Source organism: Carassius gibelio, chromosome B8, assembly GCF_023724105.1.
Source record: "Carassius gibelio isolate Cgi1373 ecotype wild population from Czech Republic chromosome B8, carGib1.2-hapl.c, whole genome shotgun sequence".
NCBI classification, from domain to species: Eukaryota; Metazoa; Chordata; class Actinopteri; order Cypriniformes; family Cyprinidae; genus Carassius; species Carassius gibelio.
The window spans coordinates 1,644,361-1,716,449 of NC_068403.1; the positions used below are offsets into that span (position 1 = coordinate 1,644,361).

The 72,089-nt window shown below is 35.9% G+C and overlaps 2 long non-coding RNA genes across 2 annotated transcripts in view; one reads left to right on the plus strand and one right to left on the minus strand.

Moving 5' to 3' along the window:
• Positions 1-34, plus strand: part of LOC127963798 (uncharacterized) — an 8,223-nt gene extending 8,189 nt beyond the window's left edge. The window contains exon 9 of the long non-coding RNA XR_008154909.1: positions 1-34. This exon is cut by the window's left edge and continues 903 nt beyond it. This is a non-coding gene — a long non-coding RNA (uncharacterized LOC127963798).
• A 6,390-nt stretch (positions 35-6,424) lies between these two features.
• LOC127963804 (uncharacterized) lies at positions 6,425-20,616 on the minus strand. Its single transcript, XR_008154914.1, has 3 exons — positions 20,434-20,616; positions 20,173-20,227; positions 6,425-7,193 (listed from the first exon to the last, which is right to left on the minus strand). It is a non-coding gene; the product is annotated as an uncharacterized LOC127963804 (long non-coding RNA).
• Positions 20,617-72,089: the final 51,473 nt, after the last annotated feature.

Below are 72,089 nucleotides of genomic sequence, written 5' to 3' on the forward strand. Positions count from 1 at the left end.
ATGAAAATATTAATAAAGTTGCGTCTGTTCTTGAGAGTGGTGTGTATTGTTTTATTATAAACCAGCGGCGGTAGCCGCGGGTGGTCCGTAACGAAGGGCAAAACGCCGGTGAACCGCGTCCACGCAGAGCGGCCGGGATGTATCGTCTCAGCATCGGCCGGAGAGCATTTCCGATCAGAGGCCGACGTCGCCGAGACATCTTGCCTATTAGCAAACGCTCCCTGAGCGATATCGTCCCGATGGAATTTTGTAGGTCGGCTCGACATCGGCACAACGTATGTGTGCTGTCTGGGTATTTACCACGACCGGTGAAACATTCAAATGTCTATTCAAAAACATAAGTCGGTCTACGCGCTCAGGTGAGAGCCGAGTGCGCAGCCTGTTCACATTTAGTGGAATTAATTCGCTCCGCAGGAACAGATGTTGCAGGTACAGACAGGTACCACTGGACAAGTAAACCTTCTCTGTCCCCGAAACTAATGGGCAGCAAATCTTTCACCACCATTTCAGCGAACAGCTTTGTCGTCTTCTCGGTTAATGCGTTGCATTTAGGTCTTACGGCAAGTGATTCAGTGCTCGTCTGAGTTGCCGCTCTGTTATCGCCAGATATTTTATGTAGGTACGCATTTTAGATGATAGCGCATTGTATTTGTTGTAGATTTGTGTGACAGCTTGGCGCTACACAGCTTACCCTGAACTGAACTGAAGCCAGCCATTACTACTTGACTTTGAGGCCATGCTTATCTGTCTTCTTACGTCTTTTGAGGAATCAAGTGGGAAGCTAACCAATCAGAGATCAGGGCGCCGCCCAAAGTGCTGCCATAATCAATCAGAAATAATAATAATAATAATAATAATAATTTCGATAATCGTTTACTTGATCGATCATCGCTGTCGCGGTCGAGTACTCGATCACTGTTGCACATCCCTACTGCTCAACTGTGATTGCTGCTGTTGAACATTGAGCTATGCTACAAACTTTTTTCAGTTTTATTTTTATGCTTTAACTACTTAATAAACGGGTTGCAAACCTGTCTACATAGGATCACCTTGGTCAAGACAATAAACTATATAAAATCGCACCTTTGTAACATATCAGTCAGCATTTGAACTGCTATGTGTGTGTGTGTGTGCGAGTTTGTTTATTTAGTAGTTTTTCATATGTATCATTACATTATTCAAGTAAGCTCCAAACCAGTACCTGCATTTAAAGTTGTAATCCGACAAAGGATGCAGCAAACCAGTTCCATCACCGTCTCCTCCATTATGACGTAAAACATAACAGCAAAAACAATTAGTTCTGTCTCCACCTCTCCTGACAGGATTGTACTTGCGTCAGTGCTCCTCTTGCACTGTTGCTATGTGACACAGCGGTAATCGGAAACACCTGGTGGCGGAATTAGGAAATCCTGCAAATGCGGAGCATCTCAAGCACTTCGGAGCGGATTTGCAAAACATTTTATTCAGATCGGGAGTTTTGCGAATCATTTGAGACGGGAGGTCGGAGTTCGCAAAACATTTGATTCAGATCGGGACTCCGAATCGCGTTTTGCGAATCATTTGGCTTCGACCGAGTTCGACAAACATTTGATTCAGATCGGGACTCCGAATCGCGTTTTGCGAATCATTTGGCTTCGACCGAGTTCGACAAACATTTGATTCAGATCGGGACTCAGAATCGCGTTTTGCGAATCATTTGGCTTCGACCAAGTTCGACAAACATTTGATTCAGATCGGGACTCCGAATCGCGTTTTGCGAATCATTTGGCTTCAACCGAGTTCACAAAACATTTGATTCAGATCAGGAGTCTGGCCTATTATTAGCCCATTAATAATTGCTCTCAAAATAGGACAACTGACAAAAAAGTAACAACAAAACACATTTAATAATATGTCAGATATAGGCCATAACAACGAAAAATAAATAAATAATAATATATATTATGCTGCCCCACTTTTTGACTGCATCTGTAATTACAAACAAAAACACCTATCTTTTCAGATATTTTGTTACAAAAAATGTTCTAAAAATAGGTATGGTTTGTTAGAGTTTAATTAATTTGGATCTGATCTAATTTCAACCTCTTATTTGAATATTTTGGTTTGCCATGGGGTGTGCAGACACAAACTAATGCGGGATTAGATGTAACAATGTTTTTTTGTGCCAAAATTCAAATATATTTTAAAGATATTGCTGAACATTTATTTTACCATTTAGCAAAATTATTATAAGTAACCTAGAGCATTGTACTTCTGCTGTTAGAAGGAAAAAAATTCAAGTGATTGCTCTGGCGCTGCATGTGCGTGTAGTTAAGCTTTGTCTGTTCATTATCATAATAAAAAAAACGGTAACTTTAAACACAAACACACACTGCTCAGTTTTTATGTAGTAAAATCTGTACCGTTAAGCGTTATCACCTTACTGTCCTGATGTAAAACATTTTGTTTTACGTGGATATTGGAAGCGAGTGAAGTACGTAAATAATATTTACAGAAAAATGTGATTTTGTGTCGAATGAGAGACCCAACTTTAGTTTGAGTTTCATTCTAGCCTAAAATGATCGTTCGTTTTGGCTTGTGAATTTATGTAGCTTCTTATATCTTTTAATTATATTCTATAAATCCGTGGTCTCAAACTCAATTCCTGGAGGGCCACAGCTCTGCAGAGTTTAGCTCCAACCAGCTCCAAATCACACCTGCTTGGAAGTTTCTAGTAATCCTGAAGACCTTGATTAGCTGGATCAGGTGTGTTTGATTATGGTTGGAGCAAAACTGTGCAGAGCTGTGGCCCTCCAGGAATTGAGTTTGAGATCAATGCTCTAAATACTGTTAAATTTAAAGGATTTGTTGTGGAGCAAGGATAACTTAAATAGCCTATGTTTTCATTGTTTATTATTATTATTTATCATATATTTATTTGACCCTCTAACTTTAGCACTCACTATTCTAGTTCTACTCTTTAAAAAAAAAAAAAAAAATAGATCGGGACTCTGACGCGCGTTTCGCAAATTATTTGAGATCAGGACTTTGGAGTGAGTTCGCAAAACATTTGATTCGGATCGGGACTCCGAAGCACGTTTCGCGAATCATTTGAAATCAGTCCCAGCGGATTTTTAAAACATTGATTCAGATCGGGACTCCCCCACACAGCAAAAAGTACTGCGCGGCCGTGTTGCGGCTTCCGGAACGGAACTGTACCGGCGTCAACTTGCGGGCAATGACGGATCCGATACGAATTCGGATCCCGGACCCGCCGTTGCACCGCGCTCCACGATTAAAACCTTACCTCCACGGTGGGTCCGTTTGGGTCCTGCAAATTGAAACATATCCGCCACCATACTGTCTCATCTGGCCCTGGTCCGTTTTGGACCCGTTTATCTCATTTTCAAAATCCCTTCTGTTCTTGCTGTAGGATAAAAGAAATTGTAAGATAAACTAATAAATATTTCTAACCTAGGCTACTACAGAAATATAAACATAAGCTTAAATCTGAATTGCTTTGTAATTTTAAACGAACAATATTGTAAATAAGCCTAAAAAAACTTTTGAAGATTTACTGCATGTCAAAAGGGTAGGCTTTTTATTATTATGATTAGCTTGATAGTTAACAGGAATATTTTTAGTAGCCTACTTTCCTTACTAAATAAGTGAGCGTGTCCGTCCGTTTTTACTGACGCACTAACTATTGCATTGTGTTAAAAATAACATCAGGTATAGGTCTACCTGATTGAACAATCTGCGTGTGTAAAGTAGCCATCAGCTGCTCAGGGAGTTATGGTCAGACTAGGTTTGATTTTGAGTTGCCAAAGAGGGTAACACTTTATAATAACGTTCAGTTGTACGTATTTTATAAGTCAGTGGTTAAATAATGATGAACTAATCATTTACAAAACATTCATAAATTATTAGCAAGTGATGTACTATCATTTTAAGTATGTTTTGTAAATTCTGTTACAAGTCATTTGCAAATGTCTTGTACATGATTAACTATCAGGGTTGGTACAGATTCTGTTAAATGAAATTCCAGGACTTTCAAGCACTACTTTTTTGGATTTCGATCAGCACTTATCAAACTTCTAACAAATATCTTCATTTTTTTAACTAAAGTTACATATCCAGTATATCATGGTGTCTGATGTTTCACTGTCATGCTTGGGGAATCCTCTTAACCATTGAGAAGATATTGAAACAGATTTATAGACGATCGACCTGAAGAATGAAAGTTGTATTATATACTTAATATCATGCCCATAGCAATGTAAAAAAAATAAAAAAACTTTATCTCAGAAGGAAGGTCTTAATTGTGTAAAACTATTTTGATATTGAAATCATACATATTTTTTAAATATTTTTAATTAGGGATGCACCGATACCACATTTTGTAAATGTTTAAAAGAGTAATTTTTTTGTAAATTATAAAGAGTGTTTTTAGAGTTTTCAGGTAGATCTAACAGGTAGGCTACGGAAAAACCGATTTGAACAAGGCTACGTTCACTTGAGATATAGGGCTAACTGACTGAGGATACTCACCAAGACCAGCGTTTTAAATTATGTAGACCCTCTAACCCTAACACATTTACAAGTGATGTATAGTTTACACTGTAGTTTAGGGGATGCAGAAAGTGTTGTAAATATTTTTTTCATTTACACATCATCTATGAAGTACAAAAAAAAGAACATTTATGAAACGCAAAGTCACGTTTAGTAAAAGATTAAAATAAAAGGCTACACGGTCATATTGGTAAGATGGTTGCAGCAATTTTTAAGGCTGCCCAAACATTTACAAACGATTGACTTTGAAATCTGACTATCACAAGCTAACATGTCATCAAACTATTCAGGCTGTCTGTAAAAGGACCACAACACAACCTTTTCACATGCCCTTCTTTTGGGCTGGAGGGTGTTACTAACCTTGACCAGTCGCTCTGCTCGTAAGGATCGAGTCCTTTGATTCTCTTTATTTTCTCGTCATATCTCATCTTTGCTTTAGGATTTAGTTTTAGGCAGTATGGTCCGACAATGTTTTCTTTAGCCCGCTGCATTTTGTAGGATTATATTTCGTTTTTCACGCTAATTTTTCATTATTTTCATGGCAGAACACTAGCCTGCTATGCCAGACCATGCTAACTGGCCAAACATACCCATAATTCTTTGCGTTCTGATGACGTTGCCGCCCAGTTGGTCACATGTGTTAGCGATCTCTATTCCTCCAGACACGCTGTATAAACGATACTATTAAGACCGTTTTCCAGGTTAGATGGGCTGCATAGCGCTCAAAACCAACATGAAAAGGGTAGCTAGTAATGTTCACTTAGCGTTTTGTTTTGTTGTTAAACTGTGTAAAATGAGCGGTGACGCTGGATGGTATCAAGCTAATAGACGGTAGCTAACATTAGAAGTTAAGCCTGCACTTTTTGACATTCAAACAGGAGGCATATTGTCTGAACCAACTCAAACAGTGATTAAAATGCAGAAGCTTAATTTTAACAGGATCCGCTGTTTGACGGCGCCAGCCGGAGGCGGAGCTGATCCTCTGGGCAGCACCAAAACGAATTTGAATTTGAACTTGAAGGCGGATCCGCCTAGGAGTCTCCTGCTGATGCACATTTCATGAATCATTTGAGATCAGGGCTTTGGAGCAGATTTGCAAAACATTGATTCAGATCGGGAATCCGAAGCGCGTTTCGCGAATCATTTCAGGGCTTGAAAAAAAATTCACAAAACATTTGATTCAGATCGGGACTCCGAAGCCCGTTTCGCGAATCATTTGAGATCGGGACTTCGGAGTGAGTTCTCAAAACATTGATTCAGATCGGGAGTCAGAGTCGCGTTTCGCGAATCATATGATCGGGACTTCAGAGCGAGTTCACAAAACATTGATTCAGGTCGGAGTCGCGTTTCGCGAATCATTTGAGATCGGGGCTTCAGAGCGGTTTTGCAAAACATTTGATTCAGATCGGGACTCCGAAGCGCATTTCGCGAATCATTTGAGATCGGGACTTCGGAGTGAGTTCTCAAAACATTGATTCAGATCGGGAGTCGGAGTCGCGTTTCGCGAATCATATGATCGGGACTTCAGAGCGAGTTCACAAAACATTGATTCAGATCGGGAGTCGGAGTCGCGTTTCGCGAATCATTTGAGATCGCTTCGGAGCGGATTTTCAAAACATTTGATTCTATCATGTAGGCTACTTGTCTAGTCTAGACCAACTTTTAATAAAGAGCAAAGAGGTTTAGAGACAGATTTTTGTTAATAGCCCGTTACTAATACCACAGTCCATAGCATCAGTAACTGTATAATTTAGTAAGAGAAAATCAAAACAAAATAGGATGAGTTTCCATTTTTATTTTATTTATGGAGCAATGGTAATCCTGACCTCTGTGCAGTGTTTAGGGTATTTCATGACCCCAAATAAAATTCTAATTCATCTAAATGACATGACACTTAATGACTTTACCAAAACAGAAATTGGGATGTCTGATTGTATATTAGTGTAATAAAATCACTCAGAATGTTCATATAGTGCTTTTGTTTAAAATTGTAATTTTAAATGTTTTCCAGTAAATGGCAGAAATCTACCTTAAGTACGGCAAATTTTTCATATGACCATGTATGAAAGCAAGAAATGTAGATATACTTTAAATTAACTACATATTTATTTTGTATAAGCATTTCATATAAACATTTTTTTCAAAAAATTAACATTTAAACAAATTCCATATCAACTGTATAGTAAAAACATTAAAGGAAGTGATGTTACAATTCATGATTGTCTAGATATTGGTGTTTTTAATTTCACCTCTTAAAGCACTTTCTTTTATCATTGCAAATATCAGTATTCAACAATTTGGGATTAAAACATCAAAATATTATGCATTTGTAATTGCAGGTTAAATGCATTTATATCTTGCATTAAACAGTGTGTGTAAACATCTGTCGGGGTCTCTAGAGAGCGATGTGTAGAGGATTGAAACTTGAGCCAGAGGTTCTTCACAGCTACCAGGAGACCTTTGACGTTAACGTTATTCCATCTAGTCTCATCATCCACCCTGAAGCGCCACACCTTGGTGCAGATGGCAAAGTAGTGGACCCAAATGAAGAACCTGCCTGTGGCCTGGTATAGGTTAATCGCCCTGATGTGAAAGAAATGGGAGAGGCATCCCACGTTGAGTTTATTGGGGACCATGCAAAACTGAGAAAGAATCACACAATTGGCATTCCACGGTCAGCTGATGGTTACTGGACTAGTTAACTTGGTGTGATCTTGTAACAAGTACAAGAGGTGACTTCCATGTGGAGAGGGTATGGAGAGATGATGAGCTGATCACAGAGATCACGGCTAAAGTTGTTGAATTCTACTTTGGCACATACATTCATTTTTTGCTAGGAAGAAAATAGGCATGAAAAATTTACCAACAAATGATGTTCCTGTTCTATAGTGAATGTAGTTCTATAGTGATCTATTACAAGAAGAAAACAGTTACCCCAATAAGTCATGCTTCAATTAATTACATTTTATTGTTATTTATGTTATATTGTTGCAACATACCTACCCCAAACTGGAAAGATTTGTCAGGAGGGGTTGGTGATTTCTGATGTGTTCAGAATCTGAAACGATATTGCAGATCATAAGTAAAAGTAAAGAGTTATATTTTTATTAACATTTTCTAACTTAAATCTAAGACTAAAATCTAAGCATTAAATTCAGCAAAAAAAAAAAAAAAAAGCACACTGAGAAGTATGTGAAAGATTATATGTATAATGTTGGTTAAAACCCTGGCTGAGAAGGTAACAAAAGCTTAAACTTACTAGAAGATAGCAAAATTGGCTTATCACAAAGCAGGCAAGTTACTAGCAGGAGAAGAGGAGCATGATGTCACTAGCAGGTGTGTAGATGATGCTGATGTCACTAGCATGTGTTTTTTTCCAGCTCCTTTATTTTTCCCATGACTCAGCAAGAGCACTTAATTAACAAAAAGCAAACATGTATTATTTTGTGTTAAACATAATGGGGGGGTCATGGGCATAATGTATTTAATGAAAAAAATATCTGAAGATTGTTATGAAAATGAAAAAAAAATCTGACATGATAATCTGTCTATGAAAACATGAACAAATGATTAGGACAGGTTAGATGATTAAGATGAAGCAATGTTATTAATAAAAGAGCAAGAAATATCTGTCTGAGGTGAAAGTATACCAATAAACGGAAGCTAATTCTATGACGCATCCTATGATAAATCAGATAACTGATCAGACGTAACATACAACTTGTATCAGCACAATAGGATGATATGTTATGCGTTAGAGAGAGAGAGAGAGAGAGAGAGAGAGAGAGAGAGAGAGAGAGAGCTCCCTCTGATGCGTATTCATGACAGCGCGCTGAAAGATGGGCAAGGATAGATTTTACTATATATTCCTATAAAGTTCTCATTATAAATGTAAGGCAGATTTGTGCTATATTTTCATCTACGTTATTAAGTGTAATAGTTGTAATTAAGTTTTATTTTTAAGTTAAGTTTTATTTTCCATAAACCACCTGCGCGTTTTCGAAGCCTAGGAATTGAATTATGCCCACAAATATGACGGGAAAAAAGCTTGGCTGCATTATTATAACATCATTAATAAAATAATATCAATAATAATAGAAAAATAAAACATTTAAGAGCAATATCATTATCGGGCATTGCCTATGAGCATGAAACGAATCGCTGATGTGCAGCGATTTCAGCCTAATTGTTCATGTTAATTAATCAGACGTAGAGTAGCTCTTGCAATTTTTATCTGAAAAAAATTCGCAGATGCAGATATGAACTTGACCGAAAGTGTAACTCGGATTGCGCTTTACAAACACGAAAGTACAATAAATTTACATAGTGTCACACTGTCACTATCATTATTTTTTTATGTATTGTAATATTTAATTTATATTTTGTATTCAATTTGCACTTTCTGATCAACCAAAATATTATTTAACAGCATGGAAATCACTGATTATTGCCAAATAATCGAATAAGATTTAAAATATATTTAAGATAAAAACTATGACAAACAAATAATTTTGATTTTCGTCATCTCGAATATGTTTAATGTAATTAGGCTATAAATATATCCAGTCCATTTTTATTTTATAAAGACCATTTCATTATTTGTCTGTGATTTAAAAATGAACACACAAAGATTCTTTTTTTTTTTGCTACTTTATTCAAGTGCATTTTTTTAAACAAATCATTGTCTTCAAGTATAACTTTAGCATCATTTTTTAATCCAGCGGTGAAACATAGTATTTTAAAATATAAAGAAAAAAAAGTTCACCAAGTTTAACCAAACAACTATTATAAGGTATAAAACAGAGACCAAATAGCCTAGATATTTTAACTATGGTTAAAACTCAAAACTAAAATAATAATTATAAAAAAAATGGATATTATATTTACCACGACCGGTGAAACATTCAAATGTCTATTCAAAAAGATAAATCGGTCTACTTGCTCAGGTGAGAGCCGAGCGCGCAGCCTGTTCACATTTAGTGGAATTAATTCGCTCCGCAGGAACAGATGTTGCAGGAACAGACAGGTACCACCGGACAAGTAAACCTTCTCTGTCCCTGAAACTAATGGGCAGCAAATCTTTCACCACCATTTCAGCGAACAGCTTTGTCGTCTTCTCGGTTAATGCGTTGCATTTAGGTCTTATGGCAAGTGATTCAGTGCTCGTCTGAGTTGCCGCTCTGTTATCGCCAGATATTTTATGTAGGTACGCATTTTAGATGATAGCGCATTGTATTTGTTGTAGATTTGTGTGACAGCTTGGCGCTACACAGCTTACCCTGAACTGTATTTTCATCGTTCTTCTCAAAGGGAAGCCAGCCATTACTACTTGACTTTCCCTTACGAAAATTAACCATGGTTTTACTACAAATAAAACCAAAAAACCATGGTTACTGTAGTTAAACCATGGTAACCACAAATTAACCATGGTTTTGCTATATTAACCATAGTTTAACCATGGTATTTGTAGTAAATCTGTGGTTTTACAAATGGCAGTCAATACGCCAAAAAACCATGGGTTACTACAGTTTTACTATAATAAAACCATGGTTATTTTTCGTAAGGGTTGAGGCCATGCTTATCTGTCTTCTTACGTCTTTTGAGGAATCAAGTGGGAAGCTAACCAATCAGAGATCAGGGCACCGCCCAACGTGCTGCCATAATCAATCAGAAATAATAATAATAACTAGAATTAAAAGTTAGTGAACTAACTTTGATGTTGGCTTGGCCATCTTGGCCATGGGGCAAAAGAGCCACAGTACTTGTGTGCCCAACATTCTTGAGTTGCCCTGCTGCAAAAAAATAAAAATAATAATACCATAAAAAAATACACCTGCAACAGTCTTTTTCCATGGTCCCTTGCTGTTTTCTTTTTTTAATAAAAAGCCTAGGCTATGATAACAGCTACGACAGGGTTATCTAGCAGAATGCGAAATAAGTCATGCAAAAACCATAATCTCCTAAATACCATTCAATGTAATCTTATTTTAATAGTACTGACAACATATTTTAAGTTATCACACATTACTGAAAAATTAAAGAAGGGACACTATATATAGTATACTTTGGCGAGTCAAGAGCTAAACAAAAAGTCCTGTTTCATTACAAAATACTGTAACTTTTATAAACTTTATACTATCACCACAAAATTTTAATTAATATTTATTATAAAATAAATATTTCATAAAACTGAAACTTAAATATATTATTTCTATAGGCTATACAAAACAGAAAAGAAAAAAGACTAAATAATAAAGCTGAATAAGCTGATCTATAGCATGTTAAATGGTGGTTGACTGTCTATGAATGGTACAGCCCTCTAAGCTCACAGAAGTGGTTTGACCCAAGTCCTCAGCAGCCAATGAAATTGACCTCTTCAAACTGATTTTTAACGTGTACTTCAGTGTATTTCACGTGTATTTCAACATGAAATACATGTTAAATACCCGCTGATTTTTCACGTGTAAACAACATGTATTTAACGTGTTAAACAATATTGGATATAATATCGGAGTAATATAGTATTTTAAGAAGCTATTAAAAAATATATAAATGACTTTACCATGTTGTGCAGTGCCGATAAATAAATAATATTAAATACGTGTTGTCTACGCATGAAATACACGTATTTTACGTGTTGTTGACGCGTTAAAATTCACGTGTATTTGACCCTCTTGGCCTTCCATACACATTAAACGTGAAAAAAGGACATCGCGTTGTTTTGATATGGATTACTTTATCACAGAATATTTGTTCGGGAGCACTTGTTTGGTTTAAAAGTAGACATGTCAAGTTTTCTATAGATATATCTCTCATGTCTCTTCGTTGAGTATTCATGGAGTTACAGTTCATTTTAATGTCGTGTTTGTAAATGAAGATCAGCGCAGACCAAGGCTGCAGACAGCACACCTTGTTTGTTATCTTTATTTTATAAGTGCCCAAAGTTTTGTTGTTATTATGTTTGTATCCAAAAAAAGTAGACCCTTTACAGAGACACGTTAAAATTCACGTCTATTTGACCCTCTTGGCCTTCCATACACATTAGACGTGAAAAATGGACATCGCGTTGTTTTGATATGGATTACTTCATCACAGAATATTTGTTCGGCAGCACTTGTTTTGTTTAAAAGTAGACATGTCAAGCTTTCTATAGATATATCTCTCATGTCTCTTCGTTGAATATTCATGGAGTTACAGTTCATTTTAATGACGTGTTTGTAAATGAAGATCAGCGCAGACCAAGGCTGCACCTTGTTTGTTATATTTATTTTATAAGTGCACAAAGTTTTGTTGTTATTATGTTTGTATCCAAAAAAAAGTACACCCTTTACAGATTCGATTGATGTATTGCTCGATTAAAACTGAAAGTTTAATTTAGTAAATTTCGGGGTTATCAGGAGAAAATGACTCAAAACGCGTATATGCGTTAATAGACTCCAGAGTTAAAAGGCTGTCGTGACTTTTTTTCCTTCCAGTATTCATAAGCTGTATCACGCTGTCAAATTATATTTCATTTTGCACACATAAACAGTTCAAAAACACCTGAATTCTGCTCTTGTTGTGTTCTAATGGGTGGATTCGTGCAATTCGCTGTGATATTATTTTTGGAAGCGCTCATTTCTCTCTCGTCTTTCTCTCTGTTCTTTGGCCAGAGACATAATTTACGTTATAAAACGTATTCTTAAAATACACATTTCTGTTTTAATAAATGGTCATATTAAATCATAGCATAACACATAAGTAGGTACAAAAATAATCAGTGATGCATGCGACCCTTTTGGTCTCAGTGTAGCTCCCTGCTTTACCATGTTATGCAACGCTGAGCAATCGCTGCGATGTTCAGCCTGACAGATAAATCTCACAAGCACATATAAACACTCATTTTCATGTGTATAATATATTCTTCTAATTGTTTTGTGCCGTTTCGCTGCAGTGTTTTAATGTGAAAGGCTGTAATTTCTCTGTGGACTTCAAGTGTTCAGAGAAATACATCGCTAGCTCGCGGGCAGTTGGCTGCCGCGAATATATCATGTTATTACTTTAAACAGTTCAGAAACATCTGAATTTAGCTCTTGGTGTGCTCTAACGTGTGGATTGCGTGCAATCGCCGTCTTAAAAGGTCTTAAATAAGAATAAATTCGCTCGTTGTGAGCTCTAAGAGACAATGCCTCCAGCAGCTGACCAGCCGTGATTCTTCTCTCGTCTGACTGGTCTCTGCCCAGAAATAAATTATTAATGAGCCCTGACCCCTGTAATCAGATATGTTGGTTTAGCTTGTCAGTTTGAGGGAAATTGTATTATTTACTTGTATTTTTAACCAATGTAAAAGTGAAAGTAAACAAAACTCCGGGTATTGCAACCAGTAGGGGCGCGATTTTTCTCAGACAATGGAAGTCTATGGGTAATGAGTTTTTACATTTAAAAATTAATAAAAAAAAAACTTTAAGTCTGATCATTCTGAAAAGATATAGCAACCTGCACCGCTCTATCCCGCAGGTGTCTGCCGAGTTTGGGGCTTGTGGCTTTAAAGCCCTAGGAGGAGTAGCGTTTAGAATTTCTGTGTCAGAAAAATAATAATAAGAAAAAGAAGTAGTTTAAATAGCATAACAGTATGTTGGCTTGTTGCCAAGCCAACATAATAATTTCGATAATCGTTTACTTGATCGATCATCGCTGTCGCGGTCGAGTACTCGATCACTGTTGCACATCCCTACTGCTCAGCTGTGATTGCTGCTGTTGAACATTGAGCTATGCTACAAACTTTTTTCAGTTTTATTTTTATGCTTTAACTACTTAATAAACGGGTTGCAAACCTGTCTACATAGGATCACATTGGTCAAGACAATAAACTATATAAAATCGCACCTTTGTAACATATCAGTCAGCATTTGAACTGCTATGTGTGTGTGTGCGAGTTTGTTTATTTAGAAGTTTTTCATATGTATCATTACATTATTCAAGTAAGCTCCAAACCAGTACCTGCATTTAAAGTTGTAATCCGACAAAGGATGCAGCAAACCAATTCCATCACCGTCTCCTCCATTATGACGTAAAAACATAACAGCAAAAACAAGCAGTTCTGTCTCCACCACAGCAAAAACAAGCAGTTCTGTCTCCACCTCTCCTGACAGGTTTGTACTCTCGTCAGTGCCCCTCTTGCACTGTTGCTATGCGACACAGCAGTAATCGGAAACACCTGGTGGCGGAATTAGGAAATCCTGCAAATGCGGAGCATCTCAAGCACTTCGGAGCGGATTTGCAAAACATTTTATTCAGATCGGGAGTTTTGCGAATCATTTGAGACGGGAGGTCGGAGTTTGCAAAACATTTGATTCAGATCGGGACTCTGAATCGCGTTTTGCGAATCATTTGGCTTGACAAACATTTGATTCAGATCGGGACTCCGAATCGCGTTTTGCGAATCATATGGCTTCGACCGAGTTCGACAAACATTTGATTCAGATCGGGACTCCGAATCGCGTTTTGCGAATCATTTGGCTTCAACTGAGTTCGACAAACATTTGATTCAGATCGGGACTCCGAATCGCGTTTTGCGAATCATTTGGCTTCGACCGAGTTCGACAAACATTTGATTCAGATCAGGACTCCGAATCGCGTTTTGCGAATCATTTGGCTTCGACCGAGTTCGACAAACATTTGATTCAGATCGGGACTCCGAATCGCGTTTTGCGAATCATTTGGCTTTGACCGAGTTCGACAAACATTTGATTCAGATCGGGACTCCGAATCGCGTTTTGCGAATCATTTGGCTTCAACAGAGTTCACAAAACATTTGATTCAGATCAGGAGTCTGGCCTATTATTAGCCCATTAATAATTACTCTCAAAATAGGACAACTGACAAAAAAGTAACAACAAAACACATTTAATATTAAAGCTGCAAGCAGCGATGAACGGGCCCTCGCACCCGGTCTCACCGCCATCGTGTGGCTTTAGTAAAAAAGTGAACGTGGAGAAATATGCATTTAAACTCATAAACATAAGTGCAATATATCCAAGTTTATTCCATAAGTGTGCCAATCTTCCTGTTGCCAGCAGGTGGCGCTATCGTTATAATGGAATATTGGCCTTCAAATGTGTTCAAGCCAGGACCCTTACCACACATGTGAAGTTTGGGCAAGATCGGACATTTTATGCCTGAGTTATAACATCTTTGATTCCCATGGCGAGACATCGAACTTCGTCATGGCGCCATGGACACACCTTTTAACAAAAAACTCAAGATCTTCACAACTAAACATCACACAGGTCTTTAGATTAGACTGACCACAAAAAAGACATTAATGTCATAAAATTTCTAGGAGTAGTTTGTCACAGTGTAAAATATGTCACTTCCTGTTGCCAATAGGTGGCGCTATGACTATAACTGAATATTGGTATGTAGATCTGTTCAGCTCAAGAGTCTTATCAAACATGTGAAGTTTGGGGCAGATTGGACATTGTATGTCTGAGTTATGGCACCATCATTTTTCATGGCGAATCATCCAAATTTGTCAGGCCGCCATGGACGAAACCTCAATTCCTTCGCAATTTAACATCGCAAAGGGCTTTAGATTACACTGACCAAGTTTGGTGTTGATCTGAATAAATCTCTAGCAGGAGTTCGTTAAAATACAACCCCTGAAAATGACAAAAACAACACCAATTTTGCAGGGGAAATTAAAAATAACCGACTTCCTGTTGGGATTCGGATTTCGTACCAAGAGACTTTTTGGATCTGATCTAATTTCAACCTCTTATTTGAATATTTTGGTTTGCCATGGGGTGTGCAGACACAAACTAATGCGGGATTAGATGTAACAATGTTTTTTTGTGCCAAAATTCAAATATATTTTAAAGATATTGCTGAACATTTATTTTACCATTTAGCAAAATTATTTAAGTAGAGAATTGTACTTCTGCTGTTAGAAGGAAAAAAATTCAAGTGATTGCTCTGGCGCTGCATGTGCGTGCAGTTAAGCTTTGTCTGTTCATTATCATTATAAAAAAACGGTAACTTTAAACACAAACACACACTGCTCAGTTTTTATGTAGTAAAATCTGTACCGTTAAGCGTTATCACCTTACTGTCCTGATGTAAAACATTTTGTTTTACGTGGATATTGGAAGCGAGTGAAGTAAGTAAATAATATTTACAGAAAAATGTGATTTTGTGTCGAATGAGAGACCCAACTTTAGTTTGAGTTTCATTCTAGCCTAAAATGATCGTTCGTTTTGGCTTGTGAATTTATGTAGCTTCTTATATCTTTTAATTATATTCTCTAAAATACTGTTAAATTTAAAGGATTTGTTGTGGAGCAAGGAGAACTTAAACAGCCTATGTTTTCATTGTTTATTATTATTATTTATCATATATTTATTTGACCCTCTAACTTTAGCACTCACTATTCTAGTTCTACTCTTTAAAAAAAATAATAAAAAAAAATAAATAGATCGGGACTCTGACGCGCGTTTCGCAAATTATTTGAGATCAGGACTTTGGAGTGAGTTCGCAAAACATTTGATTCGGATCGGGACTCCGAAGCACGTTTCGAGAATCATTTGAAATCAGTCCCAGCGGATTTGCAAAACATGATTCAGATCGGGACTCCCCCACACATCAAAAAGTACTGCGCAGCCGTGTTGCGGCTTCCGGAACGGAACTGTACCGGCGTCAACTTGCGGGCAATGACGGATCCGATACGAATTCGGATCCCGGACCCACCGTTGCACCGCGCTCCACGATTAAAACCTTACCTCCACGGTGGGTCCGTTTGGGTCCTGCAAATTGAAACATATCCGCAACCATACTGTCTCATCTGAACATGGTCCGTTTCGGACCCGTTTATCTCAATTTCAAAATCCCTTCTGTTCTTGCTGTAGGATAAAATAAATTGTAAGATAAACTAATACATATTTCTAGCCTAGGCTACTACAGAAATATAAACAGAAGCTTAAATCTGAATTGCTTTGTAATTATAACCGAACAATATTGTAAATAAGCCTAAAAAAACTTTTAAAGATTTACAGCATGTCAAAAGGGTAGGCTTTTTATTATTATGATTAGCTTGATAGTTAACAGGAATATTTTTAGTAGCCTACTTTCCTTACTAAATAAGTGACCGTGTCCGTCCGTTTTTACTGACGCACTAACTATTGCATTGTGTTAAAAATAACATCAGGTATAGGTCTACCTGATTGAACAATCTGCGTGTGTAAAGTAGCCATCAGCTGCTCAGGGAGTTATGGTCAGACTAGGTTTGATTTTGAGTTGCAAAAGAGGGTAACACTTTATAATAACGTTCAGTTGTATGTATTTTATAAGTCAGTGGTTAAATAATGATGAACTAATCATTTACAAAACATTCATAAATTATTAGCAAGTGATGTACTATCATTTTAAGTATGTTTTGTAAATTCTGTTACAAGTCATTTGCAAATGTCTTGTACATGATTAACTATCAGGGTTGGTACAGATTCTGTTAAATGAAATTCCAGGACTTTCAAGCACTACTTTTTTGGATTTCGATCAGCACTTATCAAACATCTAACAAATATCTTCATTTTTTTAACTCAAGTTACATATCCAGCATATGGTGTCTGATGTTTCACTGTCATGCTTGGGGAATCCTCTTAACCATTGAGAAGATATTGAAACAGATTTATAGACGATCGACCTGAAGAATGAAAGTTGTATTATATACTTAATATCATGCCCATAGCAATGTAAAAAAAAAACTCTTTATCTCAGACAGGCGGCAGCGTTAATTGTGTAAAATTATTTTGATATTGAAATCATACATATTTTTTTATATTTTTAATTAGGCATGCACCGATACCACATTTTGTAAATGTTTAAAAGAGTAATTTTTTTGTAAATTATAAAGAGTGTTTTTAGAGTTTTCAGGTAGATCTAACAGGTACAGAAAACGCGATTTGAACAAGGCTACGTTCACTTGAGATAAAGGGCTAACTGACTGAGGATACTCACCAAGACCAGCGTTTTAAATTATGTAGACCCTCTAACCCTAACACATTTACAAGTGATGTATAGTTTACACTGTAGATTAGGGGATGCAGAAAGTGTTGTAAATATTTTTTTCATTTACACATCATCTATGAAGTACAAAAAAAAGAACATTTATGAAACGCAAAGTCACGTTTAGTAAAATATTAAAATAAAAGGCTACACGGTCATATTGGTAAGATGGTTGCAGCGATTTTTAAGGCTGCCCAAACATTTACAAACGATTGACTTTGAAATCTGACTATCGCAAGCTAACATGTCATCAAACTATTCAGGCTGTCTGTAAAAGGACCAAAACACAACATTTTCACATGCCCTTCTTTTGGGCTGGAGGGTGTTACTAACCTTGACCAGTCGCTCTGCTCGTAAGGATCGAGTCCTTTGATTCTCTTTATTTTCTCGTCATATCTCATCTTTGCATTAGGATTTAGTTTTAGGCAGTATGGTCCGACAATGTTTTCTTTAGCCCGCTGCATTTTGTAGGATTATATTCCGTTTTTCACGTTAATTTTTCATTATTTTCATGCCAGAACACTAGCCTGCTATGCCAGACCATGCTAACTGGCCAAACATACCCGTAATTCTTTGCGTTCTGATGACGTTGCCGCCCAGTTGGTCACATGTGTTAGCGATCTCTATTCCTCCAGACATGCTGTATAAACGATACTATTAAGACCGTTTTCCAGGTTAAATGGGCTGCATAGCGCTCAAAACCAACATGAAAAGGGTAGCTAGTAATGTTCACTTAGCGTTTTGTTGTTAAACTGTGTAAAATGAGCGGTGAGGCTGGATGGTATCAAGCTAATAGACGGTAGCTAACATTAGAAGTTAAGCCTGCACTTTTTGACATTCAAACAGGAGGCATATTGTCTGAACCAACTCAAACAGTGATTAAAATGCCGAAGCTTAATTTTAACAGGATCCGCTGTTTGACGGCGCAGGCCGGAGGCGGAGCTGATCCTCTGGGCGGCACCAAAACGAATTTGAACTTGAAGGCGGATCCGCCTAGGAGTCTCCTGCTGATGCACATTTCATGAATCATTTGAGATCAGGGCTTTGGAGCGGATTTGCAAAACATTGATTCAGATCGGGAATCCGAAGCGCGTTTCGCGAATCATTTCAGGGCTTGAAAAAAAATTCACAAAACATTTGATTCAGATCGGGACTCTGAAGCCCGTTTCGCGAATCATTTGAGATCGCTTCGGAGCGGATTTTCAAAACATTTGATTCTTTCATGTAGGCTACTTGTCTAGTCTAGACCAACTTTTAATAAAGAGCAAAGAGGTTTAGAGACAGATTTTTGTTAATAGCCTGTTACTAATACCACAGTCCATAGCATCAGTAACTGTATAATTTAGTAAGAGAAAATCAAAACAAAATAGGATGAGTTTCCATTTTTATTTTATCTATGGAGCAATGGTAATCTTAACCTCTGTGCAGTGTTCAGGGTATTTCAGGACCCCAAATAAAATTCTAATTCATCTAAATGACATGACACTTAATGACTTTACCAAAACAGAAATTGGGATGTCTGATTAATAAAATCACTCAGAATGTTCATATAGTGCTTTTGTTTAAAATTGTAATTTTAAATGTTTTCCAGTAAATGGCAGAAATCTACCTTAAGTACGGCAAATTTTTCATATGACCATGTATGAAAGCAAGAAATGTAGATATACTTTAAATTAACTACATATTTATTTTGTATAAGCATTTCATATAAACATTTTTTTCAAAAAATTAACATTTAAACAAATTCCATATCAACTGTATAGTAAAAACATTAAAGGAAGTGATGTTACAATTCATGATTGTCTAGATATTGGTGTTTTTAATTTCACCTCTTAAAGCACTTTCTTTTATCATTGCAAATATCAGTATTAAACATTTTGGGATTAAAACATCAAAATATTATGCATTTGTAATTGCATGTTAAATGCATTTATATCTTGCATTAAACAGTGTGTGTAAACATCTGTCGGGGTCTCTAGAGAGCGATGTGTAGAGGATTGAAACTTGAGCCAGAGGTTCTTCACAGCTACCAGGAGACCTTTGACGTTAACGTTACTCCATCTAGTCTCATCATCCACCCTGATGCGCCACACCTTGGTGCAGATGGCAAAGTAGTGGACCCAAATGAAGAACCTGCCTGTGGCCTGGTATAGGTTAATCGCCCCGATGTGAAAGAAATCGGAGAGGCATCCCAGGTTGAGTTTATTGGGGACCATGCAAAACTGAGAAAGAAACACACAATTGGCATTCCACGGTCAGCTGATGGTTACTGGACTAGTTAACTTGGTGTGATCTTGTAACAAGTACAAGAGGTGACTTCCATGTGGAGAGGGTATGGAGAGATGATGAGCTGATCACAGAGATCATGGCTAAAGTTGTTGAATTCTACTTTGGCACATACATTAATTTTTTGCTAGGAAGAAAATAGGCATGAAAAATTTACCAACAAATGATGTTCCTGTTCTATAGTGAATGTAGTTCTATAGTGTTCTATTAAAAGAAGAAAACAGTTACCCCAATAAGTCATGCTTCAATTAATTACTTTTTATTGTTATTTATGTTATATTGTTGCAACATACCTACCCCAAACTGGAAAGATATGTCAGGAGGGGTTGGTGATTTCTGATGTGTTCAGAATCTGAAACGATATTGCAGATCATAAGTAAAAGTAAAGAGTTCGATTTTTATTAACATTTTCTGACTTAAATTTCTCCCCTAAAATCTAAGCATGAAATTCAGCAAAAAAAAAAAAAAAAAAAAAGCACACTGAGAAGTATGTGAAAGATTATATGTATAATGTTGGTTAAAACCCTGGCTGAGAAGGTAACAAAAGCTTAAACTTACTAGAAGATAGCAAAATTTGCTTATCACAAAGCAGGCAAGTAACTAGCAGGTGAAGAGGAGAATGAGGTCACTAGCAGGTGTCTAGATGATGCTGATGTCACTAGCAGGTGAGTAGATGATGCTGATGTCACTAGCAGGTGTGTAGATGATGCTGATGTCACTAGCAGGTGTTTTTTCCAGCTCCTTTATTTTTCCCATGACTCAGCAAGAGCACTTAGTTAACAAAAAGCAGACATGTATTATTTTGTGTTAAACATAACACTTTAATAAAAACAACTCATTAATTTGGAAAGTTACTATCACATTTATGCAATAATATACCAGTTACTTAGAACATCAATTCAAAGTTAAATAACCTACAAACCATTATAAAATAATTTAAATTTTAACAGATGTTTGTTCAACTGCTCGTATTTCCTACATTGTTGTGGATTTTATTGATAACTTTTACTGTCTTTGTTAATTTTGTGTGAATTAAGCCAGACAGAGAGCAGTTTAAAAGGGTGATGGTAAAAGTATAAAAATGCCGCTTCACTAACCTGCTCGACTGTTAGCATAACTGCTACCATGTGCTACATTAAATGTATAACGTTACATCTAACAATACAAATAAACCATACTATATTTGATTAATGTCTATAGTAGCCGATAAGTTATTGTTTTAGTTAACACATTACACTCACCTGGGACTGGACGGCTGTTGTTATCGTGCTCCTGCACCATCTTGACATTTACTGCTCTGCACCACAAACATCCCGTTTTGACGCGTGATTTAACGTCTCCGCAACTTTTACACGCAACCTGGAAGGCACAGCTCACGGTGCCAGATCTTTACGACCGGACTCCGGTTGGACACGGACCTCATCCTCCGTGTAGTGCTTAACACACACTAAATTGCTATATGGTGCTAAGTTACCTTTCCTCACAGCCATTGTCGCCCCCTCCTCTCCCAGTCCAGCCCAATTTCAACGCTTTTTTAACATTTTTGTCGGTGGAAAAACTATGAAATGATAAATAATGTTGTTTTTTTATTTGAATTAGAACACAAAAGGCACACTACACATCTGATTACTTTTGGTCTCCGCCATTTTTCGGCAAGCGAATGAACGCTATAGCGCTCTCACCGGAAAATAACTTGAGATCGGGGCTTCAGAGCAAGTTCGCAAAACATTTGATTCGGATCGGGAATCCAAACGCGTTTCGCGAATCATTTGAGATCAGGGCTTCTGACCGGATTTGCAAAACATTTGATTCAGAACCGGTCTCCGAAGGGCATTTCGCGAATCATTCGGCTTCGACCGAGTTCGCAAAACATTTGATTCAGATCTGGACTCCGAAGCACGTTTCGCGAATCTCCTAAGTCAGAATGCTCACTTCGAAAGGTGCATTTGAAGTGCGAATGCATAATCGCGGCGCAACGAAGGCCGACGAATTTCGCACCCTACCATATCCCAGAATCATTTGCGTGCATATGACGATGGTGGCAGGTGAGAGTTTTGTGTAGGACTTCACATTGATATGTAAGTAGGCTATTGTATTTACATTTACTCAAATACCTAGCGAAATTGTTAAAAGTCAGGTTTTTTTTTTCATTTTTTTTTTTTTTTTACATAAAGCCCAGAAACAATAAGACAGCCGCTATATAGGAGTGTTTTTGAAGTGCTGTCATGCAAGGGATGTCTACAAATGTTTTAACTTAACTTTAGCACTGCAGTATTTTGTTTGCATGGCCTGCAAACATACAGTTCTGTATGTTTATATTTTTCTTAAGGGTTTCCATTTTCTCGTTTTATTACTATTCTGGAGCGAGTGAGCATGCTGGGAAAGACTTAAAAATACAAAGTTAATAGTACATTTTTGTTGTTGTTGTTGCTGTAATTCATTGTGCTGTTGTTTTTAACAGGCATGGTTTATTTGCGAAGTGTCCTGGGACAGGTGAGGGAGCGAGTGGAGCTGTTCAGGGAGCACATCAAACTACAGAGAATGAGAGAAGAGTGGACGTTTTCTCTTCTTAAGGGAATGCATAACAAATACATTATTCATTAGCCAAGAGATAACAGTAGGAAAAAATAGGTATATTACAGTTTTTCCCATTATCTTTTTTTTTTTTTAAATATCATAGTCAATGGAAAAACCTAATTTCTCTAGTTTATTTTTGTGATGCAAGTTAAAAATGAAATGCATAAGTTTTATTCATTCTTCTTTTTAAGTGTGTAATTTGTTCATAAATAAACCTGATTACTTTATGTACATTTTGTATTTTTGTTTTTCATATTCACGTGTAAATAAAAGAGAAGTACTCATGAACAGTGTAGTTTTTTTTAATGCAGCTTATAATTTTTTTCACAAAACATTCTTTTATGGGTTTATTTTTTTAAATAATGTAAATATTTTTTTTTTCAACATTATAACAAATTGTTCTATACATAACTGAAAGTACGTTTTACAACCATTTACAGCATAGCTTAGGTTTAACATCAGAAAAAAACCCTCCGTTTGAGCCCAGCGCTGCCTCCATGTGTTCTGGGGTCTTCAGGAGGTGAGTCTCTTGGTGAATGGCCAGCACATCCTCAGAGACTCCACAACATAATGACAATGACAACATAATTATTAGAAGAAATATTAAGATACTTAAGTAAACTACTTTCATTAACTACCAATATCATATTGGGTAAAATCCTTTGGTTATGTTTAATATCCCAATAATGCAAATTACAAACCTGGAACAACTTAAGGGTGAGCAAAGGATCACAAATTTTCATTTTTGGCTGAACTATCCTTAAGTAAATGTATTATCTTGCATACACTAATATACTTAAGGCACTGAGAATAAAAGTAAATGTACAGTAGTATTTGGAAAAATAATTTGTCAGGATGATTTTACATTAATATTATTTCTGCACTACGGTGTATGTTTCAGTTTACTTCTATATATGTTCAATGCTATTCAATTTAAAGTTGCCTAGTAAAAATACTGTTGGGCAGTTTAATCTACAACAATGTATCATGTTGCAAAAGACCATATTTCTGTAGTGCTGATGTCCTGTGAGAAAAACAAAACTTAGTACTTCATATTTGTACGAGTAAACTTAACTAATGTACTTCCTTACATTTATTGTCAGAATATTAAATTGAAACAGAGCACTGCACAGCGGTGATTGCTGCTGTTGAACTTTGAGCTATGCTACAAACTTTTTTCAGTTTTATTTTTATGCTTTAACTACTTAAAAAACGGGTTGCAAACCTGTCTACATAGGATCACCTTGGTCAAGACAATAAACTATATAAAATCGCACCTTTGTAACATATCAGTCAGCATTTGAACTGCTATGTGTGTGCGAGTTTATGTATTTAGTAGTTTTTCATATGTATCATTACATTATTCAAGTAAGCTCCAAACCAGTACCTGCATTTAAAGTTGTAATCCGACAAAAGATGCAGCAAACCAGTGTAATTTACCTGGACTCGGTCTTAGCTGAGTTCCATCACCTTATCCTCCATTATGACGTAAAACATAACAGCAAAAACGAGCAGTTCTGTCTCCACCTCTCCTGACAGGATTGTACTCTCGTCAGTGCTCCTCTCTCACCGTTGCTATGCCACACAGCGGTAATCGGAAACACCTGGTGGCGGAATTAGGAAATCCTGCAAATGTGGAGCATCTCAAGCACTTCAGAGCGGATTTGCAAAACATTTGATCAGATCGGGACTCCGAATCGCGTTTTGCGAATCATTTGGCTTCGACAGATTTGATTCAGATCGGGACTCCGAATCGCGTTTTGGGAATCATTTGCCTTCGACCAAGTTCGCCAACAATTTGATTCAGATCGGGACTCCGAATCGCGTTTTGCGAATCATTTGGCTTCGACCAAGTTCGACAAACATTTTTATTCAGATCGGGACTCCGAATTGCGTTTTGCTAATCATTTGGCTTCGACCGAGTTCGACAAACATTTGATTCAGATCGGGACTCTGTGTTTTGCGAATCATTTGGCTTCGACCGAGTTCGCCAAACATTTGATTCAGATCAGGAGTCTGGCCTATTATTAGCCCATTAATAATTACTCTCAAAATAGGACAACTGACAAAAAAGTAACAACAAAACACATTTAATAATACATCAGATATAGGCCATAACAATGAAAAATAAATAAATAAATAAAATATATATATATTATGCTGCCCCACTTTTTGACTGCATCTGTAATTACGAACAAAAACACCTATCTTTTCAGATATTTTGTTACAAAAAATTTTCTAAAAATAGGTATGGTTTGTTAGAGTTTAATTAATTTGGATCTGATCTAATTTCAACCTCTTATTTGAATATTTTGGTTTGCCATGGGGTTTGCAGACACAAACTAATGCGGGATTAGATGTAACAATGTTTTTTTGTGCCAAAATTAAAATATATTTTAAAGATATTGCTGAACATTTATTTTACCATTTAGCAAAATTATTTAAGTAGAGAATTGTACTTCTGCTGTTAGAAGGAAAAAAATTCAAGTGATTGCTCTGGCGCTGCATGTGCGTGCAGTTAAGCTTTGTCTGTTCAATATCATAATAAAAAACAACAGTAACTTAGTTTAAACAAACACAGCTCAGTTTTTATGTAGTAAAATCTGTACCGTTAAGCGTTATCACCTTACTGCCCTGATGTAAAACATTTTCTTTTATGTGGATATTGGAAGCGAGTGATGTAAATAATATTTACAGAACATTTTGATTGTGTCGAATGAGAGACCCAACTTTAGTTTCAGTTTCGTTCTAGCCTAAAATGATCATTCGTTTTGGCTTGTGAATTTATGTAGCTTCTATCTTTTAATTATATTTTCTAAATACTGTTAAACTTAAATTATTTGTTGTGGAACTATGGGAACTTAAATAGCCTAACTATGTTTACATTGTTTATTATTATTTATCATACATTTATTTGACCCTCTAACTTCAGCACTCAGTATTCTAATTCTACTCTTTTTAAAAAAAAAAAAAAAAAAAACTATATCGGGACTGATGCGCGTTTCGCAAATCATTTGAGATCAGGACTTTGGAGTGTTTTTGGATCGACTTTGGAGAGTTTCGCAAAACATTTGATTCGGATCGGGACTCTGAAGCACGTTTCGAGAATCATTTGAGATCAGTCCCAGCGGATTTGCAAAACATGATTCAGATCGGGACTCCCCCACACATCAAAAAGTACTGCGCGGCCGTGTTGCGGCTTCCGGAACGGAACTGTACCGGCGTCAACTTGCAGGCAATGACAGATCCGATACGAATTCGGATCCCGGACCCGCCGTTGCACCGCGCTCCACGATTAAAACCTTACCTCCACGGTGGGTCCGTTTGGGTCCTGCAAATTGAAACATATCCGCCACCATACTGTCTCATCTGGCACGGGTCCGTTTCAGACCCGTTTATCTCATTTTCAAAATCCCTTCTGTTCTTGCTGTAGGATAAAATAAATTGTAAGATGAACTAATAAATATTTCTAGCCTAGGCTACTACAGAAATATAAACATAAGCTTAAATCTGAATTGCTTTGTAATTTTAACCGAACAATATTGTAAATAAGCCTAAAAAAACTTTTAAAGATTTACAGCATGTCAAAAGGGTAGGCTTTTTATTATTATGATTAGCTTGATAGTTAACAGGAATATTTTTAGTAGCCTACTTTCCCTACTAAATAAGTGACTGTGTCTGTCCGTTTTTACTGACGCACTAACTATTGCATTGTGTTAAAAATAACATCAGGTATAGGTCTACCTGATTGAACAATCTGCGTGTGTAAAGTAGCCATCAGCTGCTCAGGGAGTTATGGTCAGACTAGGTTTGATTTTGAGTTGCCAAAGAGGGTAACACTTTATAATAACATTCAGTTGTACGTATTTTAGTCAGTCAGTGGTTAAATAACGATGAACTAATCATTTACAAAACATTCATAAATTATTAGCAAGTGATGTACTATCATTTTAAGTATGTTTTGTAAATTCTGTTACAAGTCATTTGCAAATGTCTTGTACATGATTAACTATCAGGGTTAGTACAGATTCTGTTAAATGAAATTCCAGGACTTTCAAGCACTACTTTTTTGGGATTTCGATCAGCACTTATCAAACATCTAACAAATATCTTCATTTTTTTTTAACTCAAGTTACATATCCAGTATATCATGGTGTCTGATGTTTCACTGTCATGCTTGGGGAATCCTCTTAACCATTGAGAAGATATTGAAACAGATTTATAGACGATCGACCTGAAGAATGAAAGTTGTATTATATACTTAATATCTTGATTCATGCTCATAGCATGTATAAAAAAAAAAAAAAAAAAAAAAAAAAAAAAAACTCTTTATCTCAGACGGGCGGCAGCGTTAATTGTGTAAAATTATTTTGATATTGAAATCATATATTTTTTTAAATATTTTAATTAGGGATGCAACGATAACACATTTTGTAAATGTTTAAAAGAGTATTTAAGAGAGAGTAGATTTTTTTTTGGAAATTATAAAGAGTGTTTTTAGAGTTTTCAGGTAGATCTAACAGGTACAGAAAACGCGATTTGAACAAGGCTACGTTCACTTGAGATATAGGGCTAACTGACTGAGGATACTCACCAAGACCAGCGTTTTAAATTATGTAGACCCCCTAACCCTAACACATTTACAAGTGATGTATAGTTTACACTGTAGATTAGGGGATGCAGAAAGTGTTGTAAATATTTTTTTCATTTACACATCATCTATGAAGTACAAAAAAAAGAACATTTATGAAACGCAAAGTCACGTTTAGTAAAAGATTAAAATAAAAGGCTACACGGTCATATTGGTAAGATGGTTGCAGCAATTTTTAAGGCTGCCCAAACATTTACAAACGATTGACTTTGAAATCTGACTATCGCAAGCTAACATGTCATCAAACTATTCAGGCTGTCTGTAAAAGGACCACAACACAACCTTTTCACGTGCCCTTCTTTTGGGCTGGAGGGTGTTACTAACCTTGACCAGTCGCTCTGCTCGTAAGGATCGAGTCCTTTGATTCTCTTTATTTTCTCGTCATATCTCATCTTTGCATTAGGATTTAGTTTTAGGCAGTATGGTCCGACAATGTTTTCTTTAGCCCGCTGCATTTTGTAGGATTATATTTCGTTTTTCACGCTAATTTTTCATTATTTTCATGCCAGAACACTAGCCTGCTATGCCAGACCATGCTAACTGGCCAAACATACCCATAATTCTTTGCGTTCTGATGACGTTGCCGCCCAGTTGGTCACATGTGTTAGCGATCTCTATTCCTCCAGACACGCTGTATAAACGATACTATTAAGACCGTTTTCCAGGTTAGCTGGGCTGCATAGCGCTCAAAACCAACATGAAAAGGGTAACTTAGCTAGTAATGTTCACTTTGCCTTTTGTTTTGTTGTTAAACTGTGTAAAATGAGCGGTGACGCTGGATGGTATCAAGCTAATAGACGGTAGCTAACATTAGCAGTTAAGCCCGCACTTTTTGACATTCAAACAGGAGGCATATTGTCTGAACCAACTCAAACAGTGATTAAAATGCCGAAGCTTAATTTTCATTATAAAAAGGATGGCAGATACAAACACGATACCAAAATTACAAAAATGCAAACTTAATGCACAGCTAGCTAGTAGCTAGTGCTAAACCATTATCCACGAGTGAACATGTTAAAGTTGTCCTAATATCAAACAACATAATTACAATCATTAATATACATGATGATTTAAAAACCAATGTTTATTGAATGTAGCAATACATCAATAAATCACTTACTCAAAAGAGGGTTCAGCGCAACCGTGTCCCAGCAAAGAAATTCTCGAATCTCGACTGATTTTGCTCTTGGTGTGTTGAACTCGCTCAGTCAGGATCCGCTGTTTGACGGCGCCAACCGGAGGCGGAACTGATACTCTGGGCAGCACCAAAACGAATTTGAACTTGAAGGCGGATCCGCCTAGGAGTCTCCTGCTGATGCACATTTCATGAATCATTTCAGGGCTTGAAAAAAAATTCACAAAACATTTGATTCAGATCGGGACTCCCAAGCCCGTTTCGCGAATCATTTGAGATCGGGACTTCGGAGCGAGTTCTCAAAACATTGATTCCGATCGGGACTCAGAAGCCGTTTCGCAAATCATTTGATCGGGACTTCAGAGCGAGTTCACAAAACATTGATTCAGATCGGGAGTCGGAGTCGCGTTTCGCGAATCATTTGAGATCGGGGCTTCAGAGCGGTTTTGCAAAACATTTGATTCAGATCGGGACTCCGAAGCGCTTTTCGCGAATCATTTGAGATCGGGACTTCGGAGCGGATTCGCAAAACATTGATTCAGATCGGGACTCGGAAGCGAATTTCACCAAACATCAGTAGTAAACATCACCAAACATGCTCCGAAGTGCCGATCTGAAACAACCGAGTCGCGAACAGGCTCCGAATTGCCGAACTGAATCAACCGAGTCGCGAACAGGCTCCGAAGTCCCGATCTGAAAACTTCGACCAAAGAATGTAAAAAATAACTCAATTTTTCTAATAACTCTACAACTCTATGAAAGACTCAGATCACGCATCTAAAAATAAATCGCTATAGTAAAAGAGAAATAAGAGGAGTGGAGTTTCCTACCATTCTGCTGTGTTTGTTCCTCACTCGCGTCTGACGCTCCGCAGGCGTCTCCGCCCCTCATACGCGCATTTACAGCGCTAAATTAACCATCTTTGCTAATTATTATACATTTACGTCATTGTCAGCTTCAGGTACTTCATTTATTATTGTTCAATGAACTGTTTAAAAAAAAAAGGTTGTATCTCAGTAATAATTCAAAATTATCAAAATAAAATATATAAAATTATGGTTTATATTTTAATATCCTTTCAAATATAATTTATTTCTGTGATGTGCAGCTGTATTTTTAGCATCATTCCTCCAGTCTTCAGTGTCACATGATCTTTAGAAATCATGAAAATATGATGATTTATTATTAGAACTATTAATAGGTGTGCTACCAAATATTATTTTGGAATCTGCGATACTTTTTTAAGGATTCTTCGATGTATAATCTTTTTTTAAAGAACAACGTTTATTCAAAATATAAATCTCTTCTAACAATATTAATCTTTGATATCACTTATCAATTTAACACATCCTGAATAAAAGATTCTAAAATGTAATAAAGAATAAAATTTCTTATTAAATAAAGGATAAAAATTTACTGACCCCAAACTATTAAACTGTAGTGAATATTGTTAGAAAAGTCTTCTATTTTAAATAAATGCTCTTCTTTTTAACTTTTCATTCATCAAAGAATCCTGAAAGAAGTATCACAGATTCCAAAATAATATTTATTAGCAAAACTGTTGATAATTCTAATAATAAATCATCATATTGTTCTGATTTCTGAAGATCATGTGACACTGAAGACTGGAGGAATGATGCTGAAAATACAGCTGCACATCAAATGAATAAATTACACCTTCATGTATATTAAAATAGAAAAATGTTAATAATATTTCACAATATTACATGTTTTACAGTATTTTTGATCAAATAAATGCTGTCTTGATGAGTAAAATAAATTCCTGTAAAAAAAAAACATTAAAAATCATTCTGATCCCAAACTCTGACCGGTAGTGTGTGTATGTGTGTGTGTGTGTTTTATATATATATATATATATATATATATATATATATATATATATATATATATATATATATATATATATATATAACCCACTAACACACTAGGCAAGGCAAGTTTATTTATATAGCACATTTCATACACAATGGTAATTCAAAGTGCTTTACATAAAAGAAAGTAAAATAATCATAAAGAAAAATTATAACAAAAATAAAACAAGCAATTTTAAAACTTTTATAATGATTAAAAAATTTACTTAATTAAAATGTTTTCAAAAACAGCTACAAAATTATTTTACATAAAATAAAAAACAGTGAAAATATAGTGCATTGAGTTCGGACATTGCACAGTGCTCATTCAATAAATGCACAGCTAAACAGATGAGTTTTATGTCTAGATTTAAATGTGACTAGTGTTTTAGCACATCTGACCTCTCTGGAAGCTGTTTCCAACTGCGAGCGGCATAGAAACTAAAAGCAGATTGCCCTTGTTTTGTGTGAACCCTTGGTACTTCTAACTGCATTACTTGAGGATGTGCTAATCGCTTTCCTGATATGGATGATCTTCTCAGAAAAGAAGGATGCAAACTCATTGCATTTGCTGTCTGAAAGCATTTCACTGGGAATCTGACTTCAGTCTATGTCTCGTAACTTTGAACGCTCCTCTGGTTTCAGTTGTGTTTTTGTTTATTTTGGTGATGTATAAATGAAGTCTTCCCATCTGCCTGCACTTGAGTCTTCGCCTCTTGCGATCCGTGACACTACGTCCTTAATACCAATGGATGAAAAGTTTAGAGCCCTACTGATGATCAAGTCTAGAGTGTGTCCACCATTGTGTGTAGGTCCATGTACATACTGAATAAAACAAAAAAAAATCTCAAACATGCTCCAAAGTCCAGATCTGATTCAACCGAGTCGCGAACATGCTCCGAAGTGCCGATCTAAATCAACCGAGTCGCGAACAGGCTCCGAAGTGCCGATCTGAATCAACCGAGTCGCGAACATGCTCCGAAGTAACGGTCTGAAACAACCGAGTCGCGAACAGGCTCCGAAGTGCCGATCTGAATCAACCGAGTCGCGAACATGCTCCGAAGTGCCGATCTGAATCAACCGAGTCGCGAACATGCTCCGAAGTGCCGATCTGAAACAACAGAGTAACGAACAGGCTCCGAAGTCCCGATCTGAAAACTTCGACCAAAGAATGTAAAAAATAACTCTATTTCTCTAATAACTCTACAACTCTATGAAAGACTCAGATCACGTATCTAAAAATAAATCGCTATCATAAAAGAGAAATAATAAGAGGAGTGAAGTTTCCTACCGTTCTGCTGTGTTTGGTCCTCACTCGCGTCTGATGCTCCGCCGCTGATTTTTATCTGAAAAAAATTCGCCAATGCAGATGTGAACTTGACCGAAAGTGTAACTCGGATTGCGCTTTACAAACACGAAAGTACAATAAATTTACATAGTGTCACTATCATTATGTATTGTAATATTGAATTTATATTTTGTATTCAATTTGCACTTTCTGATCAACCAAAATATTATTTAACAGCATGGAAATCACTGATTATTGCTAAATAATCGAATAAGATTTAAAATATATTTAAGATAAAAACTATGACAAACAAATAATTTTGATTTTTGTCATCTCGAATATGTTTAATGTAATTAGGCTACAAATATATCCATCCATTTCATTATTTGTCTGTGATTTAAAAATGAACACAAAGATTCTTTTTCTTTTTTTGATACTTTATTCAACTGCATTTTTTTTTTACAAAACATTGTCTTCCAGTATAACTTTAGCAGCATATTTTAATCCAGCGGTGAAATGTAGTTTTTAAAAAATAAAGAAAAAAGTTCACCAAGTTTAACCAAACAACTATTATAAGGTATAAAACAGAGACCAAATAGCCTAGATATTTTAATTATGGTTAAAACTCAAAACTAAAATAATAATTATTTAAAAAAAAATGGATATTATATTTACCACGACCGGTGAAACATTCAAATATCTATTCAAAAAGATAAGGCGGTCTACGTGCTCAGGTGAGAGCCGAGTAAACAGCCTGTTCACATTTAGTGGAATTAATTCGCTCCGCTGGAACAGATGTTGCAGGAACAGCCAGGTACCACTGGACAAGTAAACCTACTCTGTCCCTGAAACTAATGGGCAGCAAATCTTTCACCACCATTTCAACGAAAAGCTTTGTCGTCTTCTCGGTTAATGCGTTGCATTTAGGTCTTACGGCAAGTGATTCAATGCTCATCTGAGTTGCCGCTCTGTTATCGCCAGATATGACAGCTTGGCGCTACACAGCTTACCCTGAACTGTATTTTCATCGTTCTTCTCAAAGGGAAGCCAGCCATTACTACTTGATTTTGAGGCCATGCTTATCTATCGGTCTTACGTCTTTTGAGTGGGAAGCTAACCAATCAGAGATCAGGGCGCCGCCCAACGTGCTGCCATAATCAATCAGAAATAATAATTTCGATAATCGTTTACTTGATCGATCATCGCTGTCGCGGTCGAGTACTCGATCACTGTTGCACATCCCTACTGCTCAACTGTGATTGCTGCTGTTGAACATTGAGCTATGCTACAAACTTTTTTCAGTTTTATTTTTATGCTTTAACTACTTAAAAAACGGGTTGCAAACCTGTCTACATAGGATCACCTTGGTCAAGTGTGTGTGTGTGTGAGAGAGTTTGTTTATTTAGTAGTTTTTCATATGTATCATTACATTATTCAAGTAAGCTCCAAACCAGTACCTGCATTTAAAGTTGTAATCCGACAAAGGATGCAGCAAACCAGTGTAATTTACCTGGACTCGGTCTTGGCTGAGTTCCATCACCGTCTCCTCCATTATGACGTAAAACATAACAGCAAAAACGAGCAGTTCTGTCTCCACCTCTCCTGACAGGATTGTACTCTCATTAGTGCTCCTCTCGCACCGTTGCTATGCGACACAGCGGTAATCGGAAACACCTGGTGGCGGCATTAGGAAATCCTGCAAATGCGGAGCATCTCAAGCACTTCTGAGCGGATTTGCAAATTTTATTCAGATCGGGAGTTTCGCTAATCATTTGAGACGGGACGTCGGAGTTCGCAAAACATTTGATCAGATCGGGACTCCAAATGGTGTTTTGCGAATCATTTGGCTTCGACCGAGATCGACAAACTTTGATTCAGATCGGGACTCCGAATCGCGTTTTGGGAATCATTTGCCTTCGACCAAGTTCGCCAACAATTTGATTCAGATCGGAACTCCGAATCGCGTTTTGCGAATCATTTGGCTTCGACCAAGTTCGCCAACAATTTGATTCAGATCGGGACTCCAAATGGCGTTTTGCGAATCATTTGGCTTCGACCAAGTTCGCCAACAATTTGATTCAGATCGGGACTCCGAATCGCGTTTTGGGAATCATTTGCGTTCGACCAAGTTCGCCAACAATTTGATTCAGATCGGGACTCCGAATCGCGTTTTGGGAATCATTTGCCTTCGACCAAGTTCGACAAACATTTGATTCAGATCGGGACTCCGAATCGCGTTTTGCGAATCATTTGGCTTCAACAGAGTTCACAAAACATTTGATTCAGATCAGGAGTCTGGCCTATTATTAGCCCATTAATAATTACTCTCAAAATAGGACAACTGACAAAAAAATAACAACAAAACACATTTAATAATATGACAGATATAGGCCATAACAACGAAAAATAAATAAATAATAATATATATTATGCTGCCCCACTTTTTGACTGCATCTGTAATTACAAACAAAAACACCTATCTTTTCAGATATTTTGTTACAAAAAATGTTCTAAAAATAGGTATGGTTTGTTAGGGTTTAATTAATTTAACCTCTTATTTGAATATTTTGGTTTGCCATGGGGTGTGCAGACACAAACTAATGCGGGATTAGATGTAACAATGTTTTTTTGTGCCAAAATTCAAATATATTTTAAAGATATTGCTGAACATTTATTTTACCATTTAGCAAAATTATTTAAGTAGAGAATTGTACTTCTGCTGTTAGAAGGAAAACAATTCAAGTGATTGCACTGGAGCTGCATGTGCTTGCAGTTAAGCTTTGTCTGTTCATTATCATAATAAAAAAACTGTAACTTTAAACACAAACACACACTGCTCAGTTTTTATGTAGTAAAATCTGTACTGTTAAGCGTTATAACCTTACTGCCCTGATGTAAAACATTTTGTTTTACGTGGATATTGGAAGCGAGTGAAGTACGTAAATAATATTTACAGAAAAATGTGATTTTGTGTCGAATGAGACCCAACTTTAGTTTGAGTTTCATTCTAGCCTAAAATGATCATTCGTTTTGGCTTGTGAATTTATGTAGCTTCTTATATCTTTTAATTATATTCTCTAAATCCGTGGTCTCAAACTCAATTCCTGGAGGGCCACAGCTCTGCAGAGTTTAGCTCCAACCAGCTCCAAATCACACCTGCTTGGAAGTTTCTAGTAATCCTGAAGACCTTGATTAGCTGGATCAGGTGTGTTTGATTATGGTTGGAGCAAAACTGTGCAGGCCCTCCAGGAATTGAGTTAAAGGATTTGTTGTGGAGCAAGGAGAACTTAAATAGCCTAACTATGTTTACATTGTTTATTATTATTATTAATCATATATTTATTTGACCCTCTAACTTTAGCACTCACTATTCTAATTCTACTCAAAAAAAAAAAAAAAAAATAGATCGGGACTCCGACGGGCGTTTCGCAAATCATTTGAGATCAGGACTTCCCTTACGAAAAATAACCATGGTTTTATTATAGTAAAACTGTAGTAACCCATGGTTTTTTGGCGTATTGACTGCCATTTGTAAAACCACAGATTTACTACAAATACCATGGTTAAACTATGGTTAATATAGCAAAACCATGGTTAATTTGTGGTTACCATGGTTTAACTACAGTAACCATGGTTTTTTGGTTTTATTTGTAGTAAAACCATGGTTAATTTTCGTAAGGGTTTGGAGTGAGTTCGCAAAACATTTGATTCGGATCGGGACTCCGAAGCACATTTCGCGAATCATTTGAGATCAGTTGCAGCGGATTTGATTCAGATCGGGACTCCCCCACACAGCAAAAAGGACTGCGCGGCCGTGTTGCTTCCGGAAAGGAACTGTACCGGCGTCAACTTGCGGGCAATGACGGATCCGATACGAATTCGGATCCAGGACCCGCCGTTGCACCGCGCTCCACGATTAAAACCTTACCTCCACGGTGGGTCCCTTTGGGTCCTGCAAATTGAAACATATCCGCCACCATACTGTCTCATCTGGCCCTGGTCCGTTTTGGACCCGTTTATCTCATTTTCAAAATCCCTTCTGTTCTTGCTGTAGCATAAAAGAAATTGTAAGATAAACTAATAAATATTTCTAGCCTAGGCTACTACAGAAATATAAACATAAGCTTAAATCTGAATTGCCTTGTAATTTTAACCGAACAATATTGTAAATAAGCCTAAAAAAAACTTTTGAAGATTTACAGCATGTCAAAAGGGTAGGTTTTTTATTATTATGATTAGCTTGATAGTTAACAGGAAAATTTTTAGAAGCCTACTTTCCTTACTAAATAAGTGAGCGTGTCCGTCCGTTTTTACTGACGCACTAACTATTGCACTGTGGTAAAAATAACATCAGGTATAGGTCTACCTGATTGAACAATCTGCGTGTTTAAAGTAGCCATCAGCTGCTCAGGGAGTTATGGTCAGACTAGGTTTGATTTTGAGATTTTGAGTTGCCAAAGAGGGTAACACTTTATAATAACATTCAGTTGTTCGTATTTTATAAGTCAGTGGTTAAATAATGATGAACTAATCATTTACAAAACATTCATAAATTATTAGCAAGTGATGTACTATCATTTTAAGTATGTTTTGTAAATTCTGTTACAAGTCATTTGCAAATGTCTTGTACATGATTAACTATCAGGGTTAGTACAGATTCTATTAAATGAAATTCCAGGACTTTCAAGCACTACTTTTTTTTGGATTTCGATCAGCACTTATCAAACATCTAACAAATATTTTCATTTTTTTAACTCAAGTGACATATCCAGTATATCATGGTGTCTGATGTTTCACGGTCAGGCTTGGGGAATCCTCCTAACCATTGAGAAGATATTGAAACAGATTTATAGACGACCGACCTGAAGAATGAAAGTTGTATATGTAGGTACTTAATATCATGCCCATAGCAATGTAAAAAAAAAAAAAAAAAACTATCTCAGACGGGCGGCAGCGTTAATTGTGTAAAATTATTTTGATATTGAAATCATACATATTTTTTAATGTTTTTAATTAGGGATGCACCCATACCACATTTTGTAAAAATTTTTTTGTAAATTATAAAGAGTGTTTTTAGAGTTTTCAGGTAGATCTAACAGGTACAGAAAACCCGATTTGAACAAGGCTACGTTCACTTGAGATATAGGGCTAACTGACTGAGGATACTCACCAAGACCAGCGTTTTAAATTATGTAGACCCCCTAACCCTAACACATTTACAAATGATGTATAGTTTACACTTTAGATTAGGGGATGCAGAAAGTGTTGTAAATATTTTTTTTCATTTACACATCTATGACGTACGAAAAAAGAACATTTATGAAACGCAAAGTCACGTTTAGTAAAAGATTAAAATAAAAGGCTACACGGTCATATTGGTAAGATGGTTGCAGCGATTTTTAAGGCTGCCCAAACATTTACAAACGATTGACTTTGAAATCTGACTATCACAAGCTAACATGTCATCAAACTATTCAGGCTGTCTGTAAAAGGACCACAACACAACATTTTCACATGCCCTTCTTTTGGACTGGACCTTGACCAGTCGCTCTGCTCGTAAGGATCGAGTCCTTTGATTCTCTTTATTTTCTCGTCATATCTCATATTTGCATTAGGATTTAGTTTTAGGCAGTATGGTCCGACAATGTTTTCTTTAGCCCGCTGTATTTTGTAGGATTATATTCCGTTTGTCACGCTAATTTTTCATTATTTTCATGCCAGAACACTAGCCTGCTATGCCAGACCATGCTAACTGGCCAAACATACCCATAATTCTTTGCGTTCTGATGACGTTGCCGCCCAGTTGGTCACATGTGTTAGCGATCTCTATTCCTCCAGACACGCTGTATAAACGATACTATTAAGACCGTTTTCCAGGTTAGATGGGCTGCATAGCGCTCAAAACCAACATGAAAAGGGTAACTTAGCTAGTAATGTTCGCTTAGCGTTTTGTTTTGTTGTTAAACTGTGTAAAATGAGCGGTGACGCTGGATGGTATCAAGCTAATAGACGGTAGCTAACATTAGCAGTTAAGCCCGCACTTTTTGACATTCAAACAGGAGGCATATTGTCTGAACCAACTCAAACAGTGATTAAAATGCCGAAGCTTAATTTTCATTATAAAAAGGATGGCAGATACAAACACGATACCAAAATTACAAAAATGCAAACTTAATGCACAGCTAGCTAGTAGCTAGCGCTAAACCATTATCCACGAGTGAACATGTTAAAGTTGTCCTAATATCAAACAACATAATTACAATCATTAATATACATGATGATTTAAAAACCAATGTTTATTGAATGTAGCAATATATCAATAAATCACTTACTCAAAAGAGGGTTCAGCGCAACCGTGTCCCAGCAAAGAAATTCTCGAATCTCGACTGATTTCGCTCTTGGTGTGTTGAACTCGCTCAGTCAGGATCCGCTGTTTGACGGCGCCGACCGGAGGCGGAGCTGATCCTCTGGGCAGCACCAAAACGAATTTGAACTTGAAGGCGGATCCGCCTAGGAGTCTCCTGCTGATGCACATTTCATGAATCATTTCAGGGCTTGGAAAAAAATTTACAAAACATTTGATTCAGATCGGGACTCCGAAGCCCGTTTCGCGAATCATTTGATCGGGACTTCAGAGCGAGTTCACAAAACATTGATTCAGATCGGGACTCCAAAGCGCGTTTCGCGAATCATTTGAGATCGGGGCTTCAGAGCGGTTTTGCAAAACATTTGATTCAGATCGGGACTCCGAAGCGCTTTTCACGAATCATTTTGAGATCGGGACTTCGGAGCGGATTCGCAAAACATTGATTCAGATCGGGACTCGGAAGCGCATTTCACCAAACATCAGTAGTAAACATCACCAAACATGCTCCGAAGTGCCGATCTGAAACAACCGAGTCACGAACAGGCTCCGAAGTGCCGATCTGAACAAACCGAGTCGCGAACAGGCTCCGAAGTCCCGATCTGAAAACTTCGACCAAAGAATGTAAAAAATAACTCAATTTTTCTAATAACTCTACAACTCTATGAAAGACTCAGATCACGCATCTAAAAATAAATCGCTATAGTAAAAGAGAAATAAGAGGAGTGGAGTTTCCTACCGTTCTGCTGTGTTTGGTCCTCACTCGCGTCTGACGCTCCGCAGGCGTCTCCGCCCCTCATACGCGCATTTACAGCGCTAAATTAACCATCTTTGCTAATTATTATACATTTACGTCATTGTCAGCTTCAGGTACTTCATTTATTATTGTTCAATGAACTTGTTAAAAAAAAAGGTTGTATCTCAGTAATAATTCAAAATTATCAAAATAAAATATATAAAATTATGGTTTATATTTTAATATCCTTTCAAATATAATTTATTTCTGTGATGTGCAGCTGTATTTTTAGCATCATTCCTCTTCAGTGTCACATGATCTTTAGAAATCGTGAAAATATGATGATTTATTATTAGAACTATTAATAGGTGTGCTACCAAATATTATTTTGGAATCTGCGATACTTTTTTAAGGATTCTTCGATGTATAATCTTTTTTTAAAGAACAACTATTATTCAAAATATAAATCTCTTCTAACAATATTAATCTTTGATATCACTTCTTATCAATTTAACACATCCTGAATAAAAGATTCTAAAATGTAATAAAGAATAAAATTTCTTATTAAATAAAGGATAAAAATTTACTGACCCCAAACTATTAAACTGTAGTGAATATTGTTAGAAAAGTCTTCTATTTTAAATAAATGCTCTTCTTTTTAACTTTTCATTCATCAAAGAATCCTGAAAGAAGTATCACAGATTCCAAAATAATATTTATTAGCAAAGCTGTTGATAATTCTAATAATAAATCATCATATTGTTCTGATTTCTGAAGATCATGTGACACTGAAGACTGGAGGAATGATGCTGAAAATACAGCTGCACATCAAATGAATAAATTACACCTTCATGTATATTAAAATAGAAAAATGTTAATAATATTTCACAATATTACATGTTTTACAGTATTTTTGATCAAATAAATGCTGTCTTGATGAGTAAAATAAATTCCTGTAAAAAAAAACATTAAAAATCATTCTGATCCCAAACTCTGACCGGTAGTGTGTGTATGTGTGTGTGTGTTTTATATATATATATATATATATATATATATATATATATATATATATATATATAACCCACTAACACACTACGCAAGGCAAGTTTATTTATATAGCACATTTCATACACAATGGTAATTCAAAGTGCTTTACATAAAAGAAAGTAAAATAATCATAAAGAAAAATTATAACAAAAATAAAACAAGCAATTTTAAAACTTTTATAATGATTAAAAAATTTACTTAATTAAAATGAATTTAAAAACAGCTACAAAATTATTTTACATAAAATAAAAAACAGTGAAAATATAGTGCATTGAGTTCGGACATTGCACAGTGCTCATTCAATAAATGCACAGCTAAACAGATGAGTTTTATGTCTAGATTTAAATGTGACTAGTGTTTTAGCACATCTGACCTCTCTGGAAGCTGATTCCAACTGCGAGCGGCATAGAAACTAAAAGCAGATTCCCCTTGTTTTGTGTGAACCCTTGGTACTTCTAACTGCATTACTTGAGGATGTGCTAATCGCCTTCCTGATATGGATGATCTTCTCAGAAAAGAAGGATGCAAACTCATTGCATTTGCTGTCTGAAAGCATTTCACTGGGAATCTGACTTCAGTCTATGTCTCGTAACTTTGAACACTCCTCTGGTTTCAGTTGTGTTTTTGTTTATTTTGGTGATGTATAAATGAAGTCTTCCCATCTGCCTGCACTTGAGTCTTCGCCTCTTGCGATCCGTGACACTACGTCCTTAATACCAATGGATGAAAAGTTTAGAGCCCTACTGATGATCAAGTCTAGAGTGTGTCCACCTTTGTGTGTAGGTCCATGTACATACTGAATAAAACATAAAAAAAAATCTCAAACATGCTCCAAAGTCCAGATCTGATTCAACCGAGTCGCGAACATGCTCCGAAGTGCCGATCTAAATCAACCGAGTCGCGAACAGGCTCCGAAGTGCCGATCTGAATCAACCGAGTCGCGAACAGTCTCCGAAGTGCCGATCTGAATCAACCGAGTCGCGAACATGCTCCGAAGTGCCGATCTGAATCAACTGAGTCGCGAACATGCTCCGAAGTGCCGATCTGAATCAACCGAGTCGCGAACAGTCTCCGAAGTGTCGATCTGAAACAACCGAGTCGCGAACATGCTCCGAAGTAACGATCTGAAACAACCGAGTCGCGAACAGGCTCCGAAGTGCCGATCTGAATCAACCGAGTCGCGAACATGCTCCGAAGTGCCGATCTGAATCAACCGAGTCGCGAACATGCTCCGAAGTCCCGATCTGAAACAACAGAGTAACGAACAGGCTCCGAAGTCCCGATCTGAAAACTTCGACCAAAGAATGTAAAAAATAACTCTATTTCTCTAATAACTCTACAACTCTATGAAAGACTCAGATCACGTATCTAAAAATAAATCGCTATCATAAAAGAGAAATAATAAGAGGAGTGAAGTTTCCTACCGTTCTGCTGTGTTTGGTCCTCACTCGCGTCTGACGCTCCGCAGGCGGCTCCGCCCCTCATACGCGCATTTACAGCACTAAATTAACCATCTTTGCTAATTATTATACATTTACGTCATTGTCAGCTTCAGGTACTTCATTTATTATTGTTCAATGAACTGTTTAAAAAAAAAGGTTGTATCTCAGTAATAATTCAAAATTATCAAAATAAAATATATAAAATTATGGTTTATATTTTAATATCCTTTCAAATATAATTTATTTCTGTGATGTGCAGCTGTATTTTTAGCATCATTCCTCCAGTCTTCAGTGTCACATGATCTTTAGAAATCATGAAAATATGATGATTTATTATTAGAACTATTAATAGGTGTGCTACCAAATATTATTTTGGAATCTGCGATACTTTTTTAAGGATTCTTCGATGTATAATCTTTTTTTAAAGAACAACGTTTATTCAAAATATAAATCTCTTCTAACAATATTAATCTTTGATATCACTTCTTATCAATTTAACACATCCTGAATAAAAGATTCTAAAATGTAATAAAGAATAAAATTTCTTATTAAATAAAGGATAAAAATTTACTGACCCCAAACTATTAAACTGTAGTGAATATTGTTAGAAAAGTCTTCTATTTTAAATAAATGCTCTTCTTTTTAACTTTTCATTCATCAAAGAATCCTGAAAGAAGTATCACAGATTCCAAAATAATATTTATTAGCAAAGCTGTTGATAATTCTAATAATAAATCATCATATTGTTCTGATTTCTGAAGATCATGTGACACTGAAGACTGGAGAAATGATGCTGAAAATACAGCTGCACATCAAATGAATAAATTACACCTTCATGTATATTAAAATAGAAAAATGTTAATAATATTTCACAATATTACATGTTTTACAGTATTTTAAAACATTAAAAATCATTCTGATCCCAAACTCTGACCGGTAGTGTGTGTATGTGTGTGTGTTATATATATATATATATATATATATATATATATATATATATATATATATATATATATATATATATATATATATATTTATATATAACCCACTAACACACTAGGCAAGGCAAGTTTATTTATATAGCACATTTCATACACAATGGTAATTCAAAGTGCTTTACATAAAAGAAAGTAAAATAATCATAAAGAAAAATTATAACAAAAATAAAACAAGCAGTTTTAAAACTTTTATAATGATTAAAAAATTTACTTAATTAAAATGAATTTAAAAACAGCTACAAAATTATTTTACATAAAATAAAAAACAGTGAAAATATAGTGCATTGAGTTCGGACATTGCACAGTGCTCATTCAATAAATGCACAGCTAAACAGATGAGTTTTATGTCTAGATTTAAATGTGACTAGTGTTTTAGCACATCTGACCTCTCTGGAAGCTGATTCCAACTGCGAGCGGCATAGAAACTAAAAGCAGATTCCCCTTGTTTTGTGTGAACCCTTGGTACTTCTAACTGCATTACTTGAGGATGTGCTAATCGCCTTCCTGATATGGATGATCTTCTCAGAAAAGAAGGATGCAAACTCATTGCATTTGCTGTCTGAAAGCATTTCACTGGGAATCTGACTTCAGTCTATGTCTCGTAACTTTGAACGCTCCTCTGGTTTCAGTTGTGTTTTTGTTTATTTTGGTGATGTATAAATAAAGTCTTCCCATCTGCCTGCACTTGAGTCTTCGCCTCTTGCGATCTGTGACACTACGTCCTTAATACCAATGGATGAAAAGTTTAGAGCCCTACTGATGATCAAGTCTAGAGTGTGTCCACCTTTGTGTGTAGGTCCATGTACATACTGAATAAAACATAAAAAAAAATCTCAAACATGCTCCAAAGTCCAGATCTGATTCAACCGAGTCGCGAACATGCTCCGAAGTGCCGATCTAAATCAACCGAGTCGCGAACAGGCTCCGAAGTGCCGATCTGAATCAACCGAGTCGCGAACAGTCTCCGAAGTGCCGATCTGAATCAACCGAGTCGCGAACATGCTCCGAAGTAACGATCTGAAACAACCGAGTCGCGAACAGGCTCCGAAGTGCCGATCTGAATCAACCGAGTCGCGAACATGCTCCGAAGTGCCGATCTGAAACAACAGAGTAACGAACAGGCTCCGAAGTCCCGATCTGAAAACTTCGACCAAAGAATGTAAAAAATAACTCTATTTCTCTAATAACTCTACAACTCTATGAAAGACTCAGATCACGTATCTAAAAATAAATCGCTATCATAAAAGAGAAATAATAAGAGGAGTGAAGTTTCCTACCGTTCTGCTGTGTTTGGTCCTCACTCGCGTCTGACGCTCCGCAGGCGTCTCCGCCCCTCATACGCGCATTTACAGCGCTAAATTAACCATCTTTGCTAATTATTATACATTTACGTCATTGTCAGCTTCAGGTACTTCATTTATTATTGTTCAATGAACTGTTTAAAAAAAAAGGTTGTATCTCAGTAATAATTCAAAATTATCAAAATAAAATATATAAAATTATGGTTTATATTTTAATATCCTTTCAAATATAATTTATTTCTGTGATGTGCAGCTGTATTTTTAGCATCATTCCTCCAGTCTTCAGTGTCACATGATCTTTAGAAATCATGAAAATATGATGATTTATTATTAGAACTATTAATAGGTGTGCTACCAAATATTATTTTGGAATCTGCGATACTTTTTTAAGGATTCTTCGATGTATAATCTTTTTTTAAAGAACAACGTTTATTCAAAATATAAATCTCTTCTAACAATATTAATCTTTGATATCACTTCTTATCAATTTAACACATCCTGAATAAAAGATTCTAAAATGTAATAAAGAATAAAATTTCTTATTAAATAAAGGATAAAAATTTACTGACCCCAAACTATTAAACTGTAGTGAATATTGTTAGAAAAGTCTTCTATTTTAAATAAATGCTCTTCTTTTTAACTTTTCATTCATCAAAGAATCCTGAAAGAAGTATCACAGATTCCAAAATAATATTTATTAGCAAAGCTGTTGATAATTCTAATAATAAATCATCATATTGTTCTGATTTCTGAAGATCATGTGACACTGAAGACTGGAGAAATGATGCTGAAAATACAGCTGCACATCAAATGAATAAATTACACCTTCATGTATATTAAAATAGAAAAATGTTAATAATATTTCACAATATTACATGTTTTACAGTATTTTAAAACATTAAAAATCATTCTGATCCCAAACTCTGACCGGTAGTGTGTGTATGTGTGTGTGTGTGTGTGTTATATATATATATATATATATATATATATATATATATATATATATATATATATATATATATATATATATATATATATAACCCACTAACACACTAGGCAAGGCAAGTTTATTTATATAGCACATTTCATACACAATGGTAATTCAAAGTGCTTTACATAAAAGAAAGTAAAATAATCATAAAGAAAAATTATAACAAAAATAAAACAAGCAGTTTTAAAACTTTTATAATGATTAAAAAATTTACTTAATTAAAATGAATTTAAAAACAGCTACAAAATTATTTTACATAAAATAAAAAACAGTGAAAATATAGTGCATTGAGTTCGGACATTGCACAGTGCTCATTCAATAAATGCACAGCTAAACAGATGAGTTTTATGTCTAGATTTAAATGTGACTAGTGTTTTAGCACATCTGACCTCTCTGGAAGCTGATTCCAACTGCGAGCGGCATAGAAACTAAAAGCAGATTCCCCTTGTTTTGTGTGAACCCTTGGTACTTCTAACTGCATTACTTGAGGATGTGCTAATCGCCTTCCTGATATGGATGATCTTCTCAGAAAAGAAGGATGCAAACTCATTGCATTTGCTGTCTGAAAGCATTTCACTGGGAATCTGACTTCAGTCTATGTCTCGTAACTTTGAACGCTCCTCTGGTTTCAGTTGTGTTTTTGTTTATTTTGGTGATGTATAAATAAAGTCTTCCCATCTGCCTGCACTTGAGTCTTCGCCTCTTGCGATCTGTGACACTACGTCCTTAATACCAATGGATGAAAAGTTTAGAGCCCTACTGATGATCAAGTCTAGAGTGTGTCCACCTTTGTGTGTAGGTCCATGTACATACTGAATAAAACATAAAAAAAAATCTCAAACATGCTCCAAAGTCCAGATCTGATTCAACCGAGTCGCGAACATGCTCCGAAGTGCCGATCTAAATCAACCGAGTCGCGAACAGGCTCCGAAGTGCCGATCTGAATCAACCGAGTCGCGAACAGTCTCCGAAGTGCCGATCTGAATCAACCGAGTCGCGAACATGCTCCGAAGTAACGATCTGAAACAACCGAGTCGCGAACAGGCTCCGAATTGCCGAACTGAATCAACCGAGTCGCGAACAGGCTCCGAAGTCCCGATCTGAAAACTTCGACCAAAGAATGTAAAAAATAACTCAATTTTTCTAATAACTCTACAACTCTATGAAAGACTCAGATCACGCATCTAAAAATAAATCGCTATAGTAAAAGAGAAATAAGAGGAGTGGAGTTTCCTACCATTCTGCTGTGTTTGGTCCTCACTCGCGTCTGACGCTCCGCAGGCGTCTCCGCCCCTCATACGCGCATTTACAGCGCTAAATTAACCATCTTTGCTAATTATTATACATTTACGTCATTGTCAGCTTCAGGTACTTCATTTATTATTGTTCAATGAACTGTTTAAAAAAAAAAGGTTGTATCTCAGTAATAATTCAAAATTATCAAAATAAAATATATAAAATTATGGTTTATATTTTAATATCCTTTCAAATATAATTTATTTCTGTGATGTGCAGCTGTATTTTTAGCATCATTCCTCCAGTCTTCAGTGTCACATGATCTTTAGAAATCATGAAAATATGATGATTTATTATTAGAACTATTAATAGGTGTGCTACCAAATATTATTTTGGAATCTGCGATACTTTTTTAAGGATTCTTCGATGTATAATCTTTTTTTAAAGAACAACGTTTATTCAAAATATAAATCTCTTCTAACAATATTAATCTTTGATATCACTTATCAATTTAACACATCCTGAATAAAAGATTCTAAAATGTAATAAAGAATAAAATTTCTTATTAAATAAAGGATAAAAATTTACTGACCCCAAACTATTAAACTGTAGTGAATATTGTTAGAAAAGTCTTCTATTTTAAATAAATGCTCTTCTTTTTAACTTTTCATTCATCAAAGAATCCTGAAAGAAGTATCACAGATTCCAAAATAATATTTATTAGCAAAACTGTTGATAATTCTAATAATAAATCATCATATTGTTCTGATTTCTGAAGATCATGTGACACTGAAGACTGGAGGAATGATGCTGAAAATACAGCTGCACATCAAATGAATAAATTACACCTTCATGTATATTAAAATAGAAAAATGTTAATAATATTTCACAATATTACATGTTTTACAGTATTTTTGATCAAATAAATGCTGTCTTGATGAGTAAAATAAATTCCTGTAAAAAAAAAACATTAAAAATCATTCTGATCCCAAACTCTGACCGGTAGTGTGTGTATGTGTGTGTGTGTGTTTTATATATATATATATATATATATATATATATATATATATATATATATATATATATATATATATATATATATATATAACCCACTAACACACTAGGCAAGGCAAGTTTATTTATATAGCACATTTCATACACAATGGTAATTCAAAGTGCTTTACATAAAAGAAAGTAAAATAATCATAAAGAAAAATTATAACAAAAATAAAACAAGCAATTTTAAAACTTTTATAATGATTAAAAAATTTACTTAATTAAAATTAATTTAAAAACAGCTACAAAATTATTTTACATAAAATAAAAAACAGTGAAAATATAGTGCATTGAGTTCGGACATTGCACAGTGCTCATTCAATAAATGCACAGCTAAACAGATGAGTTTTATGTCTAGATTTAAATGTGACTAGTGTTTTAGCACATCTGACCTCTCTGGAAGCTGATTCCAACTGCGAGCGGCATAGAAACTAAAAGCAGATTGCCCTTGTTTTGTGTGAACCCTTGGTACTTCTAACTGCATTACTTGAGGATGTGCTAATCGCTTTCCTGATATGGATGATCTTCTCAGAAAAGAAGGATGCAAACTCATTGCATTTGCTGTCTGAAAGCATTTCACTGGGAATCTGACTTCAGTCTATGTCTCGTAACTTTGAACGCTCCTCTGGTTTCAGTTGTGTTTTTGTTTATTTTGGTGATGTATAAATGAAGTCTTCCCATCTGCCTGCACTTGAGTCTTCGCCTCTTGCGATCCGTGACACTACGTCCTTAATACCAATGGATGAAAAGTTTAGAGCCCTACTGATGATCAAGTCTAGAGTGTGTCCACCATTGTGTGTAGGTCCATGTACATACTGAATAAAACAAAAAAAAATCTCAAACATGCTCCAAAGTCCAGATCTGATTCAACCGAGTCGCGAACATGCTCCGAAGTGCCGATCTAAATCAACCGAGTCGCGAACAGGCTCCGAAGTGCCGATCTGAATCAACCGAGTCGCGAACATGCTCCGAAGTAACGGTCTGAAACAACCGAGTCGCGAACAGGCTCCGAAGTGCCGATCTGAATCAACCGAGTCGCGAACATGCTCCGAAGTGCCGATCTGAATCAACCGAGTCGCGAACATGCTCCGAAGTGCCGATCTGAAACAACAGAGTAACGAACAGGCTCCGAAGTCCCGATCTGAAAACTTCGACCAAAGAATGTAAAAAATAACTCTATTTCTCTAATAACTCTACAACTCTATGAAAGACTCAGATCACGTATCTAAAAATAAATCGCTATCATAAAAGAGAAATAATAAGAGGAGTGAAGTTTCCTACCGTTCTGCTGTGTTTGGTCCTCACTCGCGTCTGATGCTCCGCCGCTGATTTTTATCTGAAAAAAATTCGCCAATGCAGATGTGAACTTGACCGAAAGTGTAACTCGGATTGCGCTTTACAAACACGAAAGTACAATAAATTTACATAGTGTCACTATCATTATGTATTGTAATATTGAATTTATATTTTGTATTCAATTTGCACTTTCTGATCAACCAAAATATTATTTAACAGCATGGAAATCACTGATTATTGCTAAATAATCGAATAAGATTTAAAATATATTTAAGATAAAAACTATGACAAACAAATAATTTTGATTTTTGTCATCTCGAATATGTTTAATGTAATTAGGCTACAAATATATCCATCCATTTCATTATTTGTCTGTGATTTAAAAATGAACACAAAGATTCTTTTTCTTTTTTTGATACTTTATTCAACTGCATTTTTTTTTTACAAAACATTGTCTTCCAGTATAACTTTAGCAGCATATTTTAATCCAGCGGTGAAATGTAGTTTTTAAAAAATAAAGAAAAAAGTTCACCAAGTTTAACCAAACAACTATTATAAGGTATAAAACAGAGACCAAATAGCCTAGATATTTTAATTATGGTTAAAACTCAAAACTAAAATAATAATTATTTAAAAAAAAATGGATATTATATTTACCACGACCGGTGAAACATTCAAATATCTATTCAAAAAGATAAGGCGGTCTACGTGCTCAGGTGAGAGCCGAGTAAACAGCCTGTTCACATTTAGTGGAATTAATTCGCTCCGCTGGAACAGATGTTGCAGGAACAGCCAGGTACCACTGGACAAGTAAACCTACTCTGTCCCTGAAACTAATGGGCAGCAAATCTTTCACCACCATTTCAACGAAAAGCTTTGTCGTCTTCTCGGTTAATGCGTTGCATTTAGGTCTTACGGCAAGTGATTCAATGCTCATCTGAGTTGCCGCTCTGTTATCGCCAGATATGACAGCTTGGCGCTACACAGCTTACCCTGAACTGTATTTTCATCGTTCTTCTCAAAGGGAAGCCAGCCATTACTACTTGATTTTGAGGCCATGCTTATCTATCGGTCTTACGTCTTTTGAGTGGGAAGCTAACCAATCAGAGATCAGGGCGCCGCCCAACGTGCTGCCATAATCAATCAGAAATAATAATTTCGATAATCGTTTACTTGATCGATCATCGCTGTCGCGGTCGAGTACTCGATCACTGTTGCACATCCCTACTGCTCAACTGTGATTGCTGCTGTTGAACATTGAGCTATGCTACAAACTTTTTTCAGTTTTATTTTTATGCTTTAACTACTTAAAAAACGGGTTGCAAACCTGTCTACATAGGATCACCTTGGTCAAGTGTGTGTGTGTGTGAGAGAGTTTGTTTATTTAGTAGTTTTTCATATGTATCATTACATTATTCAAGTAAGCTCCAAACCAGTACCTGCATTTAAAGTTGTAATCCGACAAAGGATGCAGCAAACCAGTGTAATTTACCTGGACTCGGTCTTGGCTGAGTTCCATCACCGTCTCCTCCATTATGACGTAAAACATAACAGCAAAAACGAGCAGTTCTGTCTCCACCTCTCCTGACAGGATTGTACTCTCATTAGTGCTCCTCTCGCACCGTTGCTATGCGACACAGCGGTAATCGGAAACACCTGGTGGCGGCATTAGGAAATCCTGCAAATGCGGAGCATCTCAAGCACTTCTGAGCGGATTTGCAAATTTTATTCAGATCGGGAGTTTCGCTAATCATTTGAGACGGGACGTCGGAGTTCGCAAAACATTTGATCAGATCGGGACTCCGAATGGTGTTTTGCGAATCATTTGGCTTCGACCGAGATCGACAAACTTTGATTCAGATCGGGACTCCGAATCGCGTTTTGGGAATCATTTGCCTTCGACCAAGTTCGCCAACAATTTGATTCAGATCGGAACTCCGAATCGCGTTTTGCGAATCATTTGGCTTCGACCAAGTTCGCCAACAATTTGATTCAGATCGGGACTCCAAATGGCGTTTTGCGAATCATTTGGCTTCGACCAAGTTCGCCAACAATTTGATTCAGATCGGGACTCCGAATCGCGTTTTGGGAATCATTTGCCTTCGACCAAGTTCGCCAACAATTTGATTCAGATCGGGACTCCGAATCGCGTTTTGGGAATCATTTGCCTTCGACCAAGTTCGACAAACATTTGATTCAGATCGGGACTCCGAATCGCGTTTTGCGAATCATTTGGCTTCAACAGAGTTCACAAAACATTTGATTCAGATCAGGAGTCTGGCCTATTATTAGCCCATTAATAATTACTCTCAAAATAGGACAACTGACAAAAAAGTAACAACAAAACACATTTAATAATATGACAGATATAGGCCATAACAACGAAAAATAAATAAATAATAATATATATTATGCTGCCCCACTTTTTGACTGCATCTGTAATTACAAACAAAAACACCTATCTTTTCAGATATTTTGTTACAAAAAATGTTCTAAAAATAGGTATGGTTTGTTAGGGTTTAATTAATTTAACCTCTTATTTGAATATTTTGGTTTGCCATGGGGTGTGCAGACACAAACTAATGCGGGATTAGATGTAACAATGTTTTTTTGTGCCAAAATTCAAATATATTTTAAAGATATTGCTGAACATTTATTTTACCATTTAGCAAAATTATTTAAGTAGAGAATTGTACTTCTGCTGTTAGAAGGAAAACAATTCAAGTGATTGCACTGGAGCTGCATGTGCTTGCAGTTAAGCTTTGTCTGTTCATTATCATAATAAAAAAACTGTAACTTTAAACACAAACACACACTGCTCAGTTTTTATGTAGTAAAATCTGTACTGTTAAGCGTTATAACCTTACTGCCCTGATGTAAAACATTTTGTTTTACGTGGATATTGGAAGCGAGTGAAGTACGTAAATAATATTTACAGAAAAATGTGATTTTGTGTCGAATGAGACCCAACTTTAGTTTGAGTTTCATTCTAGCCTAAAATGATCATTCGTTTTGGCTTGTGAATTTATGTAGCTTCTTATATCTTTTAATTATATTCTCTAAATCCGTGGTCTCAAACTCAATTCCTGGAGGGCCACAGCTCTGCAGAGTTTAGCTCCAACCAGCTCCAAATCACACCTGCTTGGAAGTTTCTAGTAATCCTGAAGACCTTGATTAGCTGGATCAGGTGTGTTTGATTATGGTTGGAGCAAAACTGTGCAGGCCCTCCAGGAATTGAGTTAAAGGATTTGTTGTGGAGCAAGGAGAACTTAAATAGCCTAACTATGTTTACATTGTTTATTATTATTATTAATCATATATTTATTTGACCCTCTAACTTTAGCACTCACTATTCTAATTCTACTCAAAAAAAAAAAAAAAAAATAGATCGGGACTCCGACGGGCGTTTCGCAAATCATTTGAGATCAGGACTTCCCTTACGAAAAATAACCATGGTTTTATTATAGTAAAACTGTAGTAACCCATGGTTTTTTGGCGTATTGACTGCCATTTGTAAAACCGCAGATTTACTACAAATACCATGGTTAAACTATGGTTAATATAGCAAAACCATGGTTAATTTGTGGTTATCATGGTTTAACTACAGTAACCATGGTTTTTTGGTTTTATTTGTAGTAAAACCATGGTTAATTTTCGTAAGGGTTTGGAGTGAGTTCGCAAAACATTTGATTCGGATCGGGACTCCGAAGCACATTTCGCGAATCATTTGAGATCAGTTGCAGCGGATTTGATTCAGATCGGGACTCCCCCACACAGCAAAAAGGACAATGACGGATCCGATACGAATTCGGATCCAGGACCCGCCGTTGCACCGCGCTCCACGATTAAAACCTTACCTCCACGGTGGGTCCCTTTGGGTCCTGCAAATTGAAACATATCCGCCACCATACTGTCTCATCTGGCCCTGGTCCGTTTTGGACCCGTTTATCTCATTTTCAAAATCCCTTCTGTTCTTGCTGTAGCATAAAAGAAATTGTAAGATAAACTAATAAATATTTCTAGCCTAGGCTACTACAGAAATATAAACATAAGCTTAAATCTGAATTGCCTTGTAATTTTAACCGAACAATATTGTAAATAAGCCTAAAAAAAACTTTTGAAGATTTACAGCATGTCAAAAGGGTAGGTTTTTTATTATTATGATTAGCTTGATAGTTAACAGGAATATTTTTAGAAGCCTACTTTCCTTACTAAATAAGTGAGCGTGTCCGTCCGTTTTTACTGACGCACTAACTATTGCACTGTGTTAAAAATAACATCAGGTATAGGTCTACCTGATTGAACAATCTGCGTGTGTAAAGTAGCCATCAGCTGCTCAGGGAGTTATGGTCAGACTAGGTTTGATTTTGAGATTTTGAGTTGCCAAAGAGGGTAACACTTTATAATAACATTCAGTTGTTCGTATTTTATAAGTCAGTGGTTAAATAATGATGAACTAATCATTTACAAAACATTCATAAATTATTAGCAAGTGATGTACTATCATTTTAGGTATGTTTTGTAAATTCTGTTACAAGTCATTTGCAAATGTCTTGTACATGATTAACTATCAGGGTTAGTACAGATTCTATTAAATGAAATTCCAGGACTTTCAAGCACTACTTTTTTTTGGATTTCGATCAGCACTTATCAAACATCTAACAAATATTTTCATTTTTTTAACTCAAGTGACATATCCAGTATATCATGGTGTCTGATGTTTCACGGTCAGGCTTGGGGAATCCTCCTAACCATTGAGAAGATATTGAAACAGATTTATAGACGACCGACCTGAAGAATGAAAGTTGTATATGTAGGTACTTAATATCATGCCCATAGCAATGTAAAAAAAAAAAAAAAAACTATCTCAGACGGGCGGCAGCGTTAATTGTGTAAAATTATTTTGATATTGAAATCATACATATTTTTTAATGTTTTTAATTAGGGATGCACCCATACCACATTTTGTAAAAATTTTTTTGTAAATTATAAAGAGTGTTTTTAGAGTTTTCAGGTAGATCTAACAGGTACAGAAAACCCGATTTGAACAAGGCTACGTTCACTTGAGATATAGGGCTAACTGACTGAGGATACTCACCAAGACCAGCGTTTTAAATTATGTAGACCCCCTAACCCTAACACATTTACAAGTGATGTATAGTTTACACTTTAGATTAGGGGATGCAGAAAGTGTTGTAAATATTTTTTTTCATTTACACATCTATGACGTACGAAAAAAGAACATTTATGAAACGCAAAGTCACGTTTAGTAAAAGATTAAAATAAAAGGCTACACGGTCATATTGGTAAGATGGTTGCAGCGATTTTTAAGGCTGCCCAAACATTTACAAACGATTGACTTTGAAATCTGACTATCACAAGCTAACATGTCATCAAACTATTCAGGCTGTCTGTAAAAGGACCACAACACAACATTTTCACATGCCCTTCTTTTGGACTGGACCTTGACCAGTCGCTCTGCTCGTAAGGATCGAGTCCTTTGATTCTCTTTATTTTCTCGTCATATCTCATATTTGCATTAGGATTTAGTTTTAGGCAGTATGGTCCGACAATGTTTTCTTTAGCCCGCTGTATTTTGTAGGATTATATTCCGTTTGTCACGCTAATTTTTCATTATTTTCATGCCAGAACACTAGCCTGCTATGCCAGACCATGCTAACTGGCCAAACATACCCATAATTCTTTGCGTTCTGATGACGTTGCCGCCCAGTTGGTCACATGTGTTAGCGATCTCTATTCCTCCAGACACGCTGTATAAACGATACTATTAAGACCGTTTTCCAGGTTAGATGGGCTGCATAGCGCTCAAAACCAACATGAAAAGGGTAACTTAGCTAGTAATGTTCGCTTAGCGTTTTGTTTTGTTGTTAAACTGTGTAAAATGAGCGGTGACGCTGGATGGTATCAAGCTAATAGACGGTAGCTAACATTAGCAGTTAAGCCCGCACTTTTTGACATTCAAACAGGAGGCATATTGTCTGAACCAACTCAAACAGTGATTAAAATGCCGAAGCTTAATTTTCATTATAAAAAGGATGGCAGATACAAACACGATACCAAAATTACAAAAATGCAAACTTAATGCACAGCTAGCTAGTAGCTAGCGCTAAACCATTATCCACGAGTGAACATGTTAAAGTTGTCCTAATATCAAACAACATAATTACAATCATTAATATACATGATGATTTAAAAACCAATGTTTATTGAATGTAGCAATATATCAATAAATCACTTACTCAAAAGAGGGTTCAGCGCAACCGTGTCCCAGCAAAGAAATTCTCGAATCTCGACTGATTTCGCTCTTGGTGTGTTGAACTCGCTCAGTCAGGATCCGCTGTTTGACGGCGCCGACCGGAGGCGGAGCTGATCCTCTGGGCAGCACCAAAACGAATTTGAACTTGAAGGCGGATCCGCCTAGGAGTCTCCTGCTGATGCACATTTCATGAATCATTTCAGGGCTTGGAAAAAAATTTACAAAACATTTGATTCAGATCGGGACTCCGAAGCCCGTTTCGCGAATCATTTGATCGGGACTTCAGAGCGAGTTCACAAAACATTGATTCAGATCGGGACTCCAAAGCGCGTTTCGCGAATCATTTGAGATCGGGGCTTCAGAGCGGTTTTGCAAAACATTTGATTCAGATCGGGACTCCGAAGCGCTTTTCACGAATCATTTTGAGATCGGGACTTCGGAGCGGATTCGCAAAACATTGATTCAGATCGGGACTCGGAAGCGCATTTCACCAAACATCAGTAGTAAACATCACCAAACATGCTCCGAAGTGCCGATCTGAAACAACCGAGTCACGAACAGGCTCCGAAGTGCCGATCTGAACAAACCGAGTCGCGAACAGGCTCCGAAGTCCCGATCTGAAAACTTCGACCAAAGAATGTAAAAAATAACTCAATTTTTCTAATAACTCTACAACTCTATGAAAGACTCAGATCACGCATCTAAAAATAAATCGCTATAGTAAAAGAGAAATAAGAGGAGTGGAGTTTCCTACCGTTCTGCTGTGTTTGGTCCTCACTCGCGTCTGACGCTCCGCAGGCGTCTCCGCCCCTCATACGCGCATTTACAGCGCTAAATTAACCATCTTTGCTAATTATTATACATTTACGTCATTGTCAGCTTCAGGTACTTCATTTATTATTGTTCAATGAACTTGTTAAAAAAAAAGGTTGTATCTCAGTAATAATTCAAAATTATCAAAATAAAATATATAAAATTATGGTTTATATTTTAATATCCTTTCAAATATAATTTATTTCTGTGATGTGCAGCTGTATTTTTAGCATCATTCCTCTTCAGTGTCACATGATCTTTAGAAATCGTGAAAATATGATGATTTATTATTAGAACTATTAATAGGTGTGCTACCAAATATTATTTTGGAATCTGCGATACTTTTTTAAGGATTCTTCGATGTATAATCTTTTTTTAAAGAACAACTATTATTCAAAATATAAATCTCTTCTAACAATATTAATCTTTGATATCACTTCTTATCAATTTAACACATCCTGAATAAAAGATTCTAAAATGTAATAAAGAATAAAATTTCTTATTAAATAAAGGATAAAAATTTACTGACCCCAAACTATTAAACTGTAGTGAATATTGTTAGAAAAGTCTTCTATTTTAAATAAATGCTCTTCTTTTTAACTTTTCATTCATCAAAGAATCCTGAAAGAAGTATCACAGATTCCAAAATAATATTTATTAGCAAAGCTGTTGATAATTCTAATAATAAATCATCATATTGTTCTGATTTCTGAAGATCATGTGACACTGAAGACTGGAGGAATGATGCTGAAAATACAGCTGCACATCAAATGAATAAATTACACCTTCATGTATATTAAAATAGAAAAATGTTAATAATATTTCACAATATTACATGTTTTACAGTATTTTTGATCAAATAAATGCTGTCTTGATGAGTAAAATAAATTCCTGTAAAAAAAAACATTAAAAATCATTCTGATCCCAAACTCTGACCGGTAGTGTGTGTATGTGTGTGTGTGTTTTATATATATATATATATATATATATATATATATATATATATATATATATATAACCCACTAACACACTACGCAAGGCAAGTTTATTTATATAGCACATTTCATACACAATGGTAATTCAAAGTGCTTTACATAAAAGAAAGTAAAATAATCATAAAGAAAAATTATAACAAAAATAAAACAAGCAATTTTAAAACTTTTATAATGATTAAAAAATTTACTTAATTAAAATGAATTTAAAAACAGCTACAAAATTATTTTACATAAAATAAAAAACAGTGAAAATATAGTGCATTGAGTTCGGACATTGCACAGTGCTCATTCAATAAATGCACAGCTAAACAGATGAGTTTTATGTCTAGATTTAAATGTGACTAGTGTTTTAGCACATCTGACCTCTCTGGAAGCTGATTCCAACTGCGAGCGGCATAGAAACTAAAAGCAGATTCCCCTTGTTTTGTGTGAACCCTTGGTACTTCTAACTGCATTACTTGAGGATGTGCTAATCGCCTTCCTGATATGGATGATCTTCTCAGAAAAGAAGGATGCAAACTCATTGCATTTGCTGTCTGAAAGCATTTCACTGGGAATCTGACTTCAGTCTATGTCTCGTAACTTTGAACACTCCTCTGGTTTCAGTTGTGTTTTTGTTTATTTTGGTGATGTATAAATGAAGTCTTCCCATCTGCCTGCACTTGAGTCTTCGCCTCTTGCGATCCGTGACACTACGTCCTTAATACCAATGGATGAAAAGTTTAGAGCCCTACTGATGATCAAGTCTAGAGTGTGTCCACCTTTGTGTGTAGGTCCATGTACATACTGAATAAAACATAAAAAAAAATCTCAAACATGCTCCAAAGTCCAGATCTGATTCAACCGAGTCGCGAACATGCTCCGAAGTGCCGATCTAAATCAACCGAGTCGCGAACAGGCTCCGAAGTGCCGATCTGAATCAACCGAGTCGCGAACAGTCTCCGAAGTGCCGATCTGAATCAACCGAGTCGCGAACATGCTCCGAAGTGCCGATCTGAATCAACTGAGTCGCGAACATGCTCCGAAGTGCCGATCTGAATCAACCGAGTCGCGAACAGTCTCCGAAGTGTCGATCTGAAACAACCGAGTCGCGAACATGCTCCGAAGTAACGATCTGAAACAACCGAGTCGCGAACAGGCTCCGAAGTGCCGATCTGAATCAACCGAGTCGCGAACATGCTCCGAAGTGCCGATCTGAATCAACCGAGTCGCGAACATGCTCCGAAGTCCCGATCTGAAACAACAGAGTAACGAACAGGCTCCGAAGTCCCGATCTGAAAACTTCGACCAAAGAATGTAAAAAATAACTCTATTTCTCTAATAACTCTACAACTCTATGAAAGACTCAGATCACGTATCTAAAAATAAATCGCTATCATAAAAGAGAAATAATAAGAGGAGTGAAGTTTCCTACCGTTCTGCTGTGTTTGGTCCTCACTCGCGTCTGACGCTCCGCAGGCGGCTCCGCCCCTCATACGCGCATTTACAGCACTAAATTAACCATCTTTGCTAATTATTATACATTTACGTCATTGTCAGCTTCAGGTACTTCATTTATTATTGTTCAATGAACTGTTTAAAAAAAAAGGTTGTATCTCAGTAATAATTCAAAATTATCAAAATAAAATATATAAAATTATGGTTTATATTTTAATATCCTTTCAAATATAATTTATTTCTGTGATGTGCAGCTGTATTTTTAGCATCATTCCTCCAGTCTTCAGTGTCACATGATCTTTAGAAATCATGAAAATATGATGATTTATTATTAGAACTATTAATAGGTGTGCTACCAAATATTATTTTGGAATCTGCGATACTTTTTTAAGGATTCTTCGATGTATAATCTTTTTTTAAAGAACAACGTTTATTCAAAATATAAATCTCTTCTAACAATATTAATCTTTGATATCACTTCTTATCAATTTAACACATCCTGAATAAAAGATTCTAAAATGTAATAAAGAATAAAATTTCTTATTAAATAAAGGATAAAAATTTACTGACCCCAAACTATTAAACTGTAGTGAATATTGTTAGAAAAGTCTTCTATTTTAAATAAATGCTCTTCTTTTTAACTTTTCATTCATCAAAGAATCCTGAAAGAAGTATCACAGATTCCAAAATAATATTTATTAGCAAAGCTGTTGATAATTCTAATAATAAATCATCATATTGTTCTGATTTCTGAAGATCATGTGACACTGAAGACTGGAGAAATGATGCTGAAAATACAGCTGCACATCAAATGAATAAATTACACCTTCATGTATATTAAAATAGAAAAATGTTAATAATATTTCACAATATTACATGTTTTACAGTATTTTAAAACATTAAAAATCATTCTGATCCCAAACTCTGACCGGTAGTGTGTGTATGTGTGTGTGTTATATATATATATATATATATATATATATATATATATATATATATATATATATATATATATATATATATATATATTTATATATAACCCACTAACACACTAGGCAAGGCAAGTTTATTTATATAGCACATTTCATACACAATGGTAATTCAAAGTGCTTTACATAAAAGAAAGTAAAATAATCATAAAGAAAAATTATAACAAAAATAAAACAAGCAGTTTTAAAACTTTTATAATGATTAAAAAATTTACTTAATTAAAATGAATTTAAAAACAGCTACAAAATTATTTTACATAAAATAAAAAACAGTGAAAATATAGTGCATTGAGTTCGGACATTGCACAGTGCTCATTCAATAAATGCACAGCTAAACAGATGAGTTTTATGTCTAGATTTAAATGTGACTAGTGTTTTAGCACATCTGACCTCTCTGGAAGCTGATTCCAACTGCGAGCGGCATAGAAACTAAAAGCAGATTCCCCTTGTTTTGTGTGAACCCTTGGTACTTCTAACTGCATTACTTGAGGATGTGCTAATCGCCTTCCTGATATGGATGATCTTCTCAGAAAAGAAGGATGCAAACTCATTGCATTTGCTGTCTGAAAGCATTTCACTGGGAATCTGACTTCAGTCTATGTCTCGTAACTTTGAACGCTCCTCTGGTTTCAGTTGTGTTTTTGTTTATTTTGGTGATGTATAAATAAAGTCTTCCCATCTGCCTGCACTTGAGTCTTCGCCTCTTGCGATCTGTGACACTACGTCCTTAATACCAATGGATGAAAAGTTTAGAGCCCTACTGATGATCAAGTCTAGAGTGTGTCCACCTTTGTGTGTAGGTCCATGTACATACTGAATAAAACATAAAAAAAAATCTCAAACATGCTCCAAAGTCCAGATCTGATTCAACCGAGTCGCGAACATGCTCCGAAGTGCCGATCTAAATCAACCGAGTCGCGAACAGGCTCCGAAGTGCCGATCTGAATCAACCGAGTCGCGAACAGTCTCCGAAGTGCCGATCTGAATCAACCGAGTCGCGAACATGCTCCGAAGTAACGATCTGAAACAACCGAGTCGCGAACAGGCTCCGAAGTGCCGATCTGAATCAACCGAGTCGCGAACATGCTCCGAAGTGCCGATCTGAAACAACAGAGTAACGAACAGGCTCCGAAGTCCCGATCTGAAAACTTCGACCAAAGAATGTAAAAAATAACTCTATTTCTCTAATAACTCTACAACTCTATGAAAGACTCAGATCACGTATCTAAAAATAAATCGCTATCATAAAAGAGAAATAATAAGAGGAGTGAAGTTTCCTACCGTTCTGCTGTGTTTGGTCCTCACTCGCGTCTGACGCTCCGCAGGCGTCTCCGCCCCTCATACGCGCATTTACAGCGCTAAATTAACCATCTTTGCTAATTATTATACATTTACGTCATTGTCAGCTTCAGGTACTTCATTTATTATTGTTCAATGAACTGTTTAAAAAAAAAGGTTGTATCTCAGTAATAATTCAAAATTATCAAAATAAAATATATAAAATTATGGTTTATATTTTAATATCCTTTCAAATATAATTTATTTCTGTGATGTGCAGCTGTATTTTTAGCATCATTCCTCCAGTCTTCAGTGTCACATGATCTTTAGAAATCATGAAAATATGATGATTTATTATTAGAACTATTAATAGGTGTGCTACCAAATATTATTTTGGAATCTGCGATACTTTTTTAAGGATTCTTCGATGTATAATCTTTTTTTAAAGAACAACGTTTATTCAAAATATAAATCTCTTCTAACAATATTAATCTTTGATATCACTTCTTATCAATTTAACACATCCTGAATAAAAGATTCTAAAATGTAATAAAGAATAAAATTTCTTATTAAATAAAGGATAAAAATTTACTGACCCCAAACTATTAAACTGTAGTGAATATTGTTAGAAAAGTCTTCTATTTTAAATAAATGCTCTTCTTTTTAACTTTTCATTCATCAAAGAATCCTGAAAGAAGTATCACAGATTCCAAAATAATATTTATTAGCAAAGCTGTTGATAATTCTAATAATAAATCATCATATTGTTCTGATTTCTGAAGATCATGTGACACTGAAGACTGGAGAAATGATGCTGAAAATACAGCTGCACATCAAATGAATAAATTACACCTTCATGTATATTAAAATAGAAAAATGTTAATAATATTTCACAATATTACATGTTTTACAGTATTTTAAAACATTAAAAATCATTCTGATCCCAAACTCTGACCGGTAGTGTGTGTATGTGTGTGTGTGTGTGTGTTATATATATATATATATATATATATATATATATATATATATATATATATATATATATATATATATATATATAACCCACTAACACACTAGGCAAGGCAAGTTTATTTATATAGCACATTTCATACACAATGGTAATTCAAAGTGCTTTACATAAAAGAAAGTAAAATAATCATAAAGAAAAATTATAACAAAAATAAAACAAGCAGTTTTAAAACTTTTATAATGATTAAAAAATTTACTTAATTAAAATGAATTTAAAAACAGCTACAAAATTATTTTACATAAAATAAAAAACAGTGAAAATATAGTGCATTGAGTTCGGACATTGCACAGTGCTCATTCAATAAATGCACAGCTAAACAGATGAGTTTTATGTCTAGATTTAAATGTGACTAGTGTTTTAGCACATCTGACCTCTCTGGAAGCTGATTCCAACTGCGAGCGGCATAGAAACTAAAAGCAGATTCCCCTTGTTTTGTGTGAACCCTTGGTACTTCTAACTGCATTACTTGAGGATGTGCTAATCGCCTTCCTGATATGGATGATCTTCTCAGAAAAGAAGGATGCAAACTCATTGCATTTGCTGTCTGAAAGCATTTCACTGGGAATCTGACTTCAGTCTATGTCTCGTAACTTTGAACGCTCCTCTGGTTTCAGTTGTGTTTTTGTTTATTTTGGTGATGTATAAATAAAGTCTTCCCATCTGCCTGCACTTGAGTCTTCGCCTCTTGCGATCTGTGACACTACGTCCTTAATACCAATGGATGAAAAGTTTAGAGCCCTACTGATGATCAAGTCTAGAGTGTGTCCACCTTTGTGTGTAGGTCCATGTACATACTGAATAAAACATAAAAAAAAATCTCAAACATGCTCCAAAGTCCAGATCTGATTCAACCGAGTCGCGAACATGCTCCGAAGTGCCGATCTAAATCAACCGAGTCGCGAACAGGCTCCGAAGTGCCGATCTGAATCAACCGAGTCGCGAACAGTCTCCGAAGTGCCGATCTGAATCAACCGAGTCGCGAACATGCTCCGAAGTAACGATCTGAAACAACCGAGTCGCGAACAGGCTCCGAATTGCCGAACTGAATCAACCGAGTCGCGAACAGGCTCCGAAGTCCCGATCTGAAAACTTCGACCAAAGAATGTAAAAAATAACTCAATTTTTCTAATAACTCTACAACTCTATGAAAGACTCAGATCACGCATCTAAAAATAAATCGCTATAGTAAAAGAGAAATAAGAGGAGTGGAGTTTCCTACCATTCTGCTGTGTTTGGTCCTCACTCGCGTCTGACGCTCCGCAGGCGTCTCCGCCCCTCATACGCGCATTTACAGCGCTAAATTAACCATCTTTGCTAATTATTATACATTTACGTCATTGTCAGCTTCAGGTACTTCATTTATTATTGTTCAATGAACTGTTTAAAAAAAAAAGGTTGTATCTCAGTAATAATTCAAAATTATCAAAATAAAATATATAAAATTATGGTTTATATTTTAATATCCTTTCAAATATAATTTATTTCTGTGATGTGCAGCTGTATTTTTAGCATCATTCCTCCAGTCTTCAGTGTCACATGATCTTTAGAAATCATGAAAATATGATGATTTATTATTAGAACTATTAATAGGTGTGCTACCAAATATTATTTTGGAATCTGCGATACTTTTTTAAGGATTCTTCGATGTATAATCTTTTTTTAAAGAACAACGTTTATTCAAAATATAAATCTCTTCTAACAATATTAATCTTTGATATCACTTATCAATTTAACACATCCTGAATAAAAGATTCTAAAATGTAATAAAGAATAAAATTTCTTATTAAATAAAGGATAAAAATTTACTGACCCCAAACTATTAAACTGTAGTGAATATTGTTAGAAAAGTCTTCTATTTTAAATAAATGCTCTTCTTTTTAACTTTTCATTCATCAAAGAATCCTGAAAGAAGTATCACAGATTCCAAAATAATATTTATTAGCAAAACTGTTGATAATTCTAATAATAAATCATCATATTGTTCTGATTTCTGAAGATCATGTGACACTGAAGACTGGAGGAATGATGCTGAAAATACAGCTGCACATCAAATGAATAAATTACACCTTCATGTATATTAAAATAGAAAAATGTTAATAATATTTCACAATATTACATGTTTTACAGTATTTTTGATCAAATAAATGCTGTCTTGATGAGTAAAATAAATTCCTGTAAAAAAAAAACATTAAAAATCATTCTGATCCCAAACTCTGACCGGTAGTGTGTGTATGTGTGTGTGTGTGTTTTATATATATATATATATATATATATATATATATATATATATATATAACCCACTAACACACTAGGCAAGGCAAGTTTATTTATATAGCACATTTCATACACAATGGTAATTCAAAGTGCTTTACATAAAAGAAAGTAAAATAATCATAAAGAAAAATTATAACAAAAATAAAACAAGCAATTTTAAAACTTTTATAATGATTAAAAAATTTACTTAATTAAAATGAATTTAAAAACAGCTACAAAATTATTTTACATAAAATAAAAAACAGTGAAAATATAGTGCATTGAGTTCGGACATTGCACAGTGCTCATTCAATAAATGCACAGCTAAACAGATGAGTTTTATGTCTAGATTTAAATGTGACTAGTGTTTTAGCACATCTGACCTCTCTGGAAGCTGATTCCAACTGCGAGCGGCATAGAAACTAAAAGCAGATTGCCCTTGTTTTGTGTGAACCCTTGGTACTTCTAACTGCATTACTTGAGGATGTGCTAATCGCTTTCCTGATATGGATGATCTTCTCAGAAAAGAAGGATGCAAACTCATTGCATTTGCTGTCTGAAAGCATTTCACTGGGAATCTGACTTCAGTCTATGTCTCGTAACTTTGAACGCTCCTCTGGTTTCAGTTGTGTTTTTGTTTATTTTGGTGATGTATAAATGAAGTCTTCCCATCTGCCTGCACTTGAGTCTTCGCCTCTTGCGATCCGTGACACTACGTCCTTAATACCAATGGATGAAAAGTTTAGAGCCCTACTGATGATCAAGTCTAGAGTGTGTCCACCATTGTGTGTAGGTCCATGTACATACTGAATAAAACAAAAAAAAATCTCAAACATGCTCCAAAGTCCAGATCTGATTCAACCGAGTCGCGAACATGCTCCGAAGTGCCGATCTAAATCAACCGAGTCGCGAACAGGCTCCGAAGTGCCGATCTGAATCAACCGAGTCGCGAACATGCTCCGAAGTAACGGTCTGAAACAACCGAGTCGCGAACAGGCTCCGAAGTGCCGATCTGAATCAACCGAGTCGCGAACATGCTCCGAAGTGCCGATCTGAATCAACCGAGTCGCGAACATGCTCCGAAGTGCCGATCTGAAACAACAGAGTAACGAACAGGCTCCGAAGTCCCGATCTGAAAACTTCGACCAAAGAATGTAAAAAATAACTCTATTTCTCTAATAACTCTACAACTCTATGAAAGACTCAGATCACGTATCTAAAAATAAATCGCTATCATAAAAGAGAAATAATAAGAGGAGTGAAGTTTCCTACCGTTCTGCTGTGTTTGGTCCTCACTCGCGTCTGATGCTCCGCCGCTGATTTTTATCTGAAAAAAATTCGCCAATGCAGATGTGAACTTGACCGAAAGTGTAACTCGGATTGCGCTTTACAAACACGAAAGTACAATAAATTTACATAGTGTCACTATCATTATGTATTGTAATATTGAATTTATATTTTGTATTCAATTTGCACTTTCTGATCAACCAAAATATTATTTAACAGCATGGAAATCACTGATTATTGCTAAATAATCGAATAAGATTTAAAATATATTTAAGATAAAAACTATGACAAACAAATAATTTTGATTTTTGTCATCTCGAATATGTTTAATGTAATTAGGCTACAAATATATCCATCCATTTCATTATTTGTCTGTGATTTAAAAATGAACACAAAGATTCTTTTTCTTTTTTTGATACTTTATTCAACTGCATTTTTTTTTTACAAAACATTGTCTTCCAGTATAACTTTAGCAGCATATTTTAATCCAGCGGTGAAATGTAGTTTTTAAAAAATAAAGAAAAAAGTTCACCAAGTTTAACCAAACAACTATTATAAGGTATAAAACAGAGACCAAATAGCCTAGATATTTTAATTATGGTTAAAACTCAAAACTAAAATAATAATTATTTAAAAAAAAATGGATATTATATTTACCACGACCGGTGAAACATTCAAATATCTATTCAAAAAGATAAGGCGGTCTACGTGCTCAGGTGAGAGCCGAGTAAACAGCCTGTTCACATTTAGTGGAATTAATTCGCTCCGCTGGAACAGATGTTGCAGGAACAGCCAGGTACCACTGGACAAGTAAACCTACTCTGTCCCTGAAACTAATGGGCAGCAAATCTTTCACCACCATTTCAACGAAAAGCTTTGTCGTCTTCTCGGTTAATGCGTTGCATTTAGGTCTTACGGCAAGTGATTCAATGCTCATCTGAGTTGCCGCTCTGTTATCGCCAGATATGACAGCTTGGCGCTACACAGCTTACCCTGAACTGTATTTTCATCGTTCTTCTCAAAGGGAAGCCAGCCATTACTACTTGATTTTGAGGCCATGCTTATCTATCGGTCTTACGTCTTTTGAGTGGGAAGCTAACCAATCAGAGATCAGGGCGCCGCCCAACGTGCTGCCATAATCAATCAGAAATAATAATTTCGATAATCGTTTACTTGATCGATCATCGCTGTCGCGGTCGAGTACTCGATCACTGTTGCACATCCCTACTGCTCAACTGTGATTGCTGCTGTTGAACATTGAGCTATGCTACAAACTTTTTTCAGTTTTATTTTTATGCTTTAACTACTTAAAAAACGGGTTGCAAACCTGTCTACATAGGATCACCTTGGTCAAGTGTGTGTGTGTGTGAGAGAGTTTGTTTATTTAGTAGTTTTTCATATGTATCATTACATTATTCAAGTAAGCTCCAAACCAGTACCTGCATTTAAAGTTGTAATCCGACAAAGGATGCAGCAAACCAGTGTAATTTACCTGGACTCGGTCTTGGCTGAGTTCCATCACCGTCTCCTCCATTATGACGTAAAACATAACAGCAAAAACGAGCAGTTCTGTCTCCACCTCTCCTGACAGGATTGTACTCTCATTAGTGCTCCTCTCGCACCGTTGCTATGCGACACAGCGGTAATCGGAAACACCTGGTGGCGGCATTAGGAAATCCTGCAAATGCGGAGCATCTCAAGCACTTCTGAGCGGATTTGCAAATTTTATTCAGATCGGGAGTTTCGCTAATCATTTGAGACGGGACGTCGGAGTTCGCAAAACATTTGATCAGATCGGGACTCCGAATGGTGTTTTGCGAATCATTTGGCTTCGACCGAGATCGACAAACTTTGATTCAGATCGGGACTCCGAATCGCGTTTTGGGAATCATTTGCCTTCGACCAAGTTCGCCAACAATTTGATTCAGATCGGAACTCCGAATCGCGTTTTGCGAATCATTTGGCTTCGACCAAGTTCGCCAACAATTTGATTCAGATCGGGACTCCAAATGGCGTTTTGCGAATCATTTGGCTTCGACCAAGTTCGCCAACAATTTGATTCAGATCGGGACTCCGAATCGCGTTTTGGGAATCATTTGCCTTCGACCAAGTTCGCCAACAATTTGATTCAGATCGGGACTCCGAATCGCGTTTTGGGAATCATTTGCCTTCGACCAAGTTCGACAAACATTTGATTCAGATCGGGACTCCGAATCGCGTTTTGCGAATCATTTGGCTTCAACAGAGTTCACAAAACATTTGATTCAGATCAGGAGTCTGGCCTATTATTAGCCCATTAATAATTACTCTCAAAATAGGACAACTGACAAAAAAGTAACAACAAAACACATTTAATAATATGACAGATATAGGCCATAACAACGAAAAATAAATAAATAATAATATATATTATGCTGCCCCACTTTTTGACTGCATCTGTAATTACAAACAAAAACACCTATCTTTTCAGATATTTTGTTACAAAAAATGTTCTAAAAATAGGTATGGTTTGTTAGGGTTTAATTAATTTAACCTCTTATTTGAATATTTTGGTTTGCCATGGGGTGTGCAGACACAAACTAATGCGGGATTAGATGTAACAATGTTTTTTTGTGCCAAAATTCAAATATATTTTAAAGATATTGCTGAACATTTATTTTACCATTTAGCAAAATTATTTAAGTAGAGAATTGTACTTCTGCTGTTAGAAGGAAAACAATTCAAGTGATTGCACTGGAGCTGCATGTGCTTGCAGTTAAGCTTTGTCTGTTCATTATCATAATAAAAAAACTGTAACTTTAAACACAAACACACACTGCTCAGTTTTTATGTAGTAAAATCTGTACTGTTAAGCGTTATAACCTTACTGCCCTGATGTAAAACATTTTGTTTTACGTGGATATTGGAAGCGAGTGAAGTACGTAAATAATATTTACAGAAAAATGTGATTTTGTGTCGAATGAGACCCAACTTTAGTTTGAGTTTCATTCTAGCCTAAAATGATCATTCGTTTTGGCTTGTGAATTTATGTAGCTTCTTATATCTTTTAATTATATTCTCTAAATCCGTGGTCTCAAACTCAATTCCTGGAGGGCCACAGCTCTGCAGAGTTTAGCTCCAACCAGCTCCAAATCACACCTGCTTGGAAGTTTCTAGTAATCCTGAAGACCTTGATTAGCTGGATCAGGTGTGTTTGATTATGGTTGGAGCAAAACTGTGCAGGCCCTCCAGGAATTGAGTTAAAGGATTTGTTGTGGAGCAAGGAGAACTTAAATAGCCTAACTATGTTTACATTGTTTATTATTATTATTAATCATATATTTATTTGACCCTCTAACTTTAGCACTCACTATTCTAATTCTACTCAAAAAAAAAAAAAAAAAATAGATCGGGACTCCGACGGGCGTTTCGCAAATCATTTGAGATCAGGACTTCCCTTACGAAAAATAACCATGGTTTTATTATAGTAAAACTGTAGTAACCCATGGTTTTTTGGCGTATTGACTGCCATTTGTAAAACCGCAGATTTACTACAAATACCATGGTTAAACTATGGTTAATATAGCAAAACCATGGTTAATTTGTGGTTATCATGGTTTAACTACAGTAACCATGGTTTTTTGGTTTTATTTGTAGTAAAACCATGGTTAATTTTCGTAAGGGTTTGGAGTGAGTTCGCAAAACATTTGATTCGGATCGGGACTCCGAAGCACATTTCGCGAATCATTTGAGATCAGTTGCAGCGGATTTGATTCAGATCGGGACTCCCCCACACAGCAAAAAGGACAATGACGGATCCGATACGAATTCGGATCCAGGACCCGCCGTTGCACCGCGCTCCACGATTAAAACCTTACCTCCACGGTGGGTCCCTTTGGGTCCTGCAAATTGAAACATATCCGCCACCATACTGTCTCATCTGGCCCTGGTCCGTTTTGGACCCGTTTATCTCATTTTCAAAATCCCTTCTGTTCTTGCTGTAGCATAAAAGAAATTGTAAGATAAACTAATAAATATTTCTAGCCTAGGCTACTACAGAAATATAAACATAAGCTTAAATCTGAATTGCCTTGTAATTTTAACCGAACAATATTGTAAATAAGCCTAAAAAAAACTTTTGAAGATTTACAGCATGTCAAAAGGGTAGGTTTTTTATTATTATGATTAGCTTGATAGTTAACAGGAATATTTTTAGAAGCCTACTTTCCTTACTAAATAAGTGAGCGTGTCCGTCCGTTTTTACTGACGCACTAACTATTGCACTGTGTTAAAAATAACATCAGGTATAGGTCTACCTGATTGAACAATCTGCGTGTGTAAAGTAGCCATCAGCTGCTCAGGGAGTTATGGTCAGACTAGGTTTGATTTTGAGATTTTGAGTTGCCAAAGAGGGTAACACTTTATAATAACATTCAGTTGTTCGTATTTTATAAGTCAGTGGTTAAATAATGATGAACTAATCATTTACAAAACATTCATAAATTATTAGCAAGTGATGTACTATCATTTTAGGTATGTTTTGTAAATTCTGTTACAAGTCATTTGCAAATGTCTTGTACATGATTAACTATCAGGGTTAGTACAGATTCTATTAAATGAAATTCCAGGACTTTCAAGCACTACTTTTTTTTGGATTTCGATCAGCACTTATCAAACATCTAACAAATATTTTCATTTTTTTAACTCAAGTGACATATCCAGTATATCATGGTGTCTGATGTTTCACGGTCAGGCTTGGGGAATCCTCCTAACCATTGAGAAGATATTGAAACAGATTTATAGACGACCGACCTGAAGAATGAAAGTTGTATATGTAGGTACTTAATATCATGCCCATAGCAATGTAAAAAAAAAAAAAAAAACTATCTCAGACGGGCGGCAGCGTTAATTGTGTAAAATTATTTTGATATTGAAATCATACATATTTTTTAATGTTTTTAATTAGGGATGCACCCATACCACATTTTGTAAATTTTTTTTTGTAAATTATAAAGAGTGTTTTTAGAGTTTTCAGGTAGATCTAACAGGTACAGAAAACCCGATTTGAACAAGGCTACGTTCACTTGAGATATAGGGCTAACTGACTGAGGATACTCACCAAGACCAGCGTTTTAAATTATGTAGACCCCCTAACCCTAACACATTTACAAGTGATGTATAGTTTACACTTTAGATTAGGGGATGCAGAAAGTGTTGTAAATATTTTTTTTCATTTACACATCTATGACGTACGAAAAAAGAACATTTATGAAACGCAAAGTCACGTTTAGTAAAAGATTAAAATAAAAGGCTACACGGTCATATTGGTAAGATGGTTGCAGCGATTTTTAAGGCTGCCCAAACATTTACAAACGATTGACTTTGAAATCTGACTATCACAAGCTAACATGTCATCAAACTATTCAGGCTGTCTGTAAAAGGACCACAACACAACATTTTCACATGCCCTTCTTTTGGACTGGACCTTGACCAGTCGCTCTGCTCGTAAGGATCGAGTCCTTTGATTCTCTTTATTTTCTCGTCATATCTCATATTTGCATTAGGATTTAGTTTTAGGCAGTATGGTCCGACAATGTTTTCTTTAGCCCGCTGTATTTTGTAGGATTATATTCCGTTTGTCACGCTAATTTTTCATTATTTTCATGCCAGAACACTAGCCTGCTATGCCAGACCATGCTAACTGGCCAAACATACCCATAATTCTTTGCGTTCTGATGACGTTGCCGCCCAGTTGGTCACATGTGTTAGCGATCTCTATTCCTCCAGACACGCTGTATAAACGATACTATTAAGACCGTTTTCCAGGTTAGATGGGCTGCATAGCGCTCAAAACCAACATGAAAAGGGTAACTTAGCTAGTAATGTTCGCTTAGCGTTTTGTTTTGTTGTTAAACTGTGTAAAATGAGCGGTGACGCTGGATGGTATCAAGCTAATAGACGGTAGCTAACATTAGCAGTTAAGCCCGCACTTTTTGACATTCAAACAGGAGGCATATTGTCTGAACCAACTCAAACAGTGATTAAAATGCCGAAGCTTAATTTTCATTATAAAAAGGATGGCAGATACAAACACGATACCAAAATTACAAAAATGCAAACTTAATGCACAGCTAGCTAGTAGCTAGCGCTAAACCATTATCCACGAGTGAACATGTTAAAGTTGTCCTAATATCAAACAACATAATTACAATCATTAATATACATGATGATTTAAAAACCAATGTTTATTGAATGTAGCAATATATCAATAAATCACTTACTCAAAAGAGGGTTCAGCGCAACCGTGTCCCAGCAAAGAAATTCTCGAATCTCGACTGATTTCGCTCTTGGTGTGTTGAACTCGCTCAGTCAGGATCCGCTGTTTGACGGCGCCGACCGGAGGCGGAGCTGATCCTCTGGGCAGCACCAAAACGAATTTGAACTTGAAGGCGGATCCGCCTAGGAGTCTCCTGCTGATGCACATTTCATGAATCATTTCAGGGCTTGGAAAAAAATTTACAAAACATTTGATTCAGATCGGGACTCCGAAGCCCGTTTCGCGAATCATTTGATCGGGACTTCAGAGCGAGTTCACAAAACATTGATTCAGATCGGGACTCCAAAGCGCGTTTCGCGAATCATTTGAGATCGGGGCTTCAGAGCGGTTTTGCAAAACATTTGATTCAGATCGGGACTCCGAAGCGCTTTTCACGAATCATTTTGAGATCGGGACTTCGGAGCGGATTCGCAAAACATTGATTCAGATCGGGACTCGGAAGCGCATTTCACCAAACATCAGTAGTAAACATCACCAAACATGCTCCGAAGTGCCGATCTGAAACAACCGAGTCACGAACAGGCTCCGAAGTGCCGATCTGAACAAACCGAGTCGCGAACAGGCTCCGAAGTCCCGATCTGAAAACTTCGACCAAAGAATGTAAAAAATAACTCAATTTTTCTAATAACTCTACAACTCTATGAAAGACTCAGATCACGCATCTAAAAATAAATCGCTATAGTAAAAGAGAAATAAGAGGAGTGGAGTTTCCTACCGTTCTGCTGTGTTTGGTCCTCACTCGCGTCTGACGCTCCGCAGGCGTCTCCGCCCCTCATACGCGCATTTACAGCGCTAAATTAACCATCTTTGCTAATTATTATACATTTACGTCATTGTCAGCTTCAGGTACTTCATTTATTATTGTTCAATGAACTTGTTAAAAAAAAAGGTTGTATCTCAGTAATAATTCAAAATTATCAAAATAAAATATATAAAATTATGGTTTATATTTTAATATCCTTTCAAATATAATTTATTTCTGTGATGTGCAGCTGTATTTTTAGCATCATTCCTCTTCAGTGTCACATGATCTTTAGAAATCGTGAAAATATGATGATTTATTATTAGAACTATTAATAGGTGTGCTACCAAATATTATTTTGGAATCTGCGATACTTTTTTAAGGATTCTTCGATGTATAATCTTTTTTTAAAGAACAACTATTATTCAAAATATAAATCTCTTCTAACAATATTAATCTTTGATATCACTTCTTATCAATTTAACACATCCTGAATAAAAGATTCTAAAATGTAATAAAGAATAAAATTTCTTATTAAATAAAGGATAAAAATTTACTGACCCCAAACTATTAAACTGTAGTGAATATTGTTAGAAAAGTCTTCTATTTTAAATAAATGCTCTTCTTTTTAACTTTTCATTCATCAAAGAATCCTGAAAGAAGTATCACAGATTCCAAAATAATATTTATTAGCAAAGCTGTTGATAATTCTAATAATAAATCATCATATTGTTCTGATTTCTGAAGATCATGTGACACTGAAGACTGGAGGAATGATGCTGAAAATACAGCTGCACATCAAATGAAT